The sequence below is a fragment of the Psittacula echo genome, assembly GCF_963264785.1.
Source record: "Psittacula echo genome assembly, chromosome: 2".
Lineage (NCBI taxonomy): Eukaryota > Metazoa > Chordata > Aves > Psittaciformes > Psittacidae > Psittacula > Psittacula echo.
The window spans coordinates 64,267,760-64,339,848 of NC_137737.1; the positions used below are offsets into that span (position 1 = coordinate 64,267,760).

The 72,089-nt window shown below is 40.3% G+C and overlaps 1 protein-coding gene across 1 annotated transcript; it reads right to left on the bottom strand.

Annotated features, from left to right (window-relative positions):
• Positions 1 to 70,160: 70,160 nt before the first annotated feature.
• Positions 70,161 to 71,690, bottom strand: SOX4 (SRY-box transcription factor 4; the record flags this gene model as incomplete). The annotated part of the gene is made up of 1 exon (XM_080611209.1): positions 70,161 to 71,690. The coding sequence occupies one exon, from the start codon at positions 71,688 to 71,690 to the stop codon at positions 70,395 to 70,397; it is 1,296 nt and encodes a 431-aa protein (XP_080467335.1). The 3' UTR covers positions 70,161 to 70,394.
• Positions 71,691 to 72,089: the final 399 nt, after the last annotated feature.

Genomic DNA, 72,089 nt, shown 5'->3' on the forward strand with positions numbered 1-72,089 from the left:
CACAATCCAAAACTAAAACCTACAAACAACATAGCTGAGTACGTATGGAGTAAATTAATCCAAAAAAGGGTTAAACTGCACCCACAGACCATGAGAGCTGGACTTAGTGAATCCTGAATGTGATATGGAAATTATGAAGGAAATTAGATGTTAGAACAAAATAATACAGTTTCTTCAAAAAGACAGAATAATTACACTTGTGACATTAAAAAGACAATGTCATCTCTATCTCCATTACAAACCACTGGTCTAGGAAATATAAAACAAGCCTTTCCAGGCTGAACTTTGACACGAGTTCAATCTGAGATAGCATCTCTATCTTTGAAAGGTTAGTGGAGTTGGGCAAGAGTGAGGGGGGTGGCTTTGTCATGTGTTGTTCACTTTAAAGCCTTTATTTTACTTTAAAAAAAAAACTCCAAGCATTTGCATGAAATTAGTGCTGGTTGATTTTCGTAAATATGCTAAAGATGGCTGGGGTTTGGGTATTTTATTTTTAAATAAGAGGGACACAATCAATGGGTAGTAGAACAGAAGTTATTCCTAAGACACTGAACGTGTAGAAGCTATGGTTTTTTCCCAGTTTTGCTTTGCAAAATGAAAGCCCTTTGCATGATTAATCTGTTTCGCTGCTTTCTTGACGGTTACTTGCATTTGCCTCCTAATGCATTAGCATAAGGCAACTCTTTCATATTGTTCTAATGCAGCAAGTCCCAAACAAGGGGTCATGACCCCCAAGTAGGGTCACAGCAGTTATGACTGAGGTCATGCGACCAACAGAAATACACTTGCTTATAATGGCATCTGGAGTCACAAGACCAACAGAAAAGCAAATCTCATAACCAAAAGGCTTTGAAACAGCTGGTGTAAGAAAGTATTCAAGGCAGGCTTTGCATGACAGTCTTACCTGATACCAAAGTAAGAGAAATGTTAACTTTGCTTAAGTGGTTGTTAATAATTAATATTTTGCGCTTTATCTGCATTACTGTAGCAGCTATGGTGTTAAATGTTAAAATACCTAATTTAGTAATGAACTTCAAAAAAGTCAGAAATAAAACACATTATATCTACCATCCCAAAAGAGAAACCAGCTGGCATTTGCCAAAATTCACTGAAAGGAGCTCCAGAAACCCCACAATCTAGTGATTCCAAATAAAATAAATGTGTGGTCTAATTTAAATATTGTTACTTAAAACCAAAGGAGTATTGCAAGTGAGGCACTGATACAACTTGAAAAAATCTCAATAAAGTTGGGGGTGGGAGGAACAGACACCACACACATCAAACAACACAGACAGTGAGGTGAGAAACCACAAAACAAAAACTTTCCCTGAAAGGTCCTCCCAGGTGGATAAGAAATCTCAACCTATTCTGCTCCTCTTACTCTGTTTCTAGGCCACTCAGAAGGCCTTCTGGCTACACCTACATTATCACATCAGGCTGCCCACTAGAAGCAGATGAGTAGAGCAGCACAGTTGGTGTTAAGGAATAGGCATCTAACACAGTGCATGTTTCAGGATTTTTATTTCAGATCAGCTCAAAAATGTCCCCATAGTGGAGAGGGATCTGGAAGATGAGGTTCTTAAAGTACACTCTGGGTGTGAATCTGCTGGATTGGTGTTACTTGAAATTAACGCAACTTGTGCTTTCAGGATTTCCCCACAACAGGGACCGACAGAGGCATGAGCAGCCCTGACACCCAGTGCCCTGACTGCAGTGCAAAGCTGAGCTCCTGCGCCAAACTAAAACACTAATATGGCAATGGCTGACTGTACCTTGCAACTTCAATTACAAAATGCAGCACCTACTACACATCTTCACGGGATAAATTGAAGATACTTTGATGAGTTGAAAAGACACTCATTTTTGCCAAACACATGAAGGAAAACTAAATACTCAGTACCTCAAATAAAACAGAATGCATAAATCTGGATCCTTTCTTCCCTCCTCCTCTTATAGCACTGCTGGGAATTATATTTCTATGGCAGAAAACATACTTCATACTAATATCCACTAGCATATGAGAAGTGTGGGTTGCTAGAAAATGGAAAGAAAAGCCTATGCTTTCTGTCACACATTGTTAAATAAAATATGTTCATGCTCAGGATTTAAAAATGTTAAAAAAGGTTGGTAAAAGCATGAGCAAACTATTGGGAGCTGGTCTAATTTTCACTCTGCCTTTATTTTCCACATTTAGGAGCATCAGCCTACGCAATACTTTATGCTTGGAGGCTTAGAAAATATATGTGGGGTTTTTTCCTCTTTAGCTAGAAATCACATATATTACAGTCTTGCATATTTATTTTTAAGAAATCATAAGTACTTCTCACTGTGTAAGACAGCTAAAGAAAAGTTTAGCAAACAGAGTTTAGCAGCTTCTTTCGAGACCTTCACAGAGATGATTGCTGAAGCTCAAATAGGAGTGCCAAGTTCTCCCCAGCTCTCATAGTCAACTAAGCATCGTGACCTGATATTACGACATGAGGGATATTTAACAATTATTTTAGTAGGAAATAAAGTGTTTCATTCATTAACTAGACCATGAAAAATGGAAATACTCATTTATCATACTGAGGGGAGAAGGGGGGGGGGGGGGGGGAAGAAAAAAAAAGAAAAAGAAACACCAAAAAAAAAACCAAACACCACTACAAAACACCAAGTATTAAATTAGTGTCTTTTCTGAGCAGTAAGATATGGAAGGTATAAAAATAGCAGACTGTTAAAAGCAGGAGGGCCATACACCAAGTTCTCACTAGATAAATTACTCCCTTATGTCAACCACCTTTCCTTGAATACAACAAAACCTCAAGATACTTATTTTAAAATTGGCAATACAAAGACTTTGGCAGCACAGGTGTATATCCAAAAAGAAACAAGGCCACAACTCTGATACTTCCAATTGCACATCCACGATATGCATACATACGATCATGAAAGACCATGAAAATCACACACAAAGTTACTCATTTAACTTTAGGGTGATATACGTAACTTTGACATCTGCTGACTTCTTCCCCAGGCAGAAAAATCTTAGTTTATGCATTGTACTCCTAATTTCTGTTGCTTTGAAATAACACATAACTGCAAACCAATAAAGTTGCATTCCTAGGGCTGCTGGCTTGTCTGAAGCAATCAGCTGAGGTATGAGCTGCCTTAGCCATCTCAGTCATTAAAATTCACCATGCTCTGAAGTGTCTTTCAAAGTCTCTACAACTGTCAAAACACAATTTACTTTTTTCTGAGTGCCAAGGTCTGTAGGTTCCCTCCATTAATTTATACAAAACAGTGAGCTGTCAATATGAAAGGCTGCAGTACACCACAGCTGAGATATGGAAACACTGTCAAATACTTGGAAATTAAAGACATCTTATACTACATTGAAACTAGAGTTTCAACTGTTTGGTAAAATAAGAGGAAAACAAAAGCATGCTTGGAGGAGGAAATTATATACATATATATATATATATAAAATTTTTAAGGCCTTTGAACCACAGGTCCAGCCTATCAGAGAGTGTGAGTCCATATCATCTGTTGAGCTTTGTTATTATTTTTCAATAGAAAGAGCTTTGTACTGATCAAGTTTACAGAAGAAGCAAAGGGATTTGATATTCAGAAATTACAATGGGGGAACAGAACGCACAAGAATTCAGACTGGTTAACACTGGTGTTGTGCTTGCTCCAGAAGTTGAGAGCAGAGGCAGGAAAAAAGGTGGATAAAGTGCAGCCAAGTCTCAAAGCAAAAGCAAATTCTATTTAATATATAGATAAATATAATCAAATAGCAAAAGCTATTTAATTTCCTCTCTCCAGGTAAAAAGGTGCAGATCCAAGACTGCAGCAAGGATTGCTGAACCTCTATGGAAACACCACGTGCTCAGAGAGGAACAGCTACACTCTGTCCTCAGCTCTCATCTCCACAACTGCAGGAAAGCCCTTTCAAAACATGTTTAATGCACATAAACCACATATGATCCAAAGTGAAAAATAAAGTTTTAAAATAGTTTTTATATGGGTCTTACTGAACTCAGAGAAAAACAGATAAAACTGAAGACTTAGTCCCCCACTTAGAATCTACCAGGTTGGAAAAGACCTTTAAGATCATCAAGTCCAGCCGTTACCCCAGCATGACCAGAAGCAGAACAGGTAAGTTACATGTATCTTTAGATAGAAAACTAGTATTCTGGTCTCTGTTTCTAGCTTAATACACAAGTTTTACAGTATCACAAATACCCGTCACACACTTGCCTCAAGGCAGCAATTCTGATAGACAAAACCTGTACTGCTGCCACCCTGCAAACTTCTGCCAGCTCTCCCCAAGAGAGATCTCTTTCTGAAGCTGCAGTAAAGGAGAGCGGCACTGGAAACTCAAAAGGACAAGAAACCACAATTCCCACAGCTGTTCCAAGTCAGAGAAAGCACTGTTAATGGCCAAGAAATAAGCACAGCAGGAAAAGCTGCCTGGGCGGTACAGTTGCCGTGCTGCAAACTGGGAAACTCAGGGAAGAAGGGGGAAAGTGGGCAACGCTACAGTAACGCTGACTTGCATAGAGGCACTTGTGGGTGGAGTATGGTATTTGCAGAAAGCTACACTCTCCAAGAAGCCCTCTGAATAAACACAATAACCCTTTCCTGACAAGGTCCCAATCAATTGCAAATGCAGCACCAGTATTTACACTGTAAGCTCCGCAGGGAAAGAGTTACCTTTAAAGTTTGTAAAGTTCTAGCAAAACTACATCTCTGCCCACAAAAAGAGTCTCAATGCCTAAAAAAAACAATACGCAAGATTACAAGCAAGTTTGAGTTTACCTATTTAAAGATTCCAGTTCACTAAAGGAACATCTCCATAGCAGTAAAGTCAAAGACATGCAGCATTAAAATTAAGCATATAAGTGGAGATCAGGATCCTACTCACTTTGGCCAGAGCAGATTTCCTGAATAGTTCAGTTATCACTACATTAACCTGACATAAAACACAGAAACAAGCCTGGAGCTCTGCCTCTGTTATTGGTCACCACCTTTTGCCACTTACAATGAAAACTATACCTTGTGACTAACCCAAGATCAAAAAGAGGCTGCAATACCGCTAAGGTATGCTGTCTACACATATGCTCTATGCATAAACAAGTACTTCAGTTTGTTTTAAAAACTGAGAAAACACCTTATGCTAAATGTGGCATTCACTGAGGAGTTTTATTTAGACTGGAAATGCTTTGTAACAGAGAATCAGTTTTAGTCAATTGAACACCTAATGGACAATATAAGCAAGACTTACTAAAAGCATAAGCACTCATGTATCACAAAGTGCTATATTTTGTAATGTTGCCTTGGAAATCAAGGTACACTGAAGTGGTTGGTATTATCCTGGTATGCAATTGTGGCAAGAGCATTAGCTAGACACAGAGTTAGTTACCTCATGTATTTCATATGCTTCTGAAGACAGCTTGGCTTTTCTGGCTATTAAATTTTTCTCACAATTACCTAGATTTTATTTCATGGTTTTATTCAGTTTCATGCTTTTAAGGAATTTTGCAAGTACCTTTCAATTTTCTATACACTGGAAGCACCTTCATAGTCTTCAAAATATTTGTGGGTTGGTTGGGTTTTTTTTCTGACAGTCAATGAAAATTTTTCGCTAAACTGCCAATCGGATCCAGCCTGGTTTAACAGATTCATAGTGTGGATTTTAGGGCAGCTTTACAGAAAGCAAGTTTTCTTACATCATTAAGTGAATGCTAATGGGTTACACTTGCTGTGATCAAAATGGGTTTTGGCGTTTTCTAGTTAGCTTCCTAATTTTATGCTATGGCAGTGTTTGTGACAGTGAATCATGTCTGATTCACTTAGAGCAAAAAATACAATAATCATTTTCAAAGTAGTCTGCAAAAAAAAAAGAACTCAAAAATCATTGAAAGACAGAAGAAAGTAAACTCCAGTTCAGATAGCCACCAAGTCCATCATGCAGTCACTCTAGTGAATTCAAGATGGAAAAAGTTTCAGCTTTAGCAGTGGAGAACAGTAGTATCACTTCTCAGTATTTTTTCAAAGCTCCTAGAATATACCAGCCTTTTGCAATAAGGTTTTATAAACCAAACTCATTGATGTTTTACCTGATTAAAATAAAATAAATAATTAGACAAAATATTTATAAGTCATAAAAAAGTAGAAATAAAGTGGAACCACATTACAGACTTGGGGTAAATAAAGCTAAGTTTATGTATCTGAAGAAACAAGAACACCATAGTTTCTAGAAATACTACACTAACATAGTAGAAATGTCTGAAATAATGTAATATGAATGACCATGACCTACTAGAAGGAAAATTAAAAAAAAAAAAAAAACCTGGAAGAAGGATGAAACCACAAACTCTGGCTTAAAAATCCTTGAAAATTAATGAATATTTATCACTCAATCAATCACAAGCAACATGCCCATTTCAGACTTAGCATCTTTTTGGGAAGCTGCACCATCAGGAAAATGCATTATTACATTGTTTGCCACCCTCCACCCGCCCAAGCGCAAAACCATTTTTGTGGGCTTGTTTTTCCAGAAGACCCACATGAAAAATAAAAACGCGGTTTTGCAAGCAATTCCTAACACAAAGCAGGTTACAATCTCCAGGTACTGTCTTAAAAACATGAAATACTCTTCAGTTCTAATCCTGGTAGCTTTTATATTGGCTGTTTGAATGCATTATTGATTAAAAAAGTTGCAACATTCCTTTTTAGACTCTGGCGGAGGTCAGAAGTTTACAAAGTGAGACAATAAACATGCACACACCCCTACAAACACCCACACAACATTAAGGCTATCCAAGTAAAGGAATAATTTACTAACAGAGAGAAGGCAGAGTTTGCTGGGGCAAGGTCAAACCCCAACATTGATATTCAGCCTCTAGCATCTTCTCCTCTCCTTTCTGGGGACTGATGTATGTAGAGGCTACCCACATTGCGATACAAGAGCAGGCAAGTTTCTTTTGGCACAGACCTGCTCTTCCACCCTTTATTGCCACACTACAGCCCATGAGCCTCCTTCAAAGGCAAAAATGATAACTTTTCATAAAACCACATACACAAATACCTACAGGCATAAAAAGGAGGTGCCACTTCCAGGAAGCACTTTCTTGGAACATCTTTCCGCAAAACAGGGAAATCATTCTCCCCATTCTCACTATCCCAATAGCAAAAGACCATCTCATCTCAGCCCTCTTCACTTTGGCTTTGCCACATCCCCTAGTCAGGCCTTTCCCCTCCCCTGCAGAAGTTCACAAGCAGCTCTCAAGCCCAGAACAGAGCAGCAGTGATGCGGGCAAAGCCCTCGACATATCTTCTGCACTGCTGTTCACAACTCAACTGGGCAAGATGTTCATGTGGTATTTCCCACATGCACAAACATACAAACCCAGAGATGTGCACACTTTTCATAGTGGCATAAGAAGACCATCAAGAAACAGGTAGTGATATTAACAATCCTTAGTGAGATTTCATATATATATATATAAAAATTAATAAAAGTGTTATGATGTAAGGTCTCCTTTTGAAGCTGATGAATTGCATTATCGTTCAGTACATATAAAAATCAATATATGATATAGAAGGATATTTCTGATGCACTTCAGTTCGTTCAGAAGGAACAAAGTTAGTGTGACAGATTTTTCAGTGGTCAGTAATTCCTGAAGAACTGTCACAATCTTGATGGACTCCAAGTCTGATGATGTAGGGAAAAGAATTCATGTAAGGAGTTACTAAAAGCATTTCAATCACAGTTGATCTTATTAAAAAAAAAAAAAAAAAAAAAAAAAAAGTGTGGCATTCCTATTCAACACATTTCCAAACAAGAACATCTTATTGCAACAAGAAAAACTGAGTAAGTTTTGTTTTGAAGACAGCACAATGACTGAAGCCATGCCTGGGTAACAGATTATTATGCTTATGTTCTTCTGCTGTGCTTTCCAAGTGACCTACAGGTCTAAAAACCAATTCATTTTGCTATAATGGTAGAACTGGGACAGAAATGCCTGCAAGAGGCAGGCAAATATCCCCAGGCAGTCATTTTCAAGGCTTGGAGAGAAGGGCCGTCATTTCTATTCCTTGTACAACATCACTTGCTCCTGCATTTAAACTCACAGGTGAGTATCATCATCGTCAGGACAAGAGTGGAGTTTCTCAGTTAAAAAGAAAAGCACGCTTGTGTGCAAGAGGAAAAAAGTGTGCAGACCAAGATGAACAGTGGCAGGGAAACCAACTGAGCTGCAATAAACACTTGGAGGGGGAGGGGAGTATTGTCACAGCATCATCGTCTTGCTTCTGCTGCAACAGCATCATCTAGCTGATCTCACTACAGAGCTGAATTGAATAAACTGAACAGGAAGTATAAAGGAAAAAATAGACAAGATATGATTTATTGCATACTACACAAGAACCACTGGTTTAACTGTCTGCCTTTCAGTACATCCTGACAGAAAGGGGGGGGGGGGGGGGGAACCCCAATATTTATCATAAAGCAACAGTACTTTAATTAAAAAAGAGAAGCAAAAAACAAGCTGTACTTGAAAATGAAAACATATTTGGCGGGAAGTAATATGGAGGCACCAGTACATCTTAGAAATTTACAAGTTTGTTGCTAAAATACTTAAACAAGACAGACCATCTTTTAAATGTTATGAGAATAGCACACGTGTCCTTCTCTAATGAATGGCAAGACTGATAAATCATGAACAGTGAAATCATGAGCTCCAAGGGGGGTCTACCTCTTCATCTGTGACAATTAATGTGTCGCCCTCCCAGCAGCCCAGAGGCAAATTCCTTATGCTATTTTTTTTTATGCATCTATTGTTTTGAAACGTATATCTTCCAAAATTACACTTGACATTTCTTTAATGGACTGAATTGCACTCCAGCATCATAAATTTAAAGACATCAGACATTTCAAAGATTGTATAAAGTTCACCTAATTCTCTGTTTTCCTCACAATATAAAGGGATAACTTCAATGCCTTTTCTGGAGGAAAAAGTATTTTTACTTATTACTATTTACTTATTACTTTTTTACTCACTACACAGGGAGACATTCTTCTTCATGTTTGTCATGAATTTTTCAGGATTAAAAGCAGTGCATAATAGTTTATGGTTGTGATCTATATTCACAAAATAAGGGAATGTAAATGTAAACAAAGGAATAACAAGGGAATGATGAAATATAAATACCAGTTCCACAGTATGCACAGAAATCAAAAGGCTCACTTTGGGATGAGCTCATACTATGACTAATTTCTACATTAGCCCCTAACAAGGGCTGATAAATATCACAGCCTGCACCATTTGCTAGCACTTTAATGTTGCTTTGGTGCAATTTTCTTTAGCACCTTTGTACACTGCTTGTGTGTAAAATTACTTCAACTCATGCTATTTTCCTGGGGGTTTTCCTCTCTTTCATCATACATTTTGTGACATCTGCATACAAGCAGTACTACTCACATAAGTTGTCTTACTAAAAAAATCAGTTGGATCATTCAGCAGACAAAACCTGAAAGCTTGTCTCTCCCTATAAACGAGAGGAGAGGAAGAGGTTTATAGTAGCAAATGAGGCCTCTGACAAGGAAGCTGCAGCAGTTTTCTGCCAGGGGGTATGACACCGTCCTTTCCCATCCCACTCCTGCCCAAGGACTTCCATCTGTATAGCTGAGGGAGCAGAAGAAAAATGAGTGTCCTTGCTACCCTCATCACAGTTCACCCTCAGCATGACTACACCAGCAACGAGGACACCAAAATGTTAAATCCTAGGATGGATAATAATTGCCTGGATTTTGTATTGATTCACCTAATAGAAAACAGCGACTGACAATGGCACTTTTAATGTAACAGCACATTAAAAACAAGGGTGCCTTTGTACCTCACTTTTAAAGCTGGTAATCTACAGGGTATTTTTTGCCATGCCAATCTGCACCTAGAAATAAGAATAAGTCAGTAGGCATGCTACTGGAAAACTGTCTCTCTTATTCAGGTACTATCTAAAGTGGGAGGTGAAACAGAAATCAAGGATTTTTCAACACCTAGGTTTTGCAACACTGGTATCATACATCCAAGCCAGGAGATGCACAAAATGGGAGCAAGTCTGCATCTGATAGGGAAGCATTAAAAGGGTCTTCGTACTGTGAGTTCTGGGAGCCAGCACATGCCTCCTCCTTGGCTACTATTAGAGATCAGAAATGAAGATTAAATAAGAATTCACAACCTGACCCTGGCGTCCTATCCAAAGTCTTCAAACTCAAGCTTTTTCACAGCAGAAATAATTTTGTTGCTTCAATGACAGCAATCTCCACAGACACTGAACAACAAGAAACAAGAAGCGCTGTGACAAATGGCTACAAGGTCTTCAGCTATCATACAAATTAGTTAGGACTTTAAAATTAATATTTGAGATACACATCATGGAGTTCTGAATCAAAAGAAAAGAAGTGCCCAGCTTTTAAAGATAAGCAATGATGGAAAAGTATCTCTGGCTACATTTCAAACTCTTACTATTATTTGCAATATGTTAGAAAATTCACAGCACCTTTCTTCTTGCATCAGGCACTGTGGCTGTTTCTTTCATTCCAGGGACTCTAGATGTGGCTAACACCATAAGCATGCAAATGCCACACTACAACATAACCAGTGCCTACATGCTGGGACCTGAAAGACTTTGGCACTGACCAGAAAATGAGGTGGTTAGAATTGCATTTGCATGTCAGAGGCTGCTATCAAGTCTCTGGGGGCTATTCACACACTTTCCTAAATCCCTCTATGAGTACTAGGAACTTGCTGCTGGCTACTCCTTCAAACCATGGAAATCTGTCACCCAGTGGAGACGAGACAGCTGCCTTGCAGACTGCAAGCCCAGGAGGATAGATACTTGCCATAGAAAGCGAGGTCTTACTTTTTACATCCCCCTGCTACTCCAACAGCAGGCCACCTGGCACCAGCTGGCCATGCATTCATAAGAAGCACAAGAAGAATATAATTTCATTGAGTTGTCTCCTGCCTCTAGTCACCTGCCTGATGTCCAGGTACTTGTTGCACAGGTACTGTAGCATTCATGTGATTCCTGAGGCTTCCTATTACAGCCTAAATAAAAAAGGCAACAGAAAATCCTGGTGAGGATCCTGTGGAACAGAAGCAAGCTGAAGGAACTGAAAAGATCATTATGAGTTTTATTTCTTCATACTTACATTAGAGAACTCTAGTGGACTACACAAAATTAATGAGGACCTGTATTAAACATGTAGCCACTCCCTCTATATAATGAATACACAGGCATTAAAAACCCCTGCTGCTCTACTCAAAGCAGATGGGGTAATGCTCGGCAGCCCTGGTTTTGAATGCATCTGGTAGCCAAATGTCATCTTTCACAAAGCTCCTTCTCAGTCTCAGAGAGAAGCCACTGGTGTGGCTCTTCAAGCTACAGCCGACACAATGCAAGCCCCCTTGTAAACATCACGGTATAGAGCTCTAACTCACTTAAAACCTTAGCAACAGTTAAAACATGGTTTCTCATACTACCTTGCAATAAGAAAACAAGATACCTTGGACTGGATTTGCAAAATTGCTGAACAAGCTTACTCAAAGAAATTATTCGATGTGAGCCATGTACCTGCAAATACGTTAGAGATCAGCAAAGCAAACAGGACTAGTGACCAGAGCAGTCCTTTGTTTAAATGCTTGCTTTATCACCAGTGAAAAAATAGTCACTGCCACAACACCAGAGGACAGTTTTAATTATGCATAACTTTGCATTGAATATTTTGCATGATTATGCTCACTCTGACTTAAGGATTTTCTATGCATTAACTGTTTTTTAAATTAAAAAATTATTATTCTTGGTGCACCACTTTTTTTATGGAAATAGCAGTGGCTAGCAATTCTGCACTAGAAGTGTTTATAAAGCCACACTTGTTAATGAATACCTAGGGACTTTTCGTTACATGAATCCGTGATAATAGAGTAATGGCTGGTGCAAATGCATATTTAAGGACCCTTTCTTATGCATAAGGTCCTGCTTACACCAGGGGTGAAGCTGGGGCTAGCCCAGCCCCCCAGCCGCTTGGGGGGACCCTTTGTCCGCTGACTCATCCCTCTGCAAGCAGAGGGTTGAGGCAATGCAGCACAATGGCTCTTACTAAAGCACATCCACAAGGTTCAGGCCAGGCATCTGTACAGGACTCCAGTAAGCTGGATACATGTGTGAGGAAAGAAGACACTTCATAAAACAGGGATCTGGCTCTTCAGATGTGAAAGGCAGGGAACTCAGGGTCTTCATGTCAATTAAAGTGTATTTGTGAACCCATGTGCCATGACACGGGGGTGGAGACAGCCACTGTGAGCTGAGAAACACTGTTCAAAATGACAGTCTCGTCCCCTGTACAATTTGACCAGGACAGCAGCAATAAAGCAAGTTTGTACTTGAAATTAAATACCTGAAATTAAATACACTCAAAACCAGGATCTTTCTCACTCAGCTCCCAGACGCTGCAAAGAGGCCTCTCAGACAAAAAACAATGCAAGTGTGTGAACACAGCGGGACCAAATGTGTAGGAAATGCTGTCAAAAGTGCTGGTTAAACTAGCAAAAAAATTAAACAATTTTTTTCCTCATCTTGTTTTGGGATAACAACAGCGCTGCAAGGGAGAGGAGTTTAAAATATTTTATTACTCAAACAGAAGCAAAACTGTAATTTTAACTTGATTGCATGCCTTTAAACCACCAATTTCTGTAACAAACTTGTTCAGATTATCATCTAAATCCATACCACAAATGCTCCCCATGCTCAAAATAGCGTTTATCAAACATGCACAAATCCTTAAAAGGAAAAGTAATGTCTTTAAGGGATAAATTCAACTAAAAAACCCCAACCATTTACAAACGTGTTGCCTTCAATTTCATTTGCATAACACTACTGACTCCAAAATCTTCAAAACACAACAAAATCCATTAATTGCTTACCTATTATCAACCCCCAAAATGTAATGCACTCCTTAATTTCATGCCACCTTGTACTGGTAAAAAAAAAAAAAAGAATATTTCTTTGAAATATTAAATAATTAAAATACATGGCTCGCTGCTGAGGTCCAGACAAGATGTTTGTATCAAATCCTGCAAGTTTATTGCCTTTTCAGCTGGTTACAAACAGGGATAAAGCTTTCAAAAAGATTCTTCAAATGGTTATATTATTCAGCAGTTTTCTGAAACTATTAAGTTATACTCACATTTCTCAACCCCCTTACAATTGTAGGCCTTTGTTAAAGATTCTATTAGCTTTTACCATGGTAAAGAAAAAAGCAATGAATTGTGGGATGCCTCTTACTCTCGGGGAGAGGTTTTGAATAGGACAGCTGTCCAGACGCCAGGCAAAAACGCACTCCCCTCTGAGAATAAGGAGCTTTTTGTGGGGAAGGAATAGGAATTGAGAAAAAGAATTTATGGAATTGGGTAGATACAATAGGAGGCTGAAGAGACGTCTTCAATCAAGACGAAGAGAATTTAAAAAAAGGTACTGCAAAAGAGAAGGGAGACATCACCAGCTAGACCAGCAGGCAACAAACAGCTAAAACAGCTGTTTGATAAAAATATATAAACAGTTGCTGGACGAAGGAGAGGAGCCTCTGCCTGTACCATGGCTGGGGCTCCCTTTTGCTTTCCCTTCTTTGGGCTGATACCATCTCAGCAAAATGACACCATCATGCTGAATACAAACTCTGTGAATGGGAGTGTAAGGCCCTCTCTGGGAAGGTGAGAAATGGAGGCTTGACTATTTCTGCAGTGAAAAAGGGCACTGAACCCAGCATTCACTTCAGAAAAGCCTATTTTAGAGGGAAACAGAGTCTACGGCTCAGTTTATGTGGTCCAGTATTGCAGACCCTCTCTGGGTCCCGTCAACTGCAAAACGTTAAAACAAAGCTTTTGTCAAAGCATCACATTTGCCTCTCACATGCATGTTTCTTGCCTCAAAAAGATAAAAAAAAAAAAAAAAAAGAGAAAAGTAGCTCTCAGACAGTGAATACCAGTATTTGAGCTATGCAACAAGCAGGTCTCACACTTTCAAAAGGTGTTATTAACAAACAACACCAAAAAAGCCTGTGTTGCAATGCTCTTGAGTAGGTATCCTTGTTTAAGGGTTATTTAATGCTAATCAACATCAGATGCAGGACGATACCCAGGTGGAAGGTACTTCACTTCTTAAACCTTTTCATTTCCCAGGAGCTTGGCAGCTGCTTACACGACAGGGAGGAAGCACAGCATCCTGTACAGAAGGCTTGCACACCCCTATAGCTACATTGAAGCTACCATAAACACAACAATTTTCGCGAGCTTACTTCATGTGAGGTACCTCATCATGCACTTACGCAAATATTTTAATCTAATGTTCTAATAGAGATAACAAAATGTTGATGCAGTAATTATACAGATATAAGCCTGCACCTTTGTGTAACTTTATGCTGTGATTAACAACCTAGTTTTCAGTTAGACTTCTTCATATTTCTCAGCCGAAACAGAAATAAAAGGAAATGACAGCTACTGGAGCTTAGGAACTTCCTTAAATCTGGGCTGTGAGGTAGGATAAACAGACAGTGCTCAAATGTCTGAAATTGGATTTTTTTTTTTATTTTTTTTTTTTTTTTTTTGTGGTGGCTGAAGGTTACCCAGCACTTACTGCTTCAGAGACAGTATTTATTTCCCCCTGACCCTGCTTGAACAGTGGGACTAAATGCAGTACTCCAGACAGAAAGTGGATGCTATCCAAATTAAAAAAAAAAAAAATATAGGAAAATAATAGAAACCGCCACCCACCAAAAAGAAACCCCACCACACAACAAAAAACAACCAACACCACACACACACACACAACCTGAGGCCCTGACTCATTGAAATATTTCCACACCAGTGAAGTCTGATATTATTTAAGCACAAATTTTCCATACTTTGCTGAAACAAACCTGGTACACAGTCCATCCAAAATGCTGAGCAAAAGAAATGAAGCTTGCTACCTCCGTGCATATCTGGTACTCAAAGACTTAACCCATCAAGAGTTCTGTGAGACCAGCCCCCAGCTGTTCCTGCCAACCACCCAATGCCATCAGCACCTATAACAGAGCTCTCCAATCTCCTGAAATAGGCACTGGACTAAGGCACTGGACTAAGGCAGAGAATTCATTTCCCTGCACCTGCACTGTGCAGACAGGAGATAATTTACAATAATTTGTCAGGATTAACCTTTTGATAAGGCATAAATTTTTCTAGATTTAAAGCACTTTATAGAGGTGGAAAGGTTCATTTATATTAAGCAAATGCTGCACCACAGTAGCAAAAATTCCAATGCTGAGAACAGCTACCACTCTGCTGGCCTTAATCTCTATTGCAATAAAATGAAGCTTGGCATTTCAGCATGGCAAGATAGGATCCATAACTAACTATCACTCTTATTTAGCTTTGGAAATGTCAAACAGCATAATTAACAGGAGATACTCGTGGGTTCACACATTCCATATGTAGAGATTTATGTGGACTTTGCATCACCAAACACTGACAAGTTATTTGTAGGCACTTGTTTTAAAACTCCCTTTGTAATTTCATCATATTCAGTGCAGCCAAACAGAATGAGTCAGATCTGAACAGTGTAGTTAGCATCCATGACCTTATCCAAGTAAATGAATAACACACAATGTTGATTCGTTATCTTCTTATATTCTAAATCCAGCTGTTTATAATCAATTAAAAAAAAAGTTTTATGGTCTGCTGTTCACATGCAACTTTTATTCTTTCTGAAAAAGCAGCCCCTAGAAGCCTACAGCAAATACCACCCAGTTCTCAGCCATTCACACCACCTACATTTATATTTACAGCACTTTTCTTCACTCTACCGAAGTAGGCAGGTATTTTTAGCCATGCCATGATGCATGTTTAAAAACTGATTAAAATAAATACTCCTACAGCATTTCCATTTCAAGACTACACATCCCACATGCTCTTCTGCTGGACCAAACCACATATAACATGATGCCAATATATTTTCTTGCAAAAGAGACACATTCAAACATCACCCAACCTGATACTTTGCCAAGAACCCAAAGTAACAACCAGTAACTATGAAATGTAGTCATCTTCCTTGCTAGTGCAGAGAGGAAGCCCTTCCACACAAGAAGAATAGGTCCTGGATATGACACTGCACCACATTTTGAATCTATGCTCACCACATACCGTATAATAGAGATGCAAGAAGCAGGATCGCTCGGTTGATTATCATGTGCTTCGTTAAACCTAACCTGGTTCTAGTTCTGGTGATAAAGTAAAATCTACACAGGAAAAATTTGACACCTAAAAAGCAACTCAATATTTTCAGTTTAGCTTTCCAGCAACAAGTATTTTTAATATGTTAACAGCATTAAAATATTTTAACAGTATCTAGACTCACACATAAGAATATGCTTAACTGCTAACAACATTAATTTTACTAGCCTTCAAACTTGCTGCTGTCTCTGTTAAGAAAAGTAAATGTTATTTTCAGTACTTTTTCTTTCAAGTGACTACCTTGCTCTCTTCTTTGGAGTGTACAGAACACCTAAATATACATCTAGCTGTTAAAATCACATCTGCAAATCAGTAGAATATCAGAAGTAAAATCTCTGGACAGACTACACATTCATCTACCAGCTATGACTAATGCCAGACACTGCACACGCCTTACTGCAATTCAAGGAAGTGCTTTTCATTCAGAAGAAAATCAGCTCCTGCTAAGGCCTCAGTATTTGCCTTAGTAGGAATGAATGTAACCATGCACTGAAGTACTGTGCTAAAACTAAGGTCTTAATACTTATCCCCACTACGTGGACAGGTCTACCAGCATGCAGCACAAATTCAGAAATTAAGATGTATAGGTTCTTTCTTCTTGTTTGGAGGGGAGTTTAATTTTGTTTTAACTTCTGGGTTGCAAAAGGAAAGACAATAGAGCAAGCAAAGAACAGAAAAAGAGACCATCTGGGGGTTTTGTGGGAGAATTCAGTTTTTAATCCTCCATTTTTAAAGAAAAATTTGTAAGAAAACTATTAAATTTTATTTACTGTTTCTGTTCTTGAACTATAACTGTTCAAAAGAAAACATCCTATTACTTGAAAAACATGGATAAAATGCTGCTAAACAAAAAGAAAGTTCTTTATTAACAAACTAGAAGTGAAGGAATAAACCTCCACATATTGAAAGCATTCATTCCTCAGATGATAACTTGGATACCAGATTCATGACTGTTGCCCAACAGTAGAATTTCTTTCTAAGCAAAGAGAAAGAAATCATGTTCATATGCTTCAAATATTTGTACAGATCCTCAACTCTTGCCCTATTATTAATGTCACTAAGTTCAGAAGCTTCCACAGGCAATTACAAAATACAGACTTGAAGACACACATTTTGTTTGTCTCTGGACCCATTTGAACAGGTCTCTAACTTCAAGGAGAGAATGATAAAATGCAGCTAAAAACAATGAAATAGTGCTTATCTACAGTCTTATGTATTTTTATAAGTATTGGGGGGAAGAGAAAAAAAAAGGAAAAGCTGTTCATAAACTTTTATCTTGATCACATAAAGATAGTTTAAGTCAAGTGACTTAAGCAATTTTAATTATCATTTGCATCAACATAAATAAAAATTCAATCTTGCTTTCTATTCATGCATTGTTATCCTTAAAAAAAAAAAAAAGTATTTTTCATATTAGTGACCTTCAAAGCATTTTTATTTGAAATTAATTATCCTCACAATAACTCCAGCACATTACCAGAAGTTCTATTCATATTTAGTGAATGTGATAGACTCTGCTGGTGACCGTGCCCCGCAGAGCTTAGAATTAGTAGATCTTCACCTACTACACCCACTGCTGTTTGTGTCAGAAGATGAAAAATAAGCTTGCCTGTCTTCTCTTCCAATTTGCTCTTAGTTTTGAATGGAATAGCTACTATACTGAAGTAAATAGAAAGAAAATATCCCCTCTGTATGTACAGACTGCCTTTGTCAAAAGCTCACACATCAAGTATAAATACAACAGCCTCCCACCATTCAGCAAGCTGATTTTTCTCTATACGGTCAACAGTAAATCTACATTTTTTTCTAACTTACTGTAATTTCCTCAATCCTAAATAAGCTCATGCCTCACCCTTCAGTCAGTTTTAAACTCAATACTATATCAATAAAATATTGAACTATTACATGTGTTTTCAAAATAAAAACACTTCATCAACAGAGTTTTTCAGAAAAGGGCCTAATTAATAGATTTCTTTTTTATCTCTAAATAAAATGGTAAGTATATATTTTACACCTTTTCTCTCCCTGTTCATACAATCAGCCATTAGGATTTTATTAGATCATCTGGATATTGAAAAAGAATTAGGAAGTTAAGCCTACCCAACCATTTCGTGCAAAAACCACCCAAATCTTGGAACCAAATTACCAACAATTCCTCATTCTGTTTCTCTACGCATATTTCTTTCTACAACTCCACCAATTTAGCCTTTTTTAAATGCAAAAATGTTTTCTGAAATGGACAGCAACTGAAACAAAACTGCTATTTCACTGGTTTTTATACTGGAAAACAAAATCCAGCAACACACAAAACTAATGGGATTAACAAAAAAAGCAGGGTAGCTGTATTTACATACTACAGAAGGTGAACCCAAAATAGATAACACCATCCCACCCATATCTCCATGACAGCACAAACACGCTTAATATCTTGACTGCACTCCTAATACCAGAATCCTTCATTGGAACTATTTCCACTACAGACATTTTATATGCTCTATGTATCCCGATCTGTCTGTAGGTATGGTAAAACTAGGTTTTCAGTTACTCCATCAATAAAGGGAAAAAAGAGGGGAAAAAAGCACATAAAAGCCCCAAACACACAAAGGCCTGCAGACAACAGCCTGGAAGGGAACAAGGAGAGTCTTCAAAGGCTTCATGTGCTGCTCTGCAGGATTTTCATTGCCAGGTCTGCACAAACAAAAATCACCAAATGGAATGAGAAGTGCATTTGTTTTCTAGGTCCTACAGCTCATATTTCAGTGAGGAAACGGATGATGTGGAACTGGGGTCTGTTCTTCTCTAGCCAGTGCAGGCTCAGGCAGCAACCCATCTTTAATCTCCCCAAACCAGCCTCTCACTAAGCTTGTAACATACTTTGCAGAAGAAACAGTACAGCAATGGGACTCAAAAGGTGAGCAGAGCATCACTAGAGCCTTTGGGGACAGATTAGATGGCACAGGAAATGCTGACAACTCATGCTGACATCCTAGCCCTACTCTCACCGTAGAGCCTGGCATGGGCCAGCTTTGGGAGTGCCACCAGCAATAAAGGCCCCTGCACTCCCCGGAAGGGCAGCCCCTGTCTCTACACCACACATCCCAGCACCTCCTCTCCTCCATCAGCCCAGCCACCACCATCTCTTTCAGTTCAGATTTCAACATCGAGTCTAGTGAAAAAGCAGTTAGGAAACCATTTATTTGCACTGAAATCATCACACTGTGATTTAGAAAAAGTAGGCCTTCTCCTTTTATGGCAGAGCAGTAGGTGACAGCAGGATTACTGTGCCATGTGGAAACCACATAAGATGACAGCTACTTTTAGAAAAGAAGTAACTCCTCCTTCAAACTCTGATCCAAAGCATTTCTTCATCTTCTACTTCTACCGAGGAATTTTCCCCATCATGCAAGAACACCACAAAATAAAACCCACCAAATTTAGAAAGTTTCTCAGTTTAAGCAAGGTGATTTTGCAAGACAGCACTTGGAACGAGAAGTCCAAATCATCTTCTAAATAGCTTAACTGACCTCTATTTATAATTACATTATTTTTAGCTCAATTAATACATTTCTAAGTTCCCCAGAAATACATTTTTTTTCCCCCTAAGAATTATTATGTACCAGATCTGGTTTATTCTTCATACATAGCAAAGAAGCAAGATCTCAGCTTTAAGTGTCAAATCTAACTGTAGAGGTGTAAACCTAACATCGTGTCATAATTTCTCATTTCAGACACTTGTCAATATGTAAAGACTCCACCTAGATACAGACTAGTGCTGGAAACAGAGGGCAGACTTCATTTCAATTTAAATGGGCTTGCCTGAAAAGGATATTGTTCTTCTTGGACAAGGGAAAGGAATGACAAGTAGAAATATCCTACTAGATTATTTAAGCATTAACCGTAAAAATTGAGAAATAAAGCATTGTATGGATACAAAAAGACAGAACTAGTGGTGAAATTATGATCACTTATAGCACAGTGATGCATGTGTTAAAGCACTGGACCAGAACACACCAGTCAGCCAGTGTGTCATGACTATCAAAAAATAAATTTCTTATTTGGACTCCTTTAAAAAGTACTTACAAATAAATAAAAAAAAAAATAAATAAAAAGGAACACCTAAATAAATCTCCACTAGGTACTTTCTTTTAACTGGACAGAGAAATGAACTATGACTCTCTCAAGAAATATCTTTTTAAAAAATGCTCAACTAATAACTCTCCATTCCTTCATTGAAAATAAATTAGGAAAAAATATTATTCTCTCAACAGATCTTTTTCTTAGGAAATACCACCTTTCAAAATGCAGTCCTGATATCTTCAAATTCAAGAAGACTGTTATCAACAGATTATCCTTTATTCAACACAAGAGAATCATTCTTTAGTATTCACTGAATAAGAAAACAGCTCTTAATAAATGTAATATTTATGCACTATTCCACTCCAAATGATACCATGGACAAGACCCAATTTATCAGACATATTTGATACCACCTGCATTTCAGCAAGTTTAGCAGGTATTGTTTGAACACACAGGGCTCTGTATTATTCTCATTTTCTCCATTCAGTATTGCTCCAATGATCCAGCACTGAGAGGTTTCTGTACAGCTATCAAGTGCTGATAACTTCTCAGAAGCCCTCTCTTTCCCAGGCTGACTCTGAAGGAGAAAGCGCAGCTTGCAGCAAAGCCATCCATCACTTTCCCTAACAAGAATTTTGAATGCAGGCACTTCTTTCAGGCAGACTCCCATCACAGACAGCCTGGAGTATGCTGTTTTCACTCAGAGCCAAGCACTATGGCAAAAGAGCCACATGCTCTTGACTTGCTCTTCCATTTTGGCATCGGCGGGGGGGGGGGGCAGGAAATGTGCATTGGGGAAAGGAAGAAAATGAAAAGCACAACAAGCAGCATAGATAAGCTGCTCTTCCAAAGCCACTAACTGAAAACAGAGGCATCTTCTAGCAACCCAAACCCCAGTGGAACATGAGCCAAAGAAATTTTGCTCCCCTTGCTGAGTTCTGCCCCTTTTTATTTGAGGGCACCGGCTACAGAACAGGGACCAGAAAATGCAGAAACTAAAACACCTGTGTAAATGATTCCTGATACTCAACACAATTCTTTACAAATAAGCCCAGTTTTGCAGCTCACGCTAAATAAACGTGCATGTGGAATTTGCAAAGCCAGTGCCAGAGTATGGTGCCTGTGGGACCATTGCAACCTCACTCACCCAAACTAAAGGATGTCCTAGAGAGGATAAAGAACTGGCCATTCAAGAGCCTGCTTGACAGAAAAGAAATGCCAGCACTGCAAAACACAACTAATTATGTTAGCACTCTAGGTAGGGATAACTATCGTATTAGCACTGCAAAACAAACTCTGAGAAGTTTCTGCCAAAGTCAGAATAGTTCCCTGCATCAGTCTTCTCAAGTTGAATACAAACACTCAACAATCACCACTGACAGACAACTCCCAGTACTTCTGGAACCAGAACCAATGCTCAGTTTTGAGGTCATCTGTGCAGTAAGCAGAGCCCTTTATCTCCTACAGGAGATCAGCATCACTGGTTCTACACAACAGAAGTGCGCTACTTCTCTCTTTTCCCCTTCCCAGTTTGTTACAGTTATTTCCCAAGGACTTCTAGGGCAAAATAGCTCAATCACATAAGCATTCTTTCTCTCCTCTTGTTTTAGGACTTGAAGAGGTGACGCTTATTTTCCTAAATTGATACACAGATCTAATAAAACTGTGTTGAAAGACCTCCCATCTTGGAAACCAAAGTTTCCATTTATAGCCAGACAAAGTATCATTTTCATCATGGAATGGAAACACTCAAGAGCTGTATTTTTGTTTTACCTTACTTTTCTCTTTACACATCTACAAGCCCCTGGTGACTGACATTGGTTTCTAACAATGCAGAGAAGGTTTCTTCTGCCACTTCTTCTTGAAGAGAGTGTCAGCTGGTGACAAACCATACACTGTTGATGCTGTTCAATAATTTAACACAGCTAATAGACATCAATCTGATTCCACATCGTTTTTAATAGGTACTTTCTATTTTTAACACAGATGCACCAACCCATTAGATGTGGCTACCAAAGGATCATTATTACATATTTAAATCCATCAAGCCGAAAAACGAAGTTCGCTGAACTTACAGAACTATTTGTACATGCTATCAGCAATATTATCTGTACAGAGGAGAAACATTTTTAACAACCAATTCAACTAATTTAAGTCCACTCTACTCAAAGAGCTCAGCTTTTCCCTATACAACTAAGATGGGCTCTTTGGTATTATCTGTATTTTAGTTCTAGGATACACATGAAGAATTAATAGCTTCTTCAGCCACCTCATTCTTCTGGAACCAATTTAGAAGAGCCTTGTTCTTCCTCTTACCTTTTGCTCCTAAGTGACTGTCATACCCCTTTTTCAAAAATTTTAATATCTTTAGAATCACATCTCAAATGGCTTTAATCAAAGTCCTGTCTAGAACAGAAATAGTTAAATTGGTAATGCAGGATAGGAATACATTGTCCGGCTGTCCTCTGTATAACTCTCTGAAGTAGCTGTGATTAAACTCCACGTTTAACCAAACTTTAGGAGTATTTTTAATTTGTCTTTTAAAGAGCGTACAACATATAACTCATCTGATTGCTTTGGTTTACTTTTTTTGTAGTTGCAGATGTATGTTCTATAATTCATGACAAGATATCGCTTGGGTCTGTAGGAAATCTGGAAATCATAAACTGAAAGCTGATAATAAAAGCACTTCAATACCTGTAACACACAAGAGGATGCTCCCTGTTCCAAATGCCTCTCCTCTCAGTTGCTACATTGCATTTTCCATTAATCCACAGACCCCTTCATGTCTATAATCCAGGCATGATGACAGCAGCCTCCATCTTACTGTGCTGTACCTGCACGTATTCCTCAGTTAACTGAGAAGAAATAAGGTATTTTCATTGACTTTGGCACAGTTTTTGGACAGCTCTTTCCAAATGCACTTAAAGCATCTAGTTGCTTTCTCTCCTCCTTGTCCTCAGGACATAAAATCTATATGAAAGATTTATGTTGATTGAACATGAGAATTATTTTGCATTTTTTCTGTGAAACTATCAGGAACCAAAAACAAACCTATGGCTGCCAGAGAAATAACTTTTTTTGAAATAGCAATTAGACAGGGAACAAAAAGCCACACACTAAGTTTCTGCTACAAATACTTGTCAAAATACTAATGATTCAATAATCAGAGGATTTGCTAAAAGTCCTGTTCCACCAACACCTGTAAGTAGCAAGCAATATTCTTTTTTATTTAGTTATATTAGATATAAAAATAAAAAAAGAGTTTCTGTATTTTTAGCCTACAGTGAGGACAGACCGCCGGTACTCTCCTGATTCTTATACTCACTATCTGACTTCCAGTGAAATGAGTCCTTCCAGCTCTTCTTTGGCCTGAACTGTCAGCTGGGACAGCTCTGGAAGAGCTGCAGCTTTTTAGCTTTATTCTGACGAGTGTTTCTTTAACCTCTGAACTTCAAAAAAAGAAAAAAAGTTTTCAGCATTGTCAGTGGCTACAGCATTTGAGTTTTAGGTGAAATTGAACAAAAAAACAAAACAAAACAAAACAAAACAAACAAAAAAAAACAAAAAAAAAAAAAAACAAAAAAAAAAAAAAAAAAAAAAAAAACAACAAAGAGATTCGTATGCGGAATGAGAGTATGACAAGGAACACCCAGTATTCCCTTTACGTCAGCAGCCATGAGTCATACCATTAAGGAACAAATTTGGGTGGCAACAATAGATTTTAATAGATAGTTTAATTCCCTGTAACAATCCAAAAGGAAAACAAACAGGAAACAGAATACTATAATTACAATTACTATTATGGAATGCATACAGAATAAAACAAAAAAGCTGTATTACTACATAAACCTGGTTTCTTCTGTCAACAGGACACAACAGAACTCGAAAGCACAGAACAAAAGGCAAAATACTCAAAGGTAAAAGGTAGATCCTATGTGTGGCTCTTTTAGCCTCAATATCTTCTAAGAGACCACTGAGGGCGGATGATGCAGATTTCTGCAGGATCCTAGCTGGCAGAGAAAGGCAAGCAAGAAACAATTACCTTTCCTGCTACAACAGCAGAGGGGCATTAAAGGAACCCAGCTCCTGAAAGGTTCAAGCCAAAGAGTAGATTTCTTCATTGTGGAATTCAGTGCCACTGGGTGCAGTGAATACTTCCAGTTCCCATGGGTTCAAAATGTAGTAGGAATAAAAATCCTCAGGTTATTGTTAACTACAGACATTTTCAGTCAGTCCAGTCCAAGGCTCATAAGCCATAAATCACTACAGACTGTGAAAGCATAATACAAACCTGCCCTGTTCTCACACTCTTCCTGAAGCGCCCATAACAGCTCAGTGCCGTTCTAATGAGTCTATTCCTTCTCCACAAGAAAGACAAAACTTAAGCTTGACCAAGTATCACCATTCCTGCCCCTGAGCTCTTCCCCCTCCTTACCAATACCGTAAATAATTCCTTTTATAGGTAGGCAAGATAATTTTCATATTCACACTGTCAGAGCAGTCATAGATACAAATAACCATCTAAAGATTGTCATGGAGTAGACAATATGAGCCCCAGCTAATACAGACGTTCACTGAAACTTTCACTCCCAACACATAGGGAAACATAGGAAAAACTGATACCTTGTCTTTCCCAGGTACTGACTTTGTGGATTCCATTTACAGCAAACCAGAGACCTTCAAAGATTTCAGTTCCAACAATGATATTACAAAAAAGCAAACAAAATCACCTCACATAACAGCCAGAAATCCTGACTATAGAGCTCACAAGCTGATATCTAGACACTGCCAAAGTACTCAACCTGAAACTAAAAATCCTGGTATAACAACTAAATAGTTCCCACAAAGAAATGACACACTAGAGAGGACTGTCTATTACCTCTTAGAGCAAAACAATCAGAACTGAAGGAGGAAATCAAATTCCCATCAGAGAGGCAAGAAAGAAAAACCTCAAAGAGGAACGTAATGCACTCTGCTCAGATACTCTATAAGACAGATCCCCAAATGACATTCCCATACCAACTGACAAAACTGGTGCAGAGGGAGGGGTGGTGGGTCTTTCTTGGGACTTCATTGCCCTACATTTCAGAAACACCTCTTAGTCCAGAGGAAATAGAATTCAACTACAAAAGCAATACAGGAAAGCCTAGGCAGTGCTGAAAGCGAAGGAAGTTCTTTACTGTGAGGGTGGTGAGGCACTGGAATAGGTTGCCCAAAGAAGTGATAAACGCTCCATCCCTGGTAGTGTTCAAGGCCAGGCTGGATGGAGTCTTGGGCTACATGATTTAGTGCGAGGTGTACCTGCCCATGGCAGGGGGGTTAGAACCAGATGATCTTAAGGTCTTTTCCAACCCTAACTATTCTATGATTCTTACCAGCACCACAATCCGCTCAAGGAAAGGATGCCTATTTCCTACAGCCATGAAAAACACAGCTATGTCTACTATAGCCCAGCCAGGGATAGGTGCCATCAGCTGAGCACATTTCAAATAAATTGCAACTTTAGTTATCACACAGTGACAGTTCCATGGACTGGTATGTTCAGTTTAACTGTTTCCTATCAAGGCCTTCCTCTTCAGCAGTAATACTTCACTCCTCCATCACGCAGCCAAAGTCTCACCACAGAGAGACTCCATGCCAAAACTTCACCACCCACCCCCACTCCCTTTTTAGGTTGAATAAGTTTGCACTCAAAATTATTAAAATATATCAGGTTAGATTTATTGCATCCAAGCCTGGACCAAGCAACCTCAAGCAACTAAATCAAGTCACCTGCAGTATCACAGCACTCATCAGTGGTATTGCCAGATGCAGAAAAGAGCTTATGATGGGGTTACCTGGGATTATCCTATCAGAGTCCTTAGGAAAATGAGATACACTGACACAATCTCAATTGGATTAAACTGCTGTGAAGGAGTTTTGTTTTCAACATGCACTTAAAAGAAAAAAAAAAATAAAAATCATACTTCTCAAAACCAAAACCAGAGCCAAAGTGTCTGATCTGCTCACCCTGCCCCTCTTCAACATAATCAGAGCTATGGTCTGAGACATACTAACAAATACCAAAATAAGTCCCACAGAAGAACTATGTTTTATGTGGATAATACCCTGATTCTACTCTCCAACCCTCAAAAGTAAATACCCAAATTATAAGAACTCATCGAAAAGCTTGGGCACTCACCCAGCTGCGTGAGTTTACTGGAACAAGTCCCAGGCACTGGGATTAAAGGCACATAAATCAGGACTTGAATATTCACTGCAGTTTCAAAACAGCAGTCCCTGGTATTAAAACACCTGGGAATTCTAATCCCCAGAGATTACAAGTAAATAGTTAAACTTGGACCCAGTCATCCACTGATCACTAATTACTTGGGAAGTGAAAGGTACATAGACACTCCCTAAACCTCAGGACAAAAACAAACCTGAGAGAAAGTGCACATACCACACAAACAAATGGTTGTACTCCAGGGACTGCCAGGCCTAATATTTCAATATTCTTTTCAGAATGTCTTGCATGGGGGTGTGTGCGTGTGTGTGTGTTTAGTTTCTAAATGAGAAAAAGGCACCCAATTACTTCAAGAGTCTTTGACCAGGCCAAGAATAGAAAAAGACAGAGAAAGGCTTAGTAAAGCAGCAACACACTACTTTAGCAATAAATTAAGACACAATAGCATAAGCTAATTATGAACTAAATCCAGTAAGCAAGAAAGTTATTTCCTCATCTTCTACACACAGCTCTCTGCACTGGATATTTACTACCAAAAGAAACCAGATCCTACCCCATATATATAAACAGTTAAATAAATTCCTGATTTTATATACTGAAACAATTTCCATCTCACCTCAAACAAAGGCCTCAGTATAGTAAAATCCAATTGTTAATGAAAAGAAACAGTCTCAGGGAGAATATGTTAACACTGAAAACCAGCGGGAGAACAACACACCTGAAACTACCAGCTAAGAAACCAAAAAACATAGAACCATGTTTACTCCTTTTACAGATACATTGTTTTTGTAATCCAACTACAATACCAACACATCTCCAATACATTCACTAAACTTAATATAAACTAAAACAAACCCATTTCTCTCCAAAGCATCAAAACATCTCAAAAATCTAGAAAATGCTAGTTTTCTCTGCTAAGCAACTACTTCATAAGGCAAACTTTTCATGACCCTTCAGAGATGCAAACAAGTCTAATGAAGCAAAAAGGTAACAGAGAACTGATAAAATGCTTAGCAGCTAAAACAAAAAGAAAAATGAAAATTAAGAGAATACCACACTCATCATTCAGCAACATTTCTACCAATGAAATTAAATCTGAAATGCTCAGAGGTCCCAAAGACTTTTTTTAGAGCATGTAAGCACTCTTCAATTAATGCTAGAGGCAAAAGGAAAGAAAACAAGAGCACATGTATTGTTATAAGCTTCTGGGATTATATAAAAATCAAAGTGAATGAGATTCTTGTAGCAACATTTGTCTTTACGTAATTAACTTACACTCCTGGATTTGTATTTAGCAAACAGCCACCCTCATTATATTAAAAGGATGGCTAGTAGAAGCAGCTTCAGGACATGAAATTTTGCTATAGTAGAAATTAAATTCTCATTCTTTTTCACCTACATCCTGCTCTCTTATCTTCACCCTACCAAGCAAGGCAAAAAAAGATGACAAAATTTTCTATGGGGCACTAGAAAAATCTATTTACAAATGGAAAAAGCCCAGACAATTGACAGAAATACCCAGAAAGATAAGTGCTAAAACAATTTCCCAAAGCTCATCAGCTAAGGATCCCTGCATGAAATGCAAATAAAAGGTCAAAGATAAACACACAGTTTCTTTAAGGTCCCGTGCTCCCCTCCACCACCTGCAATGCATGCGTGCACATACATATACAGAGGTACGCTCCCTTTTGCTTGTATTTCCAATTTATTTTGTGCTTTGATATGCATCATAAAATCCATCTGCTGAAAATAGTGTTTAATGTACTCTAAGCTTTCTCTAGAAATCCATCCTCTCTTAATTCTAATTTATACAATATTTGTATCTGTCTGATATATTGGCACTTAATTTTGAGATTTGAAGCACGTAATAAATGCAAAAATATACCTCCAAACTGCTTTGGTGTATGACATTCAACCAAACCAAGCCAACAAAGAGGCACTACAAGAAATTAACTTTTCTCTTATTTTACACTCCCATATTTAATCACATGTTGTTTGACATAATCTGTAATATATTAACATAATTTAAGAATTCAGGCAGAAAAGAATCAGAAGCACTTTATTTTCACTATCAGGGAACACCACTGATCCTCCCACTTCCAAGAAGATTGGAGTACAACATTAAACCAGCCAACAACAAGTTGCACTACATTTCTTCAGAAATGTTTCAGTCTGATAGATTTTGCTAATATGGACATGACAAACAGCAGTAGTTTAAAGAAGTGCAGCTATTTATTTGCAGATCTTGGGTTTATTCTGTAGCCCTTAAAACACCTGATGCTTCACATTATACCACTCTGACAGCAGGCTGTTGAATCTGATACACAGAATTGCTCAAAGTAATAGTAATAGCCGCTTCTAGCATAGTTTTTCCTAGACACATATGGGATCACAGGCTTCCACACAGGCACATTCAAGCCATCTCCTGCAACTACATATATCAGCCTGACAAACAAAGGGAAATTTTAATTTTCCCCAGACCAATTCCACTAATTAATACATTAAAACAAGAAGCAAAAGAATGCATCAAGATTACTGCACTTCTGTCCCAATTCTAATGTACTGTACATTATCGGGCAATGAGTATTTCAGGAGATGCACCCAATTTTAAAATAATAATAATAATAATCACCCTCTAAATACAATTGATATTCACAGGATTTTGCATATGATTTTCTAGTTAAAGTTGTTAATAATCACAGTGAGATTACCAGCAAGTGCATTACTACTCTGCATGCAAAGATGCATCTTTGTCTGCTTTTTTCTTCTGCTTATCTACACTGTTTGAAATGTTAAACTTCAGTGCTATGTAAATGAAAATATTTAATTATGCATAGCAAAAGGAAAAGGTTTACATTATTATAATTGAGTTAAATTCTTTCTGCTTTAAGCTGAAATACTGAGAACATAGCTGAGCATCTGTTAAGAATTTCAAAGTCCTAAACTGCTGCTTTATAAATTTTAAGAGCAACATGTGAACAATTTGAAGCCTTTTGATGTTAATAAAATTACTGTAATATATTCATTTTTCATGGTTAAAATTAAAGGAAGCCTGAAAGCCTACTGCAAATCTAAGGTGAGAAGCAAATTCAGAAAGAAGTCACTCATTTGCTACAATTTTTCAACTCCTGCGGTAACCAGAATTTATAATTGCAAATGAATGAATGAGCAAATGGCTAAGAAAGTTAAAAGTAAAATCATCTCTGGAAAACAGCACCTTAAGAGCAACCTGTTCATAGAAAGAAGTCTCCTTCAGTTAAAAGAAAACCTAATATTCATAGTGAGTATCTCATTAAAAGGTCAATGCGACACACTGAAGATTTTTAGGACAACTATCCTTTCTTGAAGTGGCTATGTCTTCAACTAACTATTCTGAGGTACAGTGATAGCTGTCTTATGTTACACCCAACTAGGCTGAGACACTTGAAAATACATCAGCATTATGAACAGTAAAGCAGGGTGTCTAGGAACGGTACATTTTCATGAACAAAATTTCATTAAAACTTCACACTAAAACAAATGATCACCAGCCCTTGGTACAGAAATCAGCAGCTACTGAGGTACAGAAACACAAATAGTCCAAAGGATCTTAAATGCTCACACAATTTGAAAGGAGGCAGAAGAGCACTCCTGTTCTTCCACCAGCTCTATCTGCTGCCAAGCTGACATTTCTCGGATCTGAAACACCAAATTTAGCAGAATACTTAAAAACATTAAAGAGGTAACCCAGTTTCTTCCAGTGTTCAGACTGTAAGATGACAGAACATGTTGGCTGTTTACTTACTTCTTTTTTACTTGCATATTATTACAAGGTAGTAACTCTTCTTGTATCAACCTCCTTAAGCTTACCTGGCCACAAAGCTACAGTAATCTGCTCCACAGGGAAACAAACACACGGTCTGCAAGCAAACTAATCTGCTTGGTTAGTTTATGATTTCTGAGAAGCACTGGTAGGTGCCCTCCAAAGTATCAGAAATTCTCTGCCACATGCTGGTGGGATTGCCTTGCTCCTGTGCCATGTAAGTGCTTATGGCCTTTAGCAATGGAGGAGGTTTAAGCACTTGCAAATTAACATTTCTGATGTAATGTCCCTGTCTCTTGACCATGCCTGCCTGTGCTCCTCAAGTGAAACTGCACCGACCTTCAAGACCCCACACATTCCGTTCACCCAGATTTCCTCAGGCAAAGAAAGCAATAGCACTCTCAAATGTCTATTTGATTGCTCATTGCCATTCAAATTCTGATGCTTAAAATAAATATATAAATGTAGGCAGAATCTTTTGATTAGAGGTCTGATCAGACTAACTTGCCTTGCCTGTCCCATTCTCTGGAACACCTGTAACAGCCAAGCACAGAGACTCAACACAGGCTTTCAGTTGTGTTGGCAGTACTATATCACTATATCACCACCTCCTCTGAGAAGCCGAGGGATTATTGAGGAGAGGAGGGAAGAATGACGGGGGGGGGGGAAAAAAAAAAAAAAAAAAAAAAAAAAAGGGATTATGGAGTCACACTAAACACTCCACAATTACAACTGAAATTTGCTTTCCACTACAGACCCAGTTCTGTTTCTCTCTGGGCAAAGGATGAAACTACTTAGCTAATTACAAGCATGCATACTTGTTTAGCTGTGTTATTAATATCAAATTACTCGGTTTCTGAATATAAGTAAATTTAAGCTTTTTTACCACTGTTTATGTATGCTTTCTTTGGGTAACCCAACAGTGGACAGATTGTTTTCAGGTTAAATCAGTGTTACAGTATGCAGCCCTAACCCCAGCAGGTGCCAACATTTCTACATTTCTCACTTGACACAGGCTACATAATATGCTGAACTGCATAATCTGAAAGGTTTGCCCCACTTGCTTATCCCCCACACAGCCCCCCAGGAAAAAACTTCACACCACTGAACGCATTAAAATGCATTAAGCTGGATGACTGCAAAATGTCATGAGTCCTTACTGACTCCATGATTTAAGTGTGGGTTTTAATAGAGGTAATATTTCTTCATTGCTAGCCAGTGCAAGATTTGTTACCTACACAATGACTCAACTATGACATCTTTTATGAGCGATATGTTAAACTAATTAACATTAACCTAGCAGAAGAATCAAGCATAAATTACAGAACATTTCTGTTAAAGACACAGAGAGCTTCTATATGGATAATTTTCCCCAAACAAAAGACTTTGGCCCTTGAAGTATAAGATTTCATTTTAAAATTAACTACTGCATAATTCTTATGCAGAATTTTTTTCTAATACCTTTTCTACTTATTTGAATTTCAACATAAAATAATGCGGCATGTGCAGCTAACAGCAATTCTAAATCCAAGAACTGAAGAACCAATACAGAACAATAAGTACACAAAAAGTATATGACAAATTAAATATTCTATTATGCCTAATTTTTTTTTCCCTTCCCACACAGGAAAACAAAAATAAGACAGCCAATAATACCTACAGATTTTGCCAGCTCTGCTATGAAGCCTGGATAGCCCTACACCCAAATGTACGCATCAACTGTTCACAGCAATATTCCTGGGTCTGGATTTCTCAACTTTGACTGCCAAGAGGCAGATTAAGCCAAAATTCACTAAAAATGCATACAACAACATTTGTTACCAACAGATAAGCCAATATTCTTCCTGGGTTCTCTTTAGAGACATACCTAAGTGGCTGTGTCTCCCTCAAAAGCTTAACTACTATCAAGGATCTTTCTGGCAAGTGATTATCATACTAAATTTAACTGCTGCCTCTCCAGAGATTCTTTTTTGGTTTTCCATAGAAGGAATTGATCTTACCTAAGCAAAACTAGAGATACCCTATTTCACTTATTGTGTTTTGCAGTGATGGCAATATATGGTCTGTAACAAGTTTTTGCCAAGAAGTTAATACAGGCACTGACCTGAAATAGCAAAGTCTACTTCAGTTCTCTTCAGCCTGGAAGCATTCAGAATAAAAGAATAAGAATAAACCCACCCTACTCTTCTTAAACAAATCATGGCCATAAACCACTACACATGGTAGAAAACAACGGAAAACGTTATACGCAATAATGGCTCCTGGCAGTCCCTGGGGTGTTTGCACATCACTATTCACACTAACCAAACAGAAGCCTCAAATGTACATCACTTTAATTCAGTAACCACCGCTTGAGTACACCATTTCTGATAATTCCTTCTTTTTAATATTGCTATATACATTTTTCAATATCTAGAATATGCCCTCCTACACAGTTATTGGACCATAGCCCAGCTACACTTTACAAGACCGTGCCAGCATTTTAAGAAAAGGCTCAAGATGCATAACCCTGGGCAATAATCTCAAACACACAAATCTGCAAAAGAATTCTTATTCTGCTTGTTTTCTGTCCTACTCTCACTCAGATCCATCATATCTTAACTTACTGCCTTCTGCAACAGTGTTCAGGGCAAAAATCTATTTCAACTGCAACATACAATTCAAGGTCAAAGCAGTAGATTGATTTCTTTGCATTTGCAAATGTAAAGAAATCAGTCTGGGAATAGTTCTGCTCTTCCTTTGCAAACATCCTTTTGCTTGTCTCAGAGAGCCACCAGCGCATCTATTCTGCATGAAGTCTACAACATGCAATGCTCCACACATAGCTTTGATGGCACACACAACAATTCTTAATGAAGATGCTAAAACTAGATAGAAAATTTAAAAATATCCTCTAGCAACCTTGAGTATTACACTATGCATAATTTAAAACAATTAATTACATCCAACCAACACATATAGGTGTGTACATGCACATATAAATTATACATACACAAAGAAAGTTAAGTCAAACTGATCACCAGTTGAAAAAACTAATTTTTTAGTGCTTGTCATAGCTCCACTTCAGATATGCCTTGCTGCCTTTTAGTGGTGTCTTCTGTGGGGGGAAGAGAAGGAGTGAACAGTAAGCATGAGACTGAGATAAAGTGGTTTACAACTGATGACACTGAATTCTTTCAGAATATACCTGACCACTATTAATTCAATAAACACTTTTCCATTATATGTTTTTTGACTGACCAGAATTTACACACAGGATGTATTTTAAGTGATTAAATTAGAATTAAATTGGAACAGGGCATGTATTTTATTTTAAGTAGCTAGCAACCAAAACAAAAAGGAAACACAGCAAAGAAGGCCACCATAAAAGACAGCAAAAGCAAGGTTTGGGAATGCAATAGACACTGCTTCCAACAGAGGGGAAAATCTACCTGTCTTCTACATAAAGCTGCATCAGGCACCACACCTTTAGTTTTGGATTGTGTGGTGTGAAAGTGAACATCTGTATATACATATATTTATGTCTAAAAAATAAGCATGTAATGTATGTGTATACACACACACAGAAGCTCTGACATCCAGCTTGCTTTTCCAAAAACCCCAGTGGTCCTTATCACCACAGAAATCACTAACTACTATTATTTGGCTCTGCTGAAAATCCACCTAGGTGACTGGATTCAGTCACAGTAGCTCAAGTGTTGGTGGCTAAACAGGCGAAAAGTGCACTGGTTAACTCAAATTGGCTGATGAAAATATTTCAGACATTATTTTAAGCTACTATACACTGGAATACATACAAGGAAGGTGCTAATTATGAGTTTAAATAATACATTTAAAACAAACTAGCATCTAATTAATCTTGCATCTAGATGCATTGTGTGGTCCAAAACCAACCTCAATGGACATTAAGCAAATTGTCCATTCATTTCTTTAGAGAAAGGAAACAACTTTCTCTTATTGTTGCCTTTAAAACTTCCTTTCCAATCAGGGGATAAAAATACCTCAAAAGTATTCCAACTGCAACACACAATCCAATGTCAAAGCAGTAGATTGATTTCTTTGCATTCGCAAAGATAAAAGTACTATTCCTAGGTGAACTGCTGTCATGAGCATATACCAGGTTACAGCCCCCCTCTTCCACTACCCAAGTTCTGGAATTCATGCAGGAGATATACATCAAACCCTCCCATAGCTAATGTATAGAGAGTAACTAAGTTGACAATATAGATTTTTATAGGAAGAGCTAATTTGGTTTTGCAAGCTGTGCTCCCATTTATGCTTTAAAAGCAATAATCACTCAACTGTTCTCTCAATTTAAAGGAAGTTTTTCACAGTGTATTCAAATAGTCAACTAAATTAGGCTAGAAATGTTCATGCATCAAAGTCTCCTGAAGATGGATGATAATATTCAAATATCAGGTGTTGATACCATAGAAAAGAAGTTATTTGAAAAGGAGAAATGGCAGTTAATCCAAATCTGATAAACCAAGCCATGATCTAGGACATAGATTTTTACCACACACAAAAGGAAAGCTTTAAACTGATAAAGCCACATAACGCACACTCTTAAGACTATAAAAATAATGCATATAAATCCTGAAGCTGAAAGGTATCTACATGACAAAGAACAAGATTTGGGGCTAGAATTACATTTCTTTCATTTCTTCTTTTGCAAGTATAATGAATTTCAATAAAAGGAAGAAGAAGAAAAAAGAAAAAAAAAAGAAAAGAAAAATACTGAAACCATGAAGTTGTGAACCAGAGCCACCCTTTCTTCCACTGTCTGTTTTTCAGTAAGGACTCATGCATAAATATGCTCCACAGGTCCAGGCCAGGAGATTGAATGAATAAAATTACTACCTGTATTGCATCATGTAACTCTGAAAATGGCAAACTTAAGCCCCACAGGTGACGCACCCTTCATCATCTGTCATATCTTCTGGTTTTTACTAATAGGGTTACACATCTTCTGTAATGGAAAGAGTGTCTCTCCCAACACCTTTCCAGCTTCCAACACTTGAAACCCAAACCTTTTAAACAACAGCCTCTCTACAAAGCACAACTGAGTCTATGTTAACACCCCACAAGGCAGCCCAGGGAAGACTCCCCAGGCTACAACAAGCTCAGGTCAGCTCCAGCACCAGCAGAGATGAAGTGACATCACATGCAATCTCAGCAGAGAAGAAACAATTAACAGATCAAGTCTATCACCATTAAACAGCTAAAGTAGCTTACAGGCCTAAATTAATACCCTGTGTGGCACTACACCAGCATCCACAAAAACAGCAAGTTGCTTAGATACACCTCAATGTTTGCTGCATAATCTAGCATACCTTCTTAGGTATTCTGGAGCCGTTACAACTTTTATTATTTTCAGAGCACATGCACAGAGCAACACTGATAGCAACCAAAAACCCATTTGCAAATTCTGAAAGATTACTAAACGAGCAGCCACACAAAGTCTTGCATCCGAGATAATCTCAAAACAACATATGCAACTCCTGAACCACTTACCTAAATGAATTTTTGCCTTGCACAGTATTGTGAAGCCAAACAGAAGAAGCTGATTTGTGTCCTCAGCTGAAGACTGCTATTATCTGGGGAGAAGATATAGTTCAAAATATGCAAAGCTAAAGCTAACTTGGCTTTCTTGCACATCACTATGTAGAAACAATTTTATCATACACCAAAAAAAAAAAAAAAAAAAAGCCAATATACTGATTCCCAAGATACTTATAACATATGCTATGGCCACTGAAAGATTTCTCTAGATTTTTCTATTAGAAATGCTCTGATGGCACAGGACTCCAGACAAATTATGACAAGCAGCTTCTTACCCATTCCCACAAATATCCACCTCTCCTTTATCTATCACATTAATCACCAGCCCTCATTTCCAAGATGCCTCACCACGTCCTTTCCTCACTCATCATCACTGGCTCACAACTACAGACTCCAACCTTATCAGCCCAGAATACCTGCTTCTGTTGTCTACTCATTAATGTTTATGACAACCACGTGCCTTCCCCCTCCCTCCACACAGACCTGCCTCCCATGCCTGCAAGGAATCCCATGCAAACATTCACAGTTCTAATTCACTGCTCTCTCTTATCTCTGACGGAAAAGTAATACCAACATCCAGAACAACACCACATTCTATGGCAACTAATTTCATGTGCAAAATGCTTTAGGAACAGTTTAAATAAATAAATAAATACATACATAGATACCCCCACACAGGAAAGCTTACAGACCTTGAAAATTGATACGGAAACATTCGAACTGTATCAAAATGCGGTTTAGTTTATAAGATGGCAACATTGTTGCTAAATAGAAGTAGAGGGTCTGTTTAGCTCTAAGTATAAACAATGTAACCGTTTTGCTATTTTTGGCAGAGACACGCACAGCTACATGAGGTAAAAGCATTTTCTTCTTTCTTCTTTGTTAGAATTAAACACAATATACTGTCACTAATCTACAACATTCATAGATATGAAAACAGAATCCACACTTGCAGTAGCCTCATAACCTTTCAGGAGAAGCACTGTGTCTGTCCTCACACAAAGACTACAATTAATTTTGTGTTAAAATATTCTAAATCCCCCTAGCTTATCTATTTTCCCCTACCAAAACCAAACACATCAATGCATTTTAATCAAGGAAAGGTCAAGGTATCAGGCACAATAGCACTCTACTTCAGGCTTCACAAATAGTTTGTGACAAATTTCATATTATGACAATGCAGGTTAAAAAAAAAGAATCAAGATAAGATCCATTGGTGAGTTGGAAAGCTTCTTGCTACATAAAATAAATCCAATCAAGAGAAAGAAAACTATTCCAGACACCATATGCCTGTGTCCTAACATAACTGATAGCATCTCACAGAAAGCAGCTTACATCCCACAAGCTTCCTTTTCATTATAAGTTTTCACGTGAGTATTTCCCAATCATAACTGTAATAGAATGGTGGAGTGTAACCTCCTCCAGCCCACATATTTCGAATGGCAATTCTCTCCTTCAAACATTGTTTGACTTCTACTTTTCTCACAAAACTTGCTCACACCAGGTAAAAAACAACAAACCATACGGCAATGCTTATACTGATTCTCCAAGAGTGTTGTACCTCGAGTTACCTCATAAGGTGACAAACAAATAAAAGCAGAAAAACAAAAATTAAAAAAAAGTCATATTTTCAATTATGATTTCCACTCTGTGAAGCTAAAAACTAAGTCCTTATCACATTTTACTTTCTACTTTCGTAGATCTTCATTGATAGGAAGTTATTACATATACCACTTCTTGCATCTACTACCTAAAAATCCAGCAGTTACAAAATTTGCACTTTTCTCCTCTGTTCATTCCTTACAATACACAACTCAAACACTGCCACTCAACTATCCACAACACATTGTAAAAGCTCTTCTTGCAGCCTGGTGAATCTTTTCTGCACTTACACTCTGCTAGCCCGAGAGCATGGCCATGGTTATTCTCACCACAGTTACATGGAACAAGACACTTTCTCATGCTCAAAGTACATTGGCTAGAAGACCTTCTTAACTGACAGCACAGCTCAAAGGAGGAACTGCTTCTTTGATTGCCTGAATTTGGTTTGAAGTGGTTTTAGGTTAGGTATGAGTTCTGTTAGCAGCTTAATGACCACACATCCCAGGGTGGGCTTGTGAGATGCAGTTCAGAGCTCACTGCCAAGCCCATATTAACCAGGAAACTTGCAAGGAATTCCATTCTCTTCCAGGACAGTCACGAGCAAAACAAGCAATTGTACCCAGAGGTAAACCACAAGATCAGCCCTTCCACACACTTCAGAGCTACAGTGTTCAAGGCCACTTACCTGAAACATTTCCTTCAAACAACTCCCAACCAACTCACCACCAGCCCCCCACTAAAAGTAATGGGGCAGGTTCCTGCCCCAGTTAAGACAGGTGATTCCCATTACCTCACCCAGGGCCCGTGTGCTGCTCCTTCCCCACAGCAGTCAACCTTCCTCCATCTATCTCACCTGCTGTTGCTGCCCCTTTTGCTGGGACTGCTCCCAGGAGAAAGTTACAGGACATTCTAGCTAAAGCCTGTAAAATGTATTTTTCCTGTCTCTGTGCAAGTCCTGCAAGGGTCTCACCTCCCAACAACACAGCATACCTTCCATTTGAGAACCACTAAGAATTTCCTAGCTGGCCCTACTTTCCCTCTCACTGTAGATCTTATCTCTGAATATGAGAATGCATCTTTTCATTTAATTGGAAATAGTCCAAACAAATTTGAAGACAGCTAAATTATATTCCCCCTCTTTAAATCTTAACAGTTTTGTCACCAAGTTATTAATATTTTGAAATGTTTCAGGTACAAAACCAAATGTATCTAATAATTCACATAATACATGCTGAATCCTATGAAATGATGAAATTCAACCTACGTGAACTCTCACATTGAGCCAAAATCAGGAGTTTTCTCTATTTGCCTTAACTGTAAGTAAAACTTCACTTCAGTTTTTAGTGTTGATGAAAATTAATGGCTTTCATGCAGATAAATGAAGTGTACCTCTCCTGTCCAGTTTAGTTTTCCTAAAGAGTGGCAAATGTCTGTGTCTGAGAAGAAACTAAACAAGAAAAAAATCTGCACATAAAGTAAAATGAATCACAGTTTTGGTTTCCTTTAAATACAGAAACCTAATGACTGGGCTTCTTTTCCAAGCAGACACTAGACAGCAGCTCTAAATATTTTTCTCCAGCACAATCCATTTTTTATTCCTTTTATTCTTCCTCTTTCTACAAACAGCCTCACACTTTCTTTTTTTTGAGATTTCAAAATAAAGACTTTCATATGGCTAACTTAAGTCATGCAAAGTTCAAAAATAATATAAATGCAGAACATTAAGAATGGAAATCTAAATGTACATTAATTGCAATCAGTACGCAACAAAAATCTTATCCTCAATAATCAAGAAAATTAAGAGTATATATTTATTAAATCACGGTCAGAACCAGGAAATTAGGAGTGTATTGCCTTTTCTATCTCCATTTACAACTAGAAAGGATAACAAGTGATTATTTGTTCAGATTTCTATTTTGCTCTAAAGTAGGCCAGCCAGCTCAGCACTTTTCTTAAGATTATGAATACTTGTCTGCCCTACATACGGTATAGGCTAGAACCAATCAGATGATCTGAAATATGCAACAAACGCAATTATTTTCATGTCATTCATTTCCAGCTATGAAGAAGAACTGCACAAAGTAGGTATAAAAGGATCAGATTTTAAGTAGTTTTAAATTTTTCTTCATAATTTTCATAGTTCACTAAGGGGTTCAGTGATTTCCTTACTATCGGATTAACAATCTAGATTAAATAATAATTTGTTTTTCACTAATAACTCTTTAACAGCTTGTTTTCTCCACTAGTTCTCATTTTATTTTTGTGCATTGGCTATCTCATACAATAACGAGAAAAGTCAGTACTGTCTGCATTCAATAGACTTTCACAGTACTAGGACATTCAGGATGCAAACATGTTCTGCAAGTAACCTTACATCAAAAGTTTTAAAAACATATGAAACAAAAGAATCCCTCGAATTTTTAAGTGAAATACTTCTATTTGTTCTCTCCTCCATACAAGCCATCCATTAGAGTTTTGTTGCTATTCAGAAAAAGAGAGGTTAAATAATAGAAGGCTGTTTTCTTGAGTTCAACTCAAAATAGCAACATGTCTTTAAACAAAGTCAGTTATTTGGAAAATCCCAGTTGTGGAGAATGTTTTGCTTAAATTGATTTTAACTTCTTTTTCTTAAAGTTAACTAGTCTGATTTTCTAGAGCTGCTAAGCACTCCTAGATCAAGTGGAGTATTTACATCGAAAATATCAGTTAACTCTGAAAACAAAAATGTTCACTTCTTCCTTCTACTTTTAAGATATAAACATTGCCAAACCATTAGTAAGGCATTTCTGTCAGATTACACGACTCAAAACTCTTGGTAGGCATCCACAGCAAGGCAAAGAAAAAACAGGTAGAAAGTTACAAAGCAAGTTTGTTTAAAATGAAGACAATATGCTGAGTATTTGGATGTATGAGGCATAGCATTTTTTGCAACAGAGGAGAAGCATACCTTTCATTAGCTGCAGAACCTTGATGTCAGATGGCAGTATAATCCAAATGGGTCTCAGCAGCATTTTACACAATATCCTCAAATTTCGGCAAGAGGCTCCTCCACTTCTTCCAGAAGTTATGTATGAATCCAAATGGTTAAGACATTCAGCAGCTGTATGGTACAGTTTGTACTGTGTTAGCCACCCCTGAAGAATCCCAAGCTGTATTCCACCACTCGGAGGATAATGCAATATGGCACCTATCACACACTGATGTTTTGGCAACCATCCCATTTTCTCTGACGACCATGTTTTGACCTGTTCAAATAAAAGGAAGAACTGTTAGTTCGGCACAGTAACTCTGCCACACTGCTCAGGGACTAACGTACAAATAAAAAGTTACATTCTTCTGAATAATTTCAAACACATATTTCTTCACAAATTTAGGCACATCCTAAACTCAAAGCCTGGTGACAGCACTTCACTTTAAAAACATCACCAGGCTGGAGTGTAATAGAAGATGCTTTAAGAAAAAGGTTTTCATATTTCTCTACACATTTTACAGTCTTACATTACAGAAAGCACTGAAGTGACAGGAAAGGAAGGTAATATAAAGGCTCTTCAGCTGCCCTGGCAGGTACTTCAAAACTCATGAAAGAATAAGCTGATAAAAAAGCCCCAAGTAACAAAAATAAAACTCTTCAAACCTTTTGAAGGAAACATATCAGGATGGTAGATATAGTGAATTTTTCTTCCTTCTTTAGCCCTGGCTCAGCATTCCCCCAAGGCATCTCCACTAGCAGATGTACTACTACAGCCAGGACTTCAGCAACAAGCATCATTTTTGACACTTGGCCCAGCAAGGAGCAAGCCAAAGGAACCAAACCCGTGCCTGTCTATACTGGTACTCCTGCTGTGCCGCTCCTCCAGAAGTACCAACAGCAAATTTTTGCTTAGGTTGGGAAGAGGAATATGAGGAATGGAAAGAAAAGTTTGAGTATTCTGTCCTGGAGGGAATAACAATGTGAAGAACAGTATCAGGTCTACTACAAAGCTGGAGAGGGGGAAAGGGAAAAGAACAAACTTCCATACCAAGGATGACAAAGAGGAACTAGAAGAAACTCTTAGGGACTGGAAGATGCATGTGCACAGAGATAAGGAACAAGAAGAAAGGTTAATATTGATGGATGCACAAGAATTTTTGCTAGAAGCTCTGCCTGCATAACTGAGTAATATGCATGAAGGGCAGACCACAGAAGAAAAATTTTAGAAGAGGGAAAAAGAAGAAGCTTCTATGTTTGCTTTTCATCAGCAGAAACCTGAGCATATTTACGCATGCATGAAAAGAAAGATCCTGGCAAAAGAGTTTTTCATGGGAAATACAAGCAAGCATACAGGTAGAAGAATAGGTGGGAAGGGACCAGGAAAAAGGAGAATGAGCAACATAGAAAGTGGAAAAGTAGAGACCTCAGCAATTCTGAAACAGATCTAAGGTTGGTGAGGGACAGTTGGCAAATTAGGACAAGAAAATAAAACAGGAAAAGGAAAGTAGTGAACTGGGATGAAAAAGGAGGAAAAGTGGCTGTTGTAACATAGCACAGAAAAATGGAAGGGGAAACAATAAGACACTACATTAACCAAGATAATTAAGCAAAGTACAAATAACACTTAAGTAAGTTTGCTGAAGTTGTGATGCTCACTCTAGAAAGTGGGAATACCAAAAAGAATGGAACAAAACCCAAGACAACTACTGCTCTTTCAAAGGGATGAAGCGGACGGAGCTGTGCAGGGGAGGCCAAGCCTGGGCTGACCCTTCCTACTCTCCCGCTCTGCTAGGATCAATGTCTTCAGAAGAACAAAGTTCTCCCTCTAGTCTCTTCCTTCCTAAAATTGTCCTTCTGCACTTCTGCGCACCTTGCTCCCCTGGGATGGTCCCACAGCAGCGATGTGTGACCCTCTTTGGGGTGTCCCCGGTCTCCCGGCCCTGGCTGGCACCCGACAGAGCACCCCTTTTGCCCTTACTGCACCTTGCCCAGCCCCGCAGCACCCACTCCTTGGCCAGGGCCCCCAGTACCCCCTACAATCCCAAGAAGTTTTCCCTGTCTTCAGCTTTCCTCTGTCCCAACTCTCAAAAACACTGCCCGACGTAGAAAGCTCTTTCAGCCCACTTCCCTCCTCCCCCCCGAAAAAAGAAATAAACCACTGAAACAAAATACAAAGCAAGCAGAAGGAGGAGGCAAGACCCCCCTGAGCAGTGCCCCCCAGCCTACATTACCGCAGCTAGGGCGGAATGATTGCCTTACCCTCCCCAAAATACCTGCATGTGCTCCGAGAAGTACAAAGAAAATGCTCGCTGGCCCGTACCCCCCCACTCCCAGCCCAGAGGGCAGCTTGCGGGCAGGGAGGAGGGGGGGGCAACGAGGGAGCCGACGAAGAACAATAACCCCGAAGTCCGAACTTACCTTCGCCTTTCTTTAAACTCTGAAACCAGATTTCCTCACGAGCTTCGGCGGGGCGGCTCTCTTTTAAGCGGCGGGAGAGCTCGGAGAAAGTTGAGTAAATCTCTCTGGATAAAGTTGCCGAAAATGAGATAACCCGGGAGAGGAGGAGAGGGAGAGATGGAGAGTTCATTCGAGTTTCTCCTTTTGTTCAAGTTGCCCGAGCAGACAAAGAGCCGGCAGCGGCGGCAGGTCCCCCGCGGCCCGGCCCCCCCCCCCTCTCCCGGGCGCAGACGGGGTCCCGCAAACCCCCCAACCCCCCTTTCCCGCAACTTTCCGCCTTCTCCATCCCTCTTCCTCAGCCCCGTCCCCGTCTGTGGCGCAAAACTTCCCTCGAACTGAACCTCCCGGAAAAAAAAAAAAAAAGAGAAAAAAAGAGAAAAAATTAATTCAAGGCGGGGGGGGGGAGGGGGGGAAGGGGGGGAAGAATGGAGAATGGGGGGTGGAAAGGGAGAGAAACATCTCTCAAATCATTATTTCCGGTAGATGCACCTCTTTGTTTGGATTCCCCTGACTGTCAGTGAGGAGAAGCCTCTGGGTATCTGGTTTCGGTCAGTTTGATCTCTCGGAATGAGACGGGCAAACGCAGGACATAAAGAAAAGTAAGTTTAAAAGAGAAGGAAAAAAACGAAGAAAGAGGAAAAAAGGAAAACCTCCGGAGTTGCGAAACGAACTCTTTTTGCATGGACACGGGAAGTACATAAATAAACAACTAAAGGGGAATTTGGGAGGATTGTTGCTTCTTCTTCCCCTCCTCTTCGCACTTTTCCAGAGATCGTAACAAAAAAGCCCCCGAAAGCTCCTGGCCACGGCTCCGTGCCACCACCAGCTTCTGGCATCCCTACCTGTTGCGTACAGCGCGAAGACGAGGCCGACCGCATCCGTCCCAAAGAAACAAGGGAAGGTGGGGGCCACCCGCAGCCCCGCGGCCCTTCACCTGCCCTCCGGCCGTCCCCACGGGGACAACCGCCGCCAGCGCTGCCGGCAGTCACGGCGCGGCCCCAGGCGGAAACCGCGGCTGCCCCGGTACCCTTGCCCGGCCCCGGTCCCGGCCCGCAGGCGGCCGTCGGGGCGCCGAGGTCCCCGCCGAAAGTTTGGCGGGGCGGGGCGGGGGTGCGCGGCTGCCTCGCACCGAGACAAAAGAAATACGGAGCAGAGCTGCGACTCACCTTGAAGGGAGAGAGGCTGGAGAGACACCTTCCGCCTCAATTCTCCTCCTCCTCCTTCCCACTCTCCGGCCCTGTGGCGACGGCGGGGTCGCGGGACCGGCTCATGCTGTGGTCGGGCGCCCGGCCCGCCTCGGCCCCGCCGAGGGTCCCTTCCCCGGCGCAGAACAAAGGCGCGGGGGAGCGGCACCTCCGCCCCTCGGTGCCTAACTTTGTGGTGCCCGTCCCGCACCCCGGCTTCCCGGCCCCGCGCGCGGGGAAAGGCAGCGGGAAGCTGGGCTGCCGCCTGGAGCGGGACCCGCACGTCGGGGTGGCGGGGCCGGGGCTACCGGCAAGGGCGGGAGCAGTGACGGGGGGGTGCCGACGGGGAAAGGGGGAAAGCATGGATCTGCCGCCCTTTGTCTGCACATGTGTATGTGTGCACGGTGGCTGTGCTGGCACAGGCTCGGGGCAGCTCTGAGTCGTGTATGTGTCCCCCCCTCTCCTGAGCCCCAGCCATCAGGCCACCGTGCTGGAGCAGGCTGCTCAGGCCTCAACGATGCCCCAACTGCAGCTTGCTTTTTGGGGGGTTGTTTTTGGTTTTTATGGGGTTTCTTTTTGTCTAAAAAAAAAAAAAAAAAAAAAAAAAAAAAAAAGGAAACCTTGAAGAAGTTACCAGGAATAGGTAACTAATAGCAGCCCATACCCAACATGGTAGGGCTAGTCTTTCAAAGTCAGAAACCAGAGGATGATGCTCAGATGTGGGGTTTTTTAGAAGAAGGAAAAACAGGATGGGAAGGGCACAGCATTTAGCCTTTGGTGTCCTGTTGCCATCTCCTACAACCCCTGCTTACCTACATCCTTATTTCCCTTCAGTTCATTCTAGTTTCATGCTAGCAACCCAACTCGTCCTTCTTCCAGCTTCTTTCCTACCGGCCCATCTTCACTAGTTTTGAGGCTTATTCAAACCAGCCCCTGCTACCCAATGCCGTCATCCTTGAAGTCTTGTTCCTCAAAACATTTTGCAACTCCCCAAGCAGGATCAACCTTTTAATCTTCCTGCTCCACACTGCATGCTCTGTACATTGCTCTCAAATATTGCCATCCTATGTTCTGCTGCAATGTACTTTGCTGTTGGTTTTCAGTCTAAATTTGTGAAGTGAAATGGTAATACATAACAGTATAACACCAGGAATGTAAAATGCCTCCTCGTAGTCATTCTTCTTTATCACTCCTTTTATCTTCTTCTGCCCTTCTTCATTGTATGCTCTGGAGCAACTTACACAATTTCCTCCTAAATTATTTTCTATAGACTGTTTCTCCTTTCCCTCCATTTCTGACTGATCCTAGATTTTTATTCTCTCTTCTACACTATTTCCATGGTTGTTTTATCCATCTTTCTTTTCCCTCCTCCTCACTTTTTTTTTTTTTTTTCCTTAAACCTTCAATTTCACAGGAGGAAGATGAATGTTGACTGTAGCATAGCCCTTTCATTACTTCCATTCTTATTTTCTCTGCTTTTTGCACATACTCTTTCAGTAATGCACATTGATGGCCAACCAACACATATTCTTCTGCTAACACATATACAGTTTTTGCAGGATCTTTCCCAGATGGGATGCCTCTACCTTATTACTTCGTTATAAACGACCAAGATTAACTAATCGTTGGACCAGAAGCCATCCTTCGCATAAAGTCCCATAACAATGACCCGATTACATCCAATATACACAGAAGATAGTCACAGCTGATATATAGCTGAAGAGCTACCTGAGCAACAAGAAAAATTAGAAAAAATAATAGAAAGGGCAAAAATATCAGCAATATTTCAACAAAATTTACTGTGTCTTAAAGTAGAGTTTATTTGATGGATAAGAGGCCATCTGCAGTCAAGGCAATAAAATCTGGTTAAAGTCCCTTTGTGGTTCATTGGCCAGGTAAAGGCAAGTATTAACAGTAAAAAAGGAAAGCATAAGCAGCAAGAAAAAAAGAAGCTATTGATGATAAGTAACATGAAACAGAAAACATATCATGTAGAAAATTATTTGGAAAAGATAAAGACATAGAAAAAAAATTTTGTCTTTGGAAAAGACAGAAATATAGAAAAATCCACATCTGGAATAGGTGGAATTCAAATAATTTTACTGCAAGTGAGGAATGAAGCATCTCCTAGCAATGCTCATAGGCCTGTCAGTAGACATAGTAACATTTTTAATTTTAATGATACAAAACGTATTGCTAACAATACCTGTGTCCTGTAAGTGGAAAGATAAATATTACACACAGATCATGGCCTACTCTTTAGTCTTTGGGCAGCACCTAGCTCCAGTAAACATTAAATCCTTAACCCCAGATGCCTTGCATCCATGGAATCAGAAAATATTTAAAATTTTATGTCACAATGATGTTCAGTTTAGTAAATCCTGGAATGTCATGGAAATTACAAGAATCTATTACCAACATTGTGCTAATTCGAAAAAAGAGTGTAAACCACATGACCCAGATTACAATACTCCATTTTCCTGACATTTATCACTTAAAAAATAGCGGGAAGCCTGACACAGGGTTGAACTTAAGGAGAACTAAAGATAAGAATAAAGATTCTAAGGCAGTGTTCATTCATTTTTAATTCTTCTTTTTGCCTTTGTATTTAGGTTTTGCTGCATCCGTAGGAGGGATCTGAGTGTGCATCTACTGATAGCTGCACATGCTGACAGCTGGTTTGAAGAAAGCCACAACAGTGATGAAATTACCCATAGAGTACCAAAATTGAAACATTTCAAATGACAGTGACCTAATTTATTCTGGCTCCCAAATAATGGGGACAAGTGGCCCAAACTACCTGTGTTTAGCTTTTAAATCCTTGATTCCCCCAGTGACCAATCACATTCTTAATTCTTTCACTCTGAGATATCTGATGTCTTTCTGTCTCCATATCACTTTTATTCTGCTTCCCAAGCTTCCTTGATGAAGGGCTTTAGTGATATTCACCCTAGACATAAATTTAGGCATTTTATGATCAAAAAAGTTCATTAAATCATCATATAAAAGGTCAAACTAGGCAGAGAATGTAATCCAGTTTCTCCTGTATTTATCCTGTTTGGCCATATCCTTCTGAAGTCCAGCTTCAGAAAGATTTCCTGTTTTGCTAAAACATTGTGTGATACACAGTCAATCACTTCCCGTAAGAGCTAAGTCAGCTATAACACTACAACAAGAAAAGCTGTACTTCAGTTTAAATCAGAATTTGTTTTTTTAGCTTCTAGTTACTTTTTTTAATTTATGTCTCGCCACCACATTAGTGTAGAGCTAATTTTATAAATAGGGCCCTGAAAGCAAGACTGGCTGCACAAGACAGGAAACCTTCCTGCAGAGCTAATGCACTTACAGGATTTTTTAATCTCTTTGAGGGATTACTTGCATTAATTTGTTTAAGTTCCATTACATTTACCAAGAAAACATACAATTGCTTAAAGTTCACCAGCTGAGTGGGTTTGTGAGGCTGTGACACTCATTTAACATTTGGTTGCCAGCTAATGGCAATGGTCATTTTGGAGCATGTGGTGGTGCCACAGTGATCATGTGAAGACTGGCACCCCAAAGCCTGGAATTTTGTGCAGACGCTGTAAGCACCCACTATGCAGATCAATGCAAAGGGAAGCCCAGCCTGGAGGAGGGAACTGGGGGTGCTAATTATGTCTTACTCCCATTACACAACCTACATGTGGCTTTCTGACTTCCTGTATAAGTTTTGTTACACTGGAAATGGGGGAGTCCAAAAGCACATTGCCTGCAGACATTTCCAGACTAAACAGCCAATTGTTCTTTACCTGTAGTTTCCAGGAGGTTGGATGTGAAGACCCACATGGTCCTTCTGATCCTTTTTTCCTGGCAGTGTCAGAAAAATTCAGACTATGCAAGATCCACTAAACCACTACCACAGAGCTCCCCAGAAGACAGGATTAGCTTCAGTTCTGTTTTAATAGATGCCACAGGAGATGACAAACTTCAGGAGGGAAGTCAGAAAAAAGTTAGCATGTGTCAGCTACAGTAACAGTCTTTACTTTTACTGTGAGAAAAGACTGCACAAAATGTCATTTATTGTTTTTTAACCCCACCTCCCAGAGAAGTGGACTATTCATCTTCCAAGGGCATCTGACCATTTTGACTTGCTTATAAGATTCTGGATGTTACCATGTATAGGAAGGCAGGCAGCGGAGCAGAATATCAGCAAAAAGGTGGTCTTTTAGCAGATATTTCAGAGCACCTTCTGGGGTTTGTTGTCTTAGCAATTTTTTGTTTCTCCTTCTGGTTTATTGTTCTACATACAGAGGCTGATTTCACCATTGCTTTCTTTTGCAGAAGTATGAATCAAATCATTAGGTCAATCCAATCCTGCAAATGTAAAGACCAAGACAGACAAAGCTGCAAATGAAAGAATTGTTTTGGCATGCATATATTCTTGTCTGGTGACACATACTCAGCAAATACATAGGATGTTTATTTTAAAACAAACAAACAAACAAAACCCAAAACCAACCCTGCGTTTTTTCTGTCCAAAAGGGTATCAAAGCATGAGCTTTCCACCACTGCATTCTTTTGAATCACCAAAGAACATCCATACTCTAGAGAGAGAAAATACTATTTGTAATTGATTCTCATCTGCCTGCATTTTCCTTATGTTTTCCCCCAAGCCAGAAAAAGAAAGGGTACTGATGTCAGGTCTTGTTTTCCATCAAGTGTCTATCTTGATCAAACCACAGAAAATCTCAGCTCAGAGACCCCATTAAAACAACTTTTTAGGTATGTACACCAGAGCCTCTTTGCTACCTCCCTTTACATCTCCCCATCTCCCCCACCTACCTGTGTATTTAACCCACCCTTTTTATTTGGCAAATCAGTAATTTGACACAGATTTGGTTCCATTTTAACTGTTTCTGCCACTTTTCCCTCCAGAGCTTATGGTTCTTATAACACGTCTTGTACAAGGATCTCTTGAGAAATAGGTAATTCCCAAACAAATTCAAAGAAGGCTTTATTTCAGCAGTATGCTCATATATGATGGTTGCTATTGCAGTTGCTATTGCTCTCAAATAAAAAAATTTATTATGAAAAATGAAAGCTCCTTTGCAAGCTGAACAAATGAACAGGCCCATTTTATGTTTTTTTTAATGGATGGGGCAAAAAGATTACTTTTCCATATTCTTGTTCCCATTTACTCTACATACAATTATGAATACTACTCGAAGAAAAGATTATTATAGTCAAAATAAGACTATGCTTGGGAACTTCTCGTTTCAGCCTTACTTTCTTCTTCCTTAAAGTTTTAAGACATTAGCTTGGACTTCCTGAAAAATTCAACCTGAGACATAATGAGTTTAAATATAGCTGCAAAAATGAGATGTATAAAGATTATCTAATATACATACACCTTCAAAATTACTAGAAAAATATGGTAGACTTCAATGTTCAAGGCTAACATTCTGAATATATTATTTGATAATATCCATTCTTATCACTTTTTGAGACTGTTCAAGCTATTTCTAGTCCCTTTTCTACATATTTAATTCATTATCTGCCTCTCTGGCTTATATCAAAAAATGTCACCCTTTCTAGTTCATCACTTCTTTTAAGAAATCACCTCTCCATACTGACAAAGGCACTAGACTAGAATCGTAGTCAGCATGATCTCTTTGGTTCATAAATCTGTTTGAGCAGTCAGCTGAATATTGATGAAGCATGGAGACTAAAATCCTTGTCTTGAATTCCCTCATACCGAGAGTATACAGGACAATGCCAGGAAAAGGGTCCTAGTCCTACTTACAGTCTTGGCGTGGTTTAACAGGCTTTGTGCACCTTGTTATCATATGAAACACCTGTTTGTAGCTTAATAATATATCTTTGTGCTGTCATAACATGACCGGATATATAAGCAGACAGATAATAGACAGAGGTTTTGCGGCCAGCCCAAAATCTAATCTGGGACTTCCTCATCTCCACAGCAATAGGCAGTCCTCTGAGAACATGCACTTCTGCTTCATGTGGCATGGGTGAGGTTACGCAGTTTGCAGCCCTCAAAAATTAAGATTACGCCACAGCGCATACTTCCCCAGCTTGCACAAAGGGACAGGAGAAAGATCTAATCCAGACAGAGAAAAGCCGCTCCTCTTCTCCTGGTTCTAGGCATCCCCAGGTGCCAGCAAGGACCTGGGCACAGGAGGCTTGTGGATCCAGATGGGTCAGCTGTTGCTCAAACAGCTGGAAAACACTAGATGAACGAGGGAGCATCAAAAGAGAGGAAAGAGGATGAAGGACAGACTTTTCCCCATCATCCTGTCAGAGGCTATGGAAGCAGGCAAAGCCTCCTCTGAGTACCAGGCTGCTAGGATCACCACGGGGCTGCCCTGCAAATTCAGCCCACACCAGCACAACAGTTTTTTTTCACTCTGTACAATAGCACGTTCTCCTGGCCACAGATCCAGCAAGCCAGCCCAGCCTCCCTGATTTGATTTTAGCTTATATGAATGCTGACCTCATGTATCTTTAGGTCTTATGAGTTCGACCCTTTTTGCATGGAAATAGGTATGGCAAAAATGTGGACATATACCTGCCAATGTGAAGGAGGATGGAATATAATTTGTTTTTGCAAGAAATATCAAGGTCACCCTAAGCACAGCAATATTATACCAGCTCTGGTAAAAACAGCATAGTAAATATAGACACGAGATAAACTAACTGTCTGGTTTTCCATTTGCCTCTGACCTCTATTACTGTTCTTTGTTTCTTTGCCTATAACCTCTATAATTGCCTTTTTGGTCCTTTAGGTCAATATGATTATCAGTCTCAACACTACCACTGCTCTCAAATTTTTCAGATGAAACCTCATCTAGAAAGTTACAACCCCATCCAGTTCAAAAAATTGTGCTTTTGACTAATATAGAACACTTTCTCTCAGAAATAGATCCATATTCATAAAAGGATAGTTATTCAGTCTTACCAATTTATTTTCCTTTTGTCATTTTCTACAAAAAATAATTTACCTACCATTACCAATTACATACCTTAATATTTTTTAAAGCATACCCTTTTTTTAACCACTTACTAAAATACAAACTGTATACTGAAAACCAGTATCTGGAGGAGTCCCAGTCTTGGATAAAATTACATGGCTTGAATGAAATAGATGTAATAAAGATATCAGTCTGATAAAAGTTAAATTCATCTCTATCTAACGAGAAAGAAGAATACACAGAATATATCACAGTATCACAGTATCACAGTATGTTATATAGAGAGTCTGAATGAGATATTGCTTGTGCTGCCTCAAGAAAGATGAGGTGTATATTTGTCAGCATTGGTTAAAGTTTATAATTTTCCCTAATCCCATGATTTCTAAGTAGCAATTCAATACAGCTGTCAGTGGAATGACTGAAAAAACGTCATTGACACCAATAGTGATAATGCCCATCCAGATGCAGACCCAAACATAATATACAAGTAGTATATAAAGAAAAGCATGCTTTCTCTAGTCCCACTCTTGCAGTCTCCCATGCAATCATCTTTATGCACATGCGTCTGCCCACTATATGGAAGCCGTATTTTGAGAGCCCAAGTCAAGGCCATGGCAAGTTCCAAAGGCAACAGTTTCAAACATTTAAACTTATCCACAGACTCTTCCCTCTGCACCCCCCCCCCAGCCCCCATCTCCTCTGCCTGGTGTTATTTTTATGTCAAATAACAAGAATTTTGTTAATCAAATTAAAAATTAATAAATAAGCCTATTCTCTTCAAATTTGGTGCTTCACACAATGCCAGTGCTATCATGAAAGGAAAATATCCATCATAAGCGACTGTTTGGAGTCAGATCAGAGACACCCATCATCTGACAGTAACATCTGACTGTAAAGTCAATTTACAAATTCTATACTTATTACACATAAATGTTTATTATTTATTTTGTTATATTATTTATTATGTACTTATTACACATTATGTTTACAGATTCTGCCTCCACAGACATTGGGTAATTTATGGGGTCCCTCAGTCAACAGCTATTTTATATTAAACTCCAACTATAAGTACGTAAATAATTTCAATGATACATTCACAAGGACAGCAATCAGGGTTTTTTTGTTTGGTTGGTTGTTCTATTTTGGTGTTTCTGGGTTTGGTTTTTTTTTTTTTTGGAGGGAGTGGTGTGTTTTTACAAAGTGAAATAAAGTGTGGGACAGGGTAAAGAGGGGCTGCTTCCTCAGAGATGACAGGAAAATCCTGGAGAAATCATCATATACATAAAAAGAGGCAAACATTTACTAGATAAAAGCAAGGCAGAGGAGAAATGACTACCTAACAGCTGCAGCTGGTTGTCTCTGCAGATTTAGAGGATCAGCTACCAAGACTGTAATTCTAAGAAAATCTCCTATTAATGGATAAAACTCAATTGCGTACTGTTCAGTGCAGGCTGGGCAGTGAGAACAAGATAAATAAGAAAAAGAAAAGCCCTTGTTTCTCTAATTGCAGGCTCCTGAATCTGCTTCGCAGGTGTGAAGCAAATTTTCTACATCCTGTTGGCAACTGGTGGCTCCTGTTACCAGTTCATTTCATAGGTCACCAACCGGCTGTCAGATTGTAATGACTTCTGGCTATTTCTAACTGGGATTTAAATCAGTGACCTGAAGTAAAGACACTCATCCTATTACGAGCCTCCCGAGCCATGTAAATTCCAGTGGAGCATTTTTAAATTCTTCTTAAGCTTACTTCACACAGATATAAATGTTCACAGAAGATCCAAGCCGATGAAGAGTCAGGCCATAACTATTGATAGGAAGCCTCATTCCTTTTTAGTGAAAACTCCAGGAACCTCTGGTTTGCATTATTCATTCACTAAGCTACCAATGTATGCAATGTGCACGTGAGAGCTGTTTCAGCAATTTATCAGCTTTAGTGATAGCTGAATATGCAGATTTTATATTCTAATACATAGATCAGAAACACTTGGATCCACATATCAAAAGAACTTTGAATATTTCTTGTGGTGGTTTGTTTTATGAAGTCATACTGTACAGAACAGGCTAGTTTAAAAGCACTGGAAGGACTTCTGGGAAATTCCCTTTGCTCTTAAATCATCTATCTTTATGGCAGTGACACTGCCCATAAAGTTTACACTTTCATTACCACAGATACCTAAAAATAAATAAAATAAATAAATAAATAAACCCCAGTGTGACCCTATTTATCTCATCTTCATTTAAAAACAGAAATTGAAGTTTCTACTCTGGGGCAAAAAAAGGTCCTGCTAACTCAGAATATGAATTGCAGGAAAACCAAAGCATTAAAGAAACCCCCCAAAAAACCCAAATCAAAACAAAACCACCACCACCACCACCAAAACCCCAGCCTCAGACAACTGCACATGAAAAGTTTAGGTCATCATATTTAATCACATCAAATGAACAAATAGCTGTGAAAAACCGAAATTTCTGGAAATCATGCCCATAGCCAACCAGCCGCAATCAGAGGCTGCACAGAAATTATTAATCTGCTGTTATTCAGCTTCCAGCCACCACAGGATGACCAGACTATTTTTTAACCTATTCAGTTACAAAATGTTTCTAGTTATATTGTTTGCTTCCTGCATTTGTTTCTGAACATCACCTAGACAACATCTTTTCCATATCCAGTACAAAACAACTTGTTATCTCAATAAAGATTTCAACAAAAAAACTCTGAAATCACAAATCAGTGTGAAAAGAGATACTTTCCTTGCTTTATCATCAAGGAAAGAATTACAAATGTGCTAATGCATTAACATTTTTAAATTATTCAAATTTAAAAATTATTCTTGATTTAAACTAATACTAAGCATATCTGATGAGGAAAATGTCCTTTGAAGTGACCACAGACAACACTGCTTTCCAGGTACCAGAAACAGGAGATATTTTACATCAGGAGACTAAACACTCAGTTACATAACAGTGAATAAACTGTAGACAAAGTAGAACCTTACCAGATCTGTGCTGATCTCTGTATAAAAAGTGTTACGCACACACCAGATAGTCACTAAGCATGGAAGTAATTTTATATGAAGGGTTATCAGAAATTATGATGTAGAGAAGCATTTAGACACAACTGCAGCCAACTGCAACAACTTCAGCTTCTCAAATGACCTCCAATTTCAGAAACAGAAGCTCTGACAGAGTACAAAAGAGTGGCATCAAGTGATGTTGTGGTTAATTTTCCTTAGCTGACTTTTCTCCACTGCCCAAAGTTGCTGTTTAGGCACCTTAAGAAGGGTTCCTGCTGGGAGAGACATTCTCAAGACAACAAATGAGAGAAATGGGGTTTATTGGCAAGCATCTGAAACCCACTGTGTCCATCGGTTTTGGCAGTCAAGACTGCTTATTCAAGACTTCCTGCACTACAGAAGGCTCAAACACGACTTTCTTCAATCCCCCCTCAAACACGAAGTGCTCATTCTGAAGCCTGTCCAGACCTTTGCAGAAGCAAACCACCAGCTCAGTGAATTCAGTGCTTTCCAGTAAGCACCTGGCTCTCTGCTCATACAGCATACGGGCATCCCAAGCCCACACAACACCTTCACTCATGGGGAGGAGAAACAACAGTGGCCAGTCACAGCCAGCAGCTGATGCTGTCGGATCTCTCCAGCCTGCATGCTGGTCTGGGCACTGCTACCTACCACTGTGGTCGCCATGCACGTTAACTGTATGCATGGGTGCACAGAGCTGATTAGCTGGCAGGAAGTGGATATTATTGCAGATTGCTATAATGCTTCATTGCATTTGATTTTAAAAGGTAATGAGTAGGATTCTTGGAGTCATGGGATTGTGACCTGCAGCTGTATGGCACAGGTACAAGCACCTACAGAAGTAGCTTAAAATATGCAATAGGTTCTATTAAAAATAATAATTAAAAAAACCCCAGGATTTCTCTTTCTGAACATTTCTGCAATTCCAGCTTTATCATGTACATTACCCTTTTTCATACTGACTCAGACAACCCTAGCTGGAACTGTCAGGCGGCTTATATTTCATCCTGCAAGTTCTCCGGGAGACTCTTCTCAAACTATTCCTCAGTTTTTCAATCAATTCTGAACAGAATTATCTCAGATTTAACTGATAAAGACAAAACAAAACAAACAAGCAAACAAAAAAAAAATCTTTAAAATCAGGATGTGCGTGTATAAACAAGGCCTATGGAACAAAGCAGTCAAGTTCAGAAATGGAATAGAATTATTTCAGAAGTGGAATAGCCAAGTAGAAAAGTTACTTTACCTCCCACTGTGGGCATATTCCAAAGTAGATGTAAATCACTGGTGCCTTTTCCACCTGGGTTCAGTGCACTTTGCATCAAATTTCATAAAACATCACTTCAGGTGTTGTCATTAGAAAAGTATGAAAGATTAAAAATCAACCAGAAACACCAAGGCATACTTTTACAGTCTTAGGGTGCACTGTGGATGATAAGATGAAGCTGGCTGATTAACATGTGAGCCAATCTTCATTTTCTCATCTCTGCTGTTGCTATTTGAGTAATTTCTGGATCTCATGGTGCCTCAGCTGAAGTGCAGAATAGAACAAATAAATAGAGCAAAAAAGGGCTTTAGCTTTTCAGGAATGACAAGGTAGATCTGGGGCAGGGATCACTCCTTCTTGAGCCTTCACAGCCTTCTTCAGGCAAAGCCACTCCACCCAGGAGCAGAAGATTAGGAATTTTATTCAAATATTATGCCATTTTGAAAAGCTTCTGTCAGCTCAAATCCAGCTTCAAGCCAGCGTAAGATGGCAGGGCTAGGATACGTAAGTTCATTGCCTTGTGAGGTTTATCCTGTCTCTCTGCCATTGCCTTTGCTATCGAATCCATAAAGTTCAGGTTTGGTTTATATGCATTTGAGAAATTTTAATCGTTTCACTTATTCAACAAGACTTCTATAACTTAACCACAAGTAGTCTCTTTTCCAGCTTAATTAAGGGCAGCTTAGCTTTGTTTACTTTCCATGATAAGCAATTCGAACAGTTCGAACCACTTTATTTTGTGAATACAGTTTCTAGGACATACTTACATTCCACTGAATTATGACAGGCAACATTTTATCACAATAAGGAATTTCTGTGATACCATCAGAAGTAACACATTATCCAATTTAACATGTATTACTATAAAATAATAAACTAATTTATCCTTTAATCTGATCAGCTACTTTATGAAAAAAACTCTTTTCACAAAGGATAAAATTAAATCTAATCCCTGACATGACATACAGTAAAATAGACTAGGCTGAAAGCAACTTATATCCTCTTTCATATCTTACACTATTACATATGGCAGGAAAACTTAGAATACTGTTTATCAGCTGTTAATCAGAATTTACCCCACAAGCAGGGCACTCTTAGAATTTTAAATATTTCCTATCTTCTATTTGCGCATGTATTAAAGGAATTTATATTCCACCTGTACAGAGGATCTTACAAAATCCTATTATAACTCACAAACATTGGGTACTTTAGCTTGTTATGGAGTAATATTTGGGGCCAACTTTGAATTAAAGAGAGTGAGAGTAAAAAACACTTGGTGTGAGAGCTCTGAGGTGTTGCTCAAAGATATGCAGGGCTGGAGATAAATCAAGATCTTGAGCAAAAAGGCAAGAAATTCTCTAAAAGTAGCTATTTGAGGATCAGAGGAAAGGGATGTTTTGAAGTAGAGAGGACTATGTTTATTCCTCTGAAGCATAAAAATAACGGATTTTGCTGGAGGAAGGGAGGCAATTTTCCAGCTTTGTAAAGTACAATGGATACAATAATGTAATGTCTTTTTTAAAACCACCTACACACATAAATTAAGAAATCTTTTAAAATTAACCAATTTGGTATTAAGCCCACTGAACTTCCAAAGTACAGAATCACTATGCTCAAATTTGTCTCAGTCGTGGCTATGGTACATCAAGACAGTCTCATTAACATAATTTTCACCACTATATAAAGTGGGTTTTCATCTTATTTTCTTGGGTTGTTTTCTGTATGTCTCTTTCAACATTCAAATACTACTATATATTTGAGATTAAAGTGTCAGGCATGACTTGTCCCTGCCTTTACAGAGATAAAGCACTAATAGACACTTGGAACCACAGCAATGCTAACACAATGCTAGCAGAAATATGTGAAATTAGTAGCTTGTTCTGCAAGGGCTGAATTAACAATTCCTTTTTCCCAATTTGCACAATTGGCTTTACTAAATGATTAATGCCTTTAAAACCTGGGAAAGTAATTATGAGCATGGATGGCCAGATAAGACTGAGATTAGATAGGACTTAATTAGTACTTTGCTACTTTTCCTAGGTCTGACTGTCACCTATTATTTTGTTAATAAAAAATAATAATAATAAAAAAATCCAGTTTACTTAAGCAGAAATCAAGAGGTAGAGTGATAGTCTTTTACTAAAAAAAAAACCAAAAAAAACCCAAAAAACCCAAAACCAGACAAATAAAAATGTTTTGACAATATTACCTTCTTCATACTTTAAACTACCTTTGCCAAAGTAGAAAAAGAGGACCAAAAGATTTTTAGACAGATCATTATAAGGAAAGTTTCAAACAACTGTTATTTAAGCTTGTCCTTTTATAAGTAAAACCATCTATTTTGCATACACCTTAAAATGTTTTGTAGTATATTTAGGGCACCTTTGCTGTGTTCGGTTTTATTACATATAGAGATTTATGAGTAACACTGAGGATCACACAGACCTTCCAAATTTTTTTATTCAAAACTCCCTACGGCCACAGTAGCTTCAGTACCTAACGGAACACTCAGTAGTGAAAGAGTCAACACTCACAAGTAATCTTTTGTTATAAGGATGAAAGGTTAAAAAAGAAATAAAGTTACCTATTTAATCAACTAGACAATCAAGATGTTCAAGGTATAGCTCTTCCTTTGCTAACTGGGATATCTTCCTCACTACTCCATACCCAAAAGACTGTTTAAGACCCTGAAAATGCATTTAAACCTAAAAAAGAAAGTATCATCACACTTTGCTACATTTTTTGCATATTAATAAGTATAAAAGCCTTCTTCAGTGTCAAAAATGAAATAAATTATACTTTGCAGCACAGCAAATCAAGAACCATTTCAAACGACCAGGTCTTCCAGGAGACCATCATAGTAATGCCAAGACACAGAAATCAAACAACAGGGATTAAAAGTAAAATGGTCCATTTTTCCTGCTCAATTAGGCTAAAATGCATTATGAGCCACTTAAATCTGTTTCTAAAATATTGGAAGTCACAGTGACAGTTCAGCTCTACAACCACAGACCATTAAGGTAATTTAACAATCAAGTTAGGACACGCTCTGCAGAAGCACGTTGGCACTAAACTCCATGATGGTGCAGGGGTAGAAATCACTTACTTTGCTCAAAACCACTGTTACAAGTTGCCTCCAACAAGCTGTGAAGAAGCTTGTCCTTATCCTAGGAGGCTAAGGATGGTTGGTGGCTTCTCCCCTTTCCCACACTCTCCACTGACACCAGCTCAGATGGAGAGGCTGCAACTGACCGTGCAGGAGGTCATGTCTTGGGTGGCCTCCTCTTCTTGCTCCTGTCGCAGATCTCAGCTTCACCACACAGTCCTTTGAAAGAGGTCTGTGAAGGTTTTAGCGACATAGCCCTAGCTGGTTGGGAGACTCAGACAACTAATACCTTAATAAAATAACTGATCACAGCTGCCAGTCTGAAGTCCAAGGCCGATCTAGACCTTGCTTTTTAAAACAAATGCATTCTAACAAAACTACTTTTTAGCTACCCAGCATGTTTTAACTAACACCCCTTCTTCTTCCAGATTTTATGTGTTTTTCATGAAAGTCTAATTACCATCCAGATACCATCTGAAGCAATGCTTGAAGAAAAAAAAGCATAATTTAGAAATTCAGAAAATACACATTAATTATTTTTCTAACATGATTAAAGTGTATAAATTTAGAATTTGTGTAAATATATGTTAAAACACTTTAATATATACAGACATAGAATGTACATAATCCTCATGGTTAGCAAAAGAAAATACTGAATTACACCAGCCAATGAGAATCAATCTTTCTCTGGAAAAATACTTAGGAAGCACAAATGCAAAACAAGATGAAAATCAATTATTTAAATCAAGGTTTCCAATTTCACAATTAAAATCATGATTAAAATTGGCAATTTAAATGACTTTGATCTAAATCAATCCCCTTTCTGTGAAACCAACCTATTTATTTTATTTGTCATCATTACTGTTCTCAGAGCACCCTGATGCAAAAATTGTTTGTAAATGTGCAAGTGTCTATTTCTTTGTGAACACACTTTGCTTTACGTTTGTAATTCATTTATGACAAGAGCATTAGCTACACCTTAGCACACCTATGACACAACTCTATTTATGACAAAATAATATTAAATGGTAATTGTATTTTGTAAGTGATGTTATTTCCCATTCTTTCATAATATTGCATTATTTCAGGACAATTGCCAATTAACTGAGTTTTGGATCACCAACAGACATGCCAGTCACAAACACAGTGACAAAAACTATAAACCTGCCATTTGGCACCCAGCATTCCTCAGAGACAACAAAAACCTTACCTGATCTGTAAGGCCACAGAATGTCAGGTCCTATGTTGGGTGCTAGGGTCACCCAAAGTAGCACCAGCACAACTTTCAAATCCCTTCAAAGCCCATTTCACCAGCTGGAGATGGCTATAGGCAAAGATTCTTTGGACTTGCCTTTTTATCCTGCATTCCTGAAAATGTGTCATACACATGTCTTCATTCACTCATCCATAATGTATTCAGAAAGAAGCTGAGGTCCCAAAGATGCTATATTTCTACAGGCTTTACAAAGGGAAATGCCCAGAATAAAGGTTGGAGGCCTAGGTCTCAACTTAAATGACCTCTTGACGGGTGGGTAAGAGTCGCAGGTGGAGCTGACCAGGGAAACAAAGTTAGTGCACTCCAGGTCCAGCCAGGTATGTTGCAGCAGAGAGTAACGTACAAATTAGACATCAGAGAGTCCACCCATGGAGATTTCCTGAGATATATTCTGTAGAAACCAGGTTCCATTGGCTTACACAATGATTTGCTGACATCCTCACCTCAGAAGAAATTAAGACCTCGGCCTTTGTCTCTAATGTTGCCTGTGGATAATGAGCCAGACATATTGAGACATGCCAAACCATTGCATAGTTTATCTGAGTTAAACAAAGATACAATTTTCCATCTCCATTAGGCTCTTAAAGCCTTCCTCCTGACTCTTTCTCATCTACTGCCATGAGACACCAGTTTCTTGTTAGTCACCAGCAATAATTCTGCTTTGATATCCAGACTATCCTTTAATAGTACTGGCTTTTTTCCTAAACTTCTCTTTTTGAACTTCACACCACACCGAGTCCCAACTACTGGACTATTTTTTTCCTCCTTCTTCCCACGCATCCACACTTTCTGATTCAACAACAATTTTCATGGCCCATAGGCTTCACCACAATAACCTGACCCATGCTTTTGTCCTAACCCTTTTTCACAAGTAAGGCTATGTCAAGGTCCTTTCCAGCACCACCACATGCTTACTGAGTACCTTACTGGTCCTGTGCAGCAGTAATGAGTTGGCTGTGATCACCTCATAATCCCAGCCTCTTAACAGTTTGCTTGTTATGTTTTGTATTTTCTCTCATCATGAAAAATACTTTGGAAGAGGTCCCAGTTCACTGGTGCAAACTTATGTGTGTTCTCCAATTCCCTTGTTAATACCCATCTTTATCTGTGATACCTGCAAAGAACAAAAAAGCAGCTAGCTCAGGCTGCTGCTGTAGTGAGATGGGTGCTGCCAAACTGAATGACAATATTACTTTGTTTTCTGCTCATATCTGTGGCTTCTTTTCTGTCCTACGTTTAAACTGTAAATAATCTAAAGCGGGTCTTCTCTTTATGTCCTGCACTTAAAGTGCACCAAGGACATGATCTGCTGATCTATAATTGAGGGCACCAACAACTACGTAACAACAATAATAATACAATAGAAGAGGAGACGACACTATGATTTCATTTCTATCTAAACCTGGAACAATTTGTTAATGGAATTAGGAAGCTTCCTTTATGTAATTATCACTGAATACGTCAGCCAAAGTCTAACTCTCAGTGTGTATCTTTCACTGTGATAATGCAGTCTTTCAGAACTACATGAAATTACTACCATTTAGATAAGCTGAGCTGAAATTTATGACCTTCCATTTGCAACCAGCTCCAGAGCAGTAGTGTGCATTTTCAATTCAGGATCACAGAATTACAGAATGCTTGCGTTTGGAAGGGACCTTTGGAGATCATGTAATCCAACCCCCCTGCTAAAGCAGGTTCACCTAGAGCACATTACACAGGATCATGTCTATGCAGGTTTTGAATATCTCCGGGGAAGGAGACTCCACAACCTCTCTGGGCAGCCCGTTCCAGTGTTCTGTCACCCTCAAAGTTTTTTCCTGATATTCAGATGAAACTTCCTGTGTTTCAGTTTATGCTCATTGCCCCTTATCCTCTCAGTTGTTTCTTCTCCAGACTAAATAGGCCCAGCTTTCTCCACCTTGCCCCATAAAAGAAATGTTCTGGTCCCCTAATCCCCCAGGATAGGTAAACAAAGCACCCAGTTTATAAGACTTCATGTCTGAGTTCTTAAAAGCTAGGAGGGACCTCAAGCAAAGAATATTTTCATGCTTCTTTTCTCTTGAAGCTGACCCAAAAGAACAAAACCAGAGTTTTAAAATACCCAGGATTCCTCTTTTTTTTTTTTTAAAATGAGAATGTATAAGTTTGTTCTGATGCTGTTCCACTACCTTGTTTTCTAGAAACCTCATACATTTTAAAGTTATTAAAAATCAACAGCAACAAAAAAACCCTCACTCAAACCAATCCAAAGGAAAGCAGCATAACAAAATTTTCTAAATCACATTGAGTCTTGGACAAAGTTTGAAGGAAGACCTGGAATTAAAATGAAGATGCTTATTTCTGACCTCCTGTTTTATCCACTGTACCACTCGTTTCCCTACAGCTAGAACTATGTAAGTTCTTTCACTAGAAAATAGTCATGTTGCTTTCTTATTACAGAAAGAAGGTTTTTTCTGAAACAATTGAATATTTACGGAAAATGCATCCCTCTCTGGATATTAAGCCCTAAAGTTACATATATAATGTTAAATTAGTTTGCCCTTCTTGGTACCCTAAGCAAGTCCAAATCAATGTCACCACAGGAGCAATACCTCAAATGCCTTTTTTCTGAATCACAGCAGTTCCTAGTCCCGAGTCTGAAGACATCTGGATACTCTTTAATGGATGTAAACTGATCCAGACCCAGGTGTTCAAGTCTGGAGAAATGCCCAGATCCCCCTTTAAACTGCTATTCCCTTTGTCACTCACCGGGTCCCACACTGTCCTCTGTAACCTGCTGTCATCAGCATATCGGTCACCTGTGTCTGGTCAATGCATCCTTGTTACCAACCACTGTGGCTGCAATTACAGCTTCAACAGTTTCAGGGTCCTGAAAATAGTTGGATGTTTGCTTCCCTTTCTTGAGAAGGACAAACCATGAGCTGCAGGCAGTCGCAAACTTCAGGCAGGCTGCTACAGCAGAAACTCACTCTACTGTGTTTTCTCTGGCACATCTAGAATTTGCCCATTTGAAAAATGGGGTTGGGCTTTAACGCAAGTCTACAGGTTTCGGCGAGCTGTGCTGAGATCATGCAGCCAGATCTTGTCTGGCTTTATAGCAAACCCAGTTGTTCAAAGCAGTCAACCTGAGCAACAGCCTTTTAAATTATTCAGCTAGATATCAGCTGTTGTCATTTAGCTTTCAGAAATGCAGTCACAGTTTGTACCCAGCTTGATGCTATTTTTGAGGCAGACAGTGCGCAGAGATACCCTCATCTGAGAGCCTTGGACAAAGTCAGGATGATGAGGTAGCATGGGTAAATCTTGGATACATTGTAAATCAGATTTCATTCTACTGCCACACATTAGGCAACATGCCCTTTGCAAGGGAAGGAGATGGATGCTGAAACAGATGAAAAATGGTATCTGGAAAGCAGGAAAATCATAATGTTCTGGGTCCACTGAATGGGAATTTTCATCTTTAACATAATATTACCAAATGCCTTGTAAAGATGGTTAAGAAGACATTCATGAAAAAAAAAGGCCAGAGGAAGGAATGTAAACTGGAGACTGGGTGGGGAGAGCCCAGGAAGAAACTGAGGAAAGATAAGAAAGACCAACATTTTTTCTTCCAGGTCTACATTAGAGGGGCACTGCCAAAACAACAAAGCATAGCTTTGCCAGTATAACACACGTTTTGTCTAGTATTTTGCTGCCATAATGGTGCCAAACAGAAGTCAAAGCCCACAGCTCACCAGGCTGATGCCCAGTCTGAGTTTTTCCTTCTGTCTAATTCCCATAATTTTGAAAGACTCATAGGCGCCTCTTGAAACCAACCTACCTGTCTTGCTCCTATTTCTGCAAGCCCTTTTCCCCCTCCTGTTCAAGCAAGCTAACACTGCTTATGATGAGGACAGGTTACACAGGGGTGCATGAAGAGACTGATCAGCATTTGTTAGCTATCAGCAAATGGCATCAAAGATGGGTTATGGACAACTAACCTCCTCTGTCACAAACCAGCAAGTGTCACTCCACCAATAGCTGCTGTTATATTGTCCTTTTCTTCAAATAAACTCACTTAAAAGGGAAGATGAAACAGGAGCCATTTGGAGTTTGTGGATACTCTTCTGCCGTGTGGGAGAATTAAGCTTTGTTTGCAAAAACATGGAGGAGCTAGTACAGGAGGAGAAAGGATACTAGAAATGAGTATGTTGGTAGGAAAAAAAGGCATAGAAGTGACTCAGAATAGGATAGTCTAGCCAAATATGTAGTGTTAGGAGATGTTGCATAGCTGTACCTATGAGTTATGCCTAAATCACATTTCAGGGAATTCTGTTAGTGTAGGTTGGTTACTGTGTGTTCAGTAAACACTACTTGCCTTGAGATACTTACATACAATGCAGAGATCAGAGCAGTTACTGACTGACTAAGTCCTGAGTAAGTCACCTTTTGTGCCATGGTATGCCCATCTTGGAGACAACTACATTTATTTTCCTCATGTTGGTGACAAAAATCATAGCTGATGTTTAGAACTCATTTGAGGACTCCGGAGAGGAGAGGGTGATATGGTGGGAAGTGGATAATAATTTCTGAACTCTGGCATATCAAGATGATCACAACATGTGTAGACCCAGCAGGTCACATTGTAATACCTTGCTAATGCCTTCAAAGCTTTTCAGAGACCTTTATGGAGTTACTCTACATGAAATATTAACCCTAACATATGCTTTCAAAAACTAGATTCAACGTGCACAGTAAAGAGCCCTTGAGAGAAGGGTTAAGCACTAATCTGCTTTTTTCACTTTCTTGTGGAAGGAGATGTGGCAGTGAAGGGGCTTGCCAGCCTGAAGGCTCTGTACTCATCTGGCTCCTACTGCATCATGTATCACGTAAGTGTATGTCACGACAGCTAATGGGGAGGCTGCAGAGGCCTCTCTCTCTTCTTGGTCAGGCCATTTCTGCTGGAAGTGTAACAGGGGAGTACAAAGCTTGCAAATGTACTCAGTATTGCTGACTCTCAGGGAACCCTACTTTGGTGTTGGAAAAGAAAGAAAATACAATATGGCCGATGCATGCAGTCAAATCACCCGCTGCTTCACAAGGAAGAGAAGGAAATTAAATGATACACAGGGGAGACAGGCCTGATTACTGAAATTATATATACATTCTTGAGGTGAATAGTCTTCATCTAATTTGCAGGTAAATTAATAATTTACAAAGAAAATAATTACTTAAAATTAATGTCTATTAAAAATAAATTTTAGTGACAGACATGTGCCCTGTTACAGTGACTTTTTATTTAAATATTCCACTTGAATTCTTTTCTGTATCTCAGTGCACTATGAGATAAGCTGATGGAGAAACAGCAAAGAGTGGCTTAGCAAAAGCTGAAGAAGAGACAAAGTTGTCACAGTATGAGAATGGACAAAATTATTTATACCAAAGTTGAAATAGAAAACAGAAACTTCATTTTTTCACTCAGCACACAAACTAATTCACTCAGCATTACCACAAGATACTGTGGAGGCCACAGGCAAGAAGGGGATGCTGTGGAGGATTTAATAAATTAATGGAATAGGATATACTGGTGACGATGACCATGTGTGACTGTAGAAGTCTCTAAAATGCTGGTTCCCAGAGTGAAGGCTTGGCAGGGTAGGAGCAATTTTGCTTTGCCTTGCTTGTTCAAGCATGGTTGCAGCTTACAGGAGCAGGACTGGGGCCTCTCACACTGGCTGTGGCAGAGGCCCCGGCAGCAGCAACAGCAGGGCAGCAGGAGGAAGAGTAGCAGATTTCTTGATGCTGTGGAAATGCACCTCTTTGTAGGCATCCCCCACTGGCCCATGTCCAAGAAAGGATACAGTGTTAGGCAAGCCTACAGTCAGGCACCAGCTGAAATTCCTAAAATCTAGTTTTCTTTTACACAGATCTCCATTAAAAAAGCTTTGCAATAAATTTGCTAGCTTTCACATTTGCTAAAGGGCTACTACTTTTCCTCCCAAAACAATTATGTTAGAAATATGGTCTATAAGAAAAAAGGCGTACATATGGTGACATATCCTTGTTTAGCTTAATTCTAGGTGCTGGTGAGAGATGTGCCTTGAGCCATATTGCAGGCAGCTAGGAATGCATGAGTATTTCCCGTTTGTGTATATTTGCACATATATATATATATATTTTAGCCTGACTTCCACTTAGCTATCTGGAGGCAACAACTTGTGTCACCAAAGAGTCCCCAGAGAAACAATAGGTTTGGCAACACTGGACTTCATTATAATTGAGAAGAAAAACAACGTGTGCAGGAAACCATAAAACCCCTCAAGCTAACTGTAGCCAACGGCACACGGGCCCGGCTCCGGGAGGGGAGGGCATACAGTCCAGGCCTGTTTCTGCGAGTGACTGCAGTTTGGTGTTGGTGCTGTCGCCCATCCCATTACTGTTCGCTCTCGTCCTCGATTTTGGCTTGTGGTCAGACTCAAGAACAAACTGACCGATAACCTTAGTTATAAGTGAGGTTATTTTTCTGAGTTACAACCTTTGCATGCAGGAGCCGGGGAGCTGAGGCACACACCCCCAGCGGGGAGCCTGCTCGCTCTCAACCCCCTCCCTGCATCCCAGGGGATGGGGAGTGCCGGGGGGGGGGTCAGCAGCAGGGACGTCTGCTTTGCAAGCGACCTCTGAAAGGAGCGGCCCTGCATGAAAAGAGGCTAACCGGGAAACCTTCGGGCAATCGACGGCATGGGTTTGCAGGTGGGGGCTTTTTGCATGGTAAATATAACACAGGAATTCACGAGGATAAAGTAAGGCAAACATTAACCTCCTGTGCCGGTGGCTTTGCAAAACAGCCAGTACGTCTCCTTTCGTTTGCTGCTCTTTTTCATGGAAAAGAGTTTATGGCTCAAAGCCAGCTGTAAATTACCAGCTAAGTGAAACCATTATGTCAGTGGGATGCTTTAATCGGTTTACAAAATACTGTTCAAGATACGATGCATATCCGTGGGCAAGAGGGGAACGCAAGCGTGTATCAGGGACACCCCCAACGGGGTCACGGGTTTTGGCCCAGGTCGGGACGCACTCAGCTTGGAGGCAGCAGGGAGGTTGGGGCAAGGACCCCTACACACCACCCCGTCCCTCAGTCCCTCCGACTTGCGCATTCTCCCTCCTAACAGCGTTGATGGCCCTGGGTTTGCAAGCGCTTTCATTAGAAAGACTTCATTAAAGGTGCCCCGGAGAAACTGGTATGGATGGAGGATGGGCGGCGGGACCCCGCAGCTGCCCGGGCCCAGCGGCTAGCTCGCTCCGGAGGCTTTCACCCGGAACGCCAGTGCAGAAAAGGAAACAAAAGGAAAAAACACGTATTGTATAAGGGAAAATGACCTCCACCTGCGCTACCTGAGGAGCAGCACCGGAAGGAGAGGAGCTGCTCGCAGTCTCCCGGCTAACGCGCTGCCGGGAGCTTGGGGGAGGCAAACCCCACCCGGCCCCAGCTACACGATCCCTCCATCAGGAGCCGTCCGCGCAGCTGCACACCACCGCCGAGCCCGGGTTCCGCGGCACCCACCCGCCACGGCCCTGGAGGGGGGGGCGGTTCGGCGACACGGCCGCTCCTCCTTTGGCTCCTCCCGGCAGGGCCGGCCCCGGGGCGGTGGCTCCTCGCTGGGACAGTGGCGGCGAGCTGGAGGCTCCGCTGCCAGGAGGAAGACAGATCGCTATTCGGAGGGGGCAGGGGGCGTACGAATGATGACAAGAGCAGTCCAGTGTTAGGGTTCAGTTCCAGCTGATTTTATTTCCTTCCCGAAGAACAACAACAACAACCAAAAAGAAAAAAAAAAAAACAACCAAAAAAAGAGAAAAAGAAAAAGAGAAACCAAAATAAAGAAAAAACAAAACAAAACAAACAAACAAAAAAAAACCCAAAAAACCAAATCAAACAAAACAAAAAAACCAAAACAAAAGAGCGGTTATTTACAGAAGGTTTATCAACAATCTGACAGGCAGTGAACTTGACATGGTTAGCTGGCATGATCTTTTTTTTTCCTTTTCTCTCTTTTCTTTCCCAACATTGCGTTGAGGGTGATCGTTAAGATTTAAAAAAGAAAAAAAATAAAAATCTACACAGCATATTGCACAGGATGGATGACCAAAAAAAAAAAAAAATAACAAAAAATAACAAAAAAAGTTAAACCCTTAACGGAACCACCTCATTAGGCAGACGTCCTAGTGCCTGTCATGTTATATTAACATACATAAACACACAATCTTCTTTTTTGCTTATTATAATACAGACTTAAATGTACAAAGATGTTTTCACTTTCTTCATCTTAAACACAACAGCTATAAACCTGAATACATATGCTATCATCATGCCATAAGAGACTAAAACAATTATATTTAGCGACAAGTAGAAAGGATTAAATAGTCAAATACAAGAATGAAAAACGCAGTACATAGTGTCGCGAACTCAAACCGGCATTTCGATAGATCCAGTGGTTTAAACGGCACGGGTTTGCTTCTAAAAAAAGTGCAAAAGATGTGGTTTACAAGTTAAAGGTACAGGATCCCTTCTCTGTAAATGCACCAGTTACTGTACTTCATTTCGGGACAGGCGTGTCTCCCCAAAACGGTGGCACACGGTGTGTCCGCCTCAGTCCTCCCCTGCCCGCTCCCCTCCGGACCCCCTCAATAAAGGCGGGGGGCTGCGGAGCGGCCACGGGCGGCGAGGGATGCTGTCACTTTAAGATGCCTGCAGATTGGAGTGTAAACATGGACAAAAGAGGGGCTGACTCGTGGGTGCGTGAGAGTGTGAGTGAGCGTGAGCGCGCACACGCGGGTGAGATACTAACCAGCGGCCCTGTTGTTAAAATCAGGAAATCCAAACAGCGATTTACACCGATTTACACCCCCTTTATATATTTTTTACAAAAATACACTGAGAAAATAATCAAACGTTTTAATCTCTCTTCTCTTTTTGTTTGTTTTTTTCTTTTTTTTTTCTTAAAAGTGTCAAAAGTCTACATTTAAATATAAAAAATTAAAAGTTAAAACTCTAGCCCTTCAGTGAAGGAGACATAAAAATGGTGCGGGTAACAACGAGAACTACCAAAAAAGGACAAAGAAATACAAGTCAAAAATGTTTGGCCAGTATAAATACGTCCACTTATAAAATGGCATCCGATTACATTTACAAGGAAAAATAAAAACAAAACCGAAAAACAACACGAGGATGGAGCATCGGTGAGAAAAACCAGTCTTTTCATTTACAGCTATAAGGAACAAACACATACATACTCTGAGAAAAAAATTTGGTCCTGAATTTTCTTTTCTTTTTTAAAAAAAGTCCAGCACAGATTTGAGTTGCGTTTGAATCCTTTAAAGAGTTAAGAATGAAAAAAAGCTGGTGATATTTTTGTAGGAATCAAACATAGCGCCATCTATCTGCTTTTATATTATCCTAACACTAGGGTTTTTTAAACTGTTCAACAGTCTTACAGAAATCTTAAAAAGATAGACAGGATAACATGCTATATTAAACCCCACCAGTGAAATAATCCAACACCATCACAATTCTGAGTAAGAAGAAAAAACCTACTTTTTTTTTTTTTCCGTATTTTCGTGTTTGGGACTTTTTTTTTTTTTTTTTTTTTTTTTTTGCAAAAGCCGTCGCCCTCAGTTTCCCCTGTACCACATCACGACAGAAACTGTTCCCATTCGGTCTCTGTTTCCAAAGAACTTTTCAGTGTTCTTGAAGTTTCGGCCTTATTTTTTCTTTCTACACATGACATAAGGTGACCGAGAAAAGCGCTGCCGCCACCTCAACCGTACGTGCAAATCCGTTTCAGTTTATTATTATCTTCCCCCCACCGTATTTTCAAGACAGCTCTCAAGTGTGAGTCTGGCTCTTCTCCACTTTACCGAGATCTCAGTCCAGCTCCCAGCTCCATCCGTCTCTTCCTCCTATCATCGTCGCCTCCTCTCACCGCTTAAGAAACCGGGACAGGATTTCTCCCCCCAGACGCGAACCTTGCAAGAGCTTGGGTGGTTTTTTTGTGTTCGTTTCCTTCTCTCCGTTTTTCCAAGCAGTTCAGCTCGCTCTTTCACGCCAAAGGGCGAATGCTCAAGACATCCAGCGTGCGTTTAGCACAATGCATCGCTCCCCCTCCTCTTTATTCATATAAAGTGGGCAATAACAAAGAACCCAGAGGTGTGTGCGGTTCACCCACCCCCCTCCCCCCCCCCCGTCTCCCTTTTCAGTAAATAAAAAAGGGAAAAGGCAGCATTTAGCTCTCGCCAGTCTCTGAAAATGCAACATCGGAGGAGGGGGGTGTGTTTGTGTGTGCGGGTCCGTCTCCGGCTGGGGGAAGGGAACTGCTGGCCTTTCCGCAAGCAGAGGGCGATCCTGCTCTCGCCGCCCAGCTCCCCGAGCACCAGCAGCAGTCTCAACAGCCCCTTCCCGGGGAAGGCGGGGGAGAAAGGGAGTCAAAGGAAAGAAAAGAAAAGAAAAAGGAAAACAAACTCGAGAAACGCGCCCGGCGGTGCCTCCTCCTGCAGCGCCCGGCTCCTGCCTCAGTACGTGAAGACCAGGTTGGAAATGCTGGACTCCAGCCAGTCCCCCGAGATCATCTCACTTACCTCCGGCGTGCAGTAGTCCGGGAACTCAAAGTGAGAGCCCGAGCCGGGCTCGAAGTTAAAATCCAGGTCCCGGTCGAGCACCGAGGAGCTGAAGCTGCCCAGAGACATGCTTTCAAAGCCGGGGCTGGGGTTCAGGTCCAAGAGGTCGTCCTCAAACTCGTCGTCCGACGAAGAAGAACCAGAGGAGGAAGAGGAGGAGGAGTGGCAGGACGCGGAGGAGGAATGCGCCGTCGAGGGGGCTGGGGAGGAGGCACGCAGGCTAGTATAGCTGCGGTGATCCGAGGGCGAGCCCGAGCCGGAGGGCGAAGGGCAGGCAGCGCCGCCGCAGTCCCCGTCGGGCCGGCCCGCCCCACCCCCTCCCTCCTCGTAGAGGCTCAAGGGGTCTCCGGCCTCCGCCGAGCTGCTCAGCGTGGGGCTGCCGGGCACGGCGCCGCCGGGGGAGGCGGAGGCGGCCGCCGCCTGCCCACTCCCGAAGATGTAAACTCGCTTCAGCTTCTTCTCGGCCAGCGGCTTGCCGGGGCCCGAGGGCGCGCCCGCCGCCCCCCGGGGCTTGTACAGCGCCTGGTGCTCGGGCGGCAGGAGCGCGGCCGGCGGCTCTCCCGGGAAGGGGGCAGCTTTGCCGCCCGCCGCTGCCTTGCTGTGGGGCTTGCCGCCCGCGCCGCCGCCCGCGGGGGAGGGCTTGGAGCCGCCGCCGCCGCCCTTCTTCGGGGCGGGCTTGGCGGAGGCCGCGGAGCCGCCGCTGCCGCCTCCCGCGCTGCCCCCGCCGGCGCCGCCCCCGCCGCCCTTGTCCGCCTTGTCGCTGGGCTTGGCGGAGCTGTTGCCCGACTTCACCTTCTTCCTGGGCCGGTACTTGTAGTCGGGATAGTCCGCCATGTGCTTGAGGCGCAGCCGCTCCGCCTCCCGGATGAAGGGGATCTTGTCGCTGTCCTTGAGCAGCTTCCAGCGCTTGCCCAGGCGCTTGGAGATCTCGGCGTTGTGCATGTCGGGGGACTGCTCCATGATCTTCCGCCGCTCGATCTGCGACCACACCATGAAGGCGTTCATGGGCCGCTTGATGTGTCCGCTGGGCGTCTTGCACCAGCTCGGGTCGTCCGCCTTCCCCCCCGTGGAAGCAGTGGAGCCCGGCGTGGGGGAGGAGGCGATGCCCAGCTCGATGCCGGCCCCGGAGTCGGAGGTCTCGGCGGCCAGCAGCGCCTCCGTGTTCTCCGCCGTGTTGGTCTGCTGCACCATCGCGGCGGCGGCAGCGCGGGGCTCGCCGGCGCTCAGCGCCGCACCGGCGCGGGGCAGGGCGCGCAACTTCTCACAGCGGTACTGGGGCGGCGGAGCCGGCCGCAAAGCCCCCCGCGGCCGCGGTCCCGCTCCCCGCACCACTTATACTTCCACACCGGCGCCTCGTCCCCGGCGGCGCGATCCTCTCCCCCTCGAGGCGGCGGCGGCAGCGGCGGGGCCGCCCGCGGTCAGACACAGTGACAGAGTTTTTGCAAAAGCCGCGCCGCGAGCCGTCCGTCCAGGTTAGCTTTTTCCTTGGTGAGTTACGGGTTTGGGATTTTTTGGAGGGGAGGATGTCCTTCTGCTTTTTTTTCCTCACCACCTCGGGTCTGCCCCCTCCCTGAAGCAGCTGTGGTCCAG